This window comes from Abrus precatorius, unplaced genomic scaffold, assembly GCF_003935025.1.
Source record: "Abrus precatorius isolate BTA unplaced genomic scaffold, Abrus_2018 Scaffold10, whole genome shotgun sequence".
Taxonomy (NCBI): Eukaryota; Viridiplantae; Streptophyta; class Magnoliopsida; order Fabales; family Fabaceae; genus Abrus; species Abrus precatorius.
The window spans coordinates 14,081,107-14,153,195 of NW_020874292.1; the positions used below are offsets into that span (position 1 = coordinate 14,081,107).

General features: G+C 33.1%; 1 protein-coding gene, 1 non-coding gene and 1 pseudogene across 2 annotated transcripts; all 3 read right to left on the bottom strand.

The window, feature by feature from the left end:
* Positions 1-390: 390 nt before the first annotated feature.
* Positions 391-1,471, bottom strand: LOC113851944 (annotated as a pseudogene).
* Positions 1,472-30,913: 29,442 nt separating this feature from the next.
* Positions 30,914-50,510, bottom strand: LOC113874406 (DNA annealing helicase and endonuclease ZRANB3). Its single transcript, XM_027512630.1, has 23 exons — positions 49,852-50,510; positions 49,642-49,774; positions 47,831-48,006; positions 41,345-41,415; positions 41,081-41,116; positions 40,888-40,978; positions 40,290-40,349; positions 39,516-39,696; positions 39,020-39,165; positions 38,537-38,638; positions 38,239-38,349; positions 37,501-37,566; positions 37,307-37,405; positions 36,179-36,379; positions 35,963-36,082; positions 35,746-35,856; positions 34,921-35,232; positions 34,603-34,790; positions 34,431-34,533; positions 34,145-34,290; positions 33,907-33,986; positions 32,095-32,267; positions 30,914-31,547 (listed from the first exon to the last, which is right to left on the bottom strand). The coding sequence occupies exons 1-23, from the start codon at positions 50,500-50,502 to the stop codon at positions 31,410-31,412; spliced, it is 3,495 nt and encodes a 1,164-aa protein (XP_027368431.1). The 5' UTR covers positions 50,503-50,510; the 3' UTR covers positions 30,914-31,409.
* An 18,419-nt stretch (positions 50,511-68,929) lies between these two features.
* Positions 68,930-69,036, bottom strand: LOC113853438. The gene has a single exon (XR_003502610.1). It is a non-coding gene; the product is annotated as a small nucleolar RNA R71 (small nucleolar RNA).
* Positions 69,037-72,089: the final 3,053 nt, after the last annotated feature.

The following is a 72,089-nucleotide window of genomic DNA, read 5'->3' on the forward strand; positions in this document are numbered from 1 at the left end:
TTCCTACCATACTAAACATTTTTTCATTCAAGGTGAACTGTACTTACATTTTGACAAAGAAATATCACTTGTAACATGGTAAAGAATTGAGCCTTACATTTTCCTTCCATGTGCATTTTACATGTACTTTTGCATTCATCCCCTATAACTTACCTTGCTTCTTATTGAATATGCGTTGTGCAATTTTTCACCTATATGATTGAGGCCTTCCTTGCACACACTCATCCATGCTAGAACACCCTTTTGAGCCCATTACACTGTTCCAAATTTATCCTTTTTGCCAAACTCAGTCTACATAATCATTTTTCCTACTCTAAGAGATGATATTTTTTTGAGTTGCATCAAGATTGAATGCAAAAACTAAGTTTGGGGGTGCTATTGTCACTATAGTTACTTGAGGACAAACAAATTCTTAACTTTAGGGGTGATGGACATAAATGTAATGGCACCACTAATGTCACTCACAGCGATCATCTTAACCCCCCTCTCTCATGAATTGACTTTGCAGCCCATAAACTCACGTTTCCAAACCCCTAGACAAATAATGAGACAAATAATTATAATCAAGGAACCATGATGATGGTATTAGTGGTGAAGTAATATTTACCTAGATAACAAATGTCATATTAGAAATTGACTTCCCGTATTCAACAAACAAAACCTCTGTAGCAAAAATCACTCCAAGTCCTGTGGTAACATCTCTTCTCAATGAACCTCCAAGATGCTAAAGGACAAAACATTTGAAAATGAAAACCAATATTTGAATATTAAGTATACAAAATTATCATTATGTACACAAGAAAAATAGTATATTATGCTTATTATACTTATAATAGGCTTTCCAGTCACAACAGCTGGTGAATGCTCATGAAACTGTGAATACTCATCAAGAATCCAAGCCATTGTCTATTAAATATTGAACAAATGAAGATATCGTGATATATGAAACTACTAGTTGTTGTTGCTTTACATAAAAAATGTGCATAATTAAAGCAAGTAGTATATATATAAGGACATTGAGTAAGTACTTGTGCATTAGTTTCCATATCAAGAGCAGGAACATCTCTATGAATGCTGGTGAACTATTTTAAAAAGCAAGAACTATTTGATTCATTCTATGTTACCTGATAACACAAATTATCTAAAGAAAGGGAAAAAAAAAAGATGAACAAATTCCTACAACACATATATAAGCTTAATTAGTTAAAACTTAAAAATAAAAAAAATGAAGGTTAAACACCTGTTGCAACTTTCCAAACACAAATTACATGTTATTACAAATTAATATGAACTAGGCATTGTTCAATGTCACTTCCAAAGTTTTTAAAAAGATACATACAAAAGAAGCCATTCTTACCAAAAGACCCATTATTGGCATGGAAACATGAGTATTGACATCAGAAAAAATGTTTGTAAGTCCAAAATTAGCAACCAGCCAAGCCAACACAAGAAAACTTATATCATCAGTCATCTAATCTAATCTAAGTTAACATATTTTTTGTTGATGTTTGTGGTTGAAATAGAAGCTTCAGAGTCAAGAGTTGGGCTGTACTGATGCAAGAGGGAGGCTCATCTCTTACATGATTAAGGTTTTAGCAAGGAGAAATTGTAGCAAGTCAATTTACGAAAATTAACTCATGGTAGTGGTTTTAGCCATCCAGAAATGGCGACATTTGCCATTTTGAATACATACTAGGAGTCTCAAGTACCTAACTGAGTTGATGAGTGAAAGGCAGCAAAAATGGATCAGTAACTTACTCGGGTTTGACTTTGAAATTAACTTACTGGATTCATTCACATGTGCTTCTCCTTGTCGTCATCCTCCTTCTCCATTGACATTCCAAAACCCTAACAGCTGCACGAAGAAGGAAGAACGGTTAGGTCTTCAAGCAAGAGCTGACGCGATTGACTTGAAGAGTGTCATGCAAAGCAGAGACGACGCGATCTTACATAATGGAGCAGCCAATCCTAAGAAAAAAGGTGAACCTGAAGCAGTAAAAGTAAGCGTTCAGGTGTTATTGCTATGACCTTTTTTTCACCTTCTTCAAATCAAATGATTTAGTGCTCTCAGAAAGCATATTAAAGGCTTCCTATTCAACATATTCAGATTATTCTACTTTAGATGCTTCGGATGCTTCCTCGGCCGTGCAGTACGTACTTCTATTTGGAGAGTCTCTTCCTTACTTAGCTAGGACTTTGAGTGACTAGAGTAACCCCTTTGTATACAAAGGCATCTTTTTGTTTATACACCTGAAACGGCTTCCAAGTTGACTTACTTATAGTAAAGTAAAGTGGATCGACCCTGTTTAGTAGAATTACGAAGAAAGAAGGATAAGCTTCTTGAACCATAGCTAATTCAATCTTCCCTTTTTGACAATGTGTTTGAATAGCAAGCAAAAGTACCACGACTGAACAATTCAATTCAATTAACAAACAACTTCTAGAATAAACTACATCCATCAACCGACGTACCTTTATTATCTTACATAGCGGAACAGTGACAAGGCAATCTTATATAGTAGAGCAAGCAGCGATCAGGCAAGATTGCACATGTAGAGCAGCGATGGAGTGAGGGTTGTGCAAGGTGGGAATCTTAAATTTTGAATACACATAAATATCATGTAACAAATAATATAAATAATATAATTTTAAATAAATTATATAATAATATATTTTTTATAATTTGTCACATATTTTTTTTTTATTAGTATAATTTTTTTAGATATAGTATCTATAAAATTATTTTAGAGTGCTAGTCACACACTTTAATTAGATAATGAAAAAATTGTTTATTTCAAATGTGAGTCTTAGTCTCTAAAAGTCGAAATTGGATATTCTTCCATTGTTTTGTCTAGAAAAATATGAAGATTCATTATTTATTTATTTTTAATGATTGAAGCATTCTAATTTTCAATATGTGATCATAGGGGAAAATGTCATTTTTCTTTTCATTCCCAAAAGCACCCCTTTGAAGGCACAGTTGATCGGCAATAAGTTCTTCAACTGATATTATTTAGTGTCGGCTTTGATTGTGACCTTTGTTGATTAGTTTCATCATTTGGCTCTCATATCATTATTCAAGCAATGCAAGTTAACCACCTATTGCTTTAGGTTCCCCATAGTTGACCACTACTTCAACTAATTCCCCGTTTCGATAGGAATATTCCGTTTTGAATGTAATATAAGACACTTTTAACCCAGTTATATCAGAATCACGATTTGTTTATTTTTCTAATAATTTATCCAAACACGGTCGTAATATTATTCAAAATAAAACGGAAAAGAGTTTGTGTTAGAGGTGTCAAAATATTGGTGGAGAAAATTCTGGAACTATATATGTTGCTTTTGACATAATTTGAGGTTCTAAACTCATTCAAATTAATTAGGACACACAAAATCAATCGACGGTGGTCCGCGACTGAAGTTGTCGGGACGGGATATGTTATACGAAAACATGAGTGTTAAATAATCACACATGCCTTATCATCTACTGCTCCAAATTCAAATACTTTGGATATGTATATGTATACATATATATATATATATATATATATATATATATATATATATATATATATATATGCAAAATAAAAATGATGAAATAGAATATTATATTTAAATAAAGGTAGAACTGTAGATTTTTTGACTTATGTTGCAGAATAAGCAGCAAGGAATATCATAGAGTAGTAGACTTAAAGGAACATGTATTTATTATTGAGTGGAAAACTTAATTGATATTGTTGGAAGAGATACAGGGAAGGGTGCATGGGGGCACACTGTTCCCTCTACCACCCAAAAGCTGCACCACTATCGTTTATATATGGTCGTCCATGCACTGTGCGCACACCACACACATCATCATCATCCTACTCTCGATCTCTTTCCATCACCTCTATTCAAATTTTATGGCTACTAATATGCCTCTTCCTTTGTAATTACATAATTTTCCCTATTTTGTGTTTTTCAATATATAGGTTTGTTTCAACACCAACCTACATCATCATACACTAATCAGGGTGTTCCAGAAATGTTTGTTCCGTTATGATCACCCAGCAGCTCATATATGTTTGTTTATGATTCGGTTTCTTTCACGGAGATGTATAATGTTCAACAATTTTTGTTTTATATTAAAGGTGGTTTCAAATAGTTTTGGGATTTTGTGATACACTACTAATATGGGGGAAAAGAAGGCTTAAATATGTTTTAACTACTTCTAAATAGGATTTATTTTAAATTACTATCTATTAAATTTTTTCTAATATTTAACTAATTTTTTTTTTAATTTTATACTTAACATTAACTTCTGCTAATTCAACGGAGCTCATAGTTTGGCACATCACCCACAATCTCTCTCCTCCACTTCATCTCAAATTTTCACATCACAAATTTACATTAATATTTTACTTTTCAAACAAATTGAAATTTAAGCATAAAAAACCTTAATTTTGAAATACTACACATTTGAATTTTAATTTTTTTTGTATTTTTATTTTTTTTTAAAAAGTAAAATACTGATATGAATTCATAATATGAAAATTTAAGAGTTAGGTGAAAGAGAAAGATTAAGATGATATGGCAAATTGTGAGTCAAATCATCATTTAACTGACGAAAGTTAACATTAAGTATAAAATTAAAAAAAATAATTAGACATTAAAATGAAAAAAATAATAAAAAATAATTTGAAATAAATTCTATTTAAAGATAGTTAAAACATATTTAAGTCAGAAAGAATTATAAAAGTAAATAGAAAGTACATTAATTTTGATTCAATTTATTTAGTTAATATGTGTTGAGATTATAAAGGATTTAATAGGAGTGGTAGAAGGTGAGTATTAGTTTGGTATAAGATTATATATGACCTTAAATAACAAATATGAATAACCAAAGCAGACATAATTAATAAAATAGTTAAATCACTTAATTATATTAAAAGACGTTTAGTTTCTAAACTTGTATATAAAAATATTTTGATATAAAAAACAAAATCTAATTTGGCTATATGTGTACCTTTACCGTAATTAACAAGAAAGAAATTTAGCACGTCCATAGGATGGAGGACATAGAATAGAAAATTGTGGATCATCACTTTTGGTAAACTTGAAAACGCTTTAAATGATAAAATAATTTATATACTCAAGTATTTCTATATCAATTTATATTTATTATTTATATAGGATTTAGTTAGAATGCGGTGTAAACTTTTTTATTATACAGTTAAATTACAAATTTAGTTTTTTTTTCTTGATATATATTTATATTTAATTTGATCTTTATAAAAAAGGAAATTTTAATCTAGTCATTATATAAATAAATGTTTTTATGTTAGTATTTGTCATTTATAAACATGTAGACAAGGTTAGATAGAAAAGATCAAATGTAAAAAAATATTTGAATAAAAATTAAAATATAATTTTTTAATTATAGAAATTAATTTATAAGTATGTGTAAACAATAAAAACTTAATGTGTATTTTAAACAGAAAAAAAAAATGGCGGACTTGTTTAGAAAATTGAAAAAAAAGAAGAAGATATTCAATGAACAAAATACAAAATTTTAAAAAACGGAAATTTATATCTAAAAAATTTATATTTGATATAATTTCTTTCTTATAAATTTTTTTTAATGATTCTCAGAATATGTTTAGGAAAGAGTTTATAAAAAGAATAAGAGGACATATTTTTTTAATTTTAAATTAAGAAAATTATATATTATTTATAATGATAAATAAATTAATATATTAAATTTAAGTTAATATATCAATTTATATTTTTTTTAAAATACTAATTTTAAATATATTTATTTAAAATAAAAAATTCTCATTTTTTCCTTTTTTAAAATTCTCCTTCCAAAACAACTCCTTAAAAAATTGATATATAATAAAAATATTAAAATTAATACTTTATTTATTTATTTAGAAGTATAATAAAAAAAATAAAATAAAATATTAACTTCAATTGTTAAGGTTGAACAAATAGTTATAATAAATTTTTATTTAAAAAATTATTTATTACACTCTAATAATTTTAATGTAATGAATACAATTTTTTTAACAAAATTTTTTTATTATTAGTTATTTAAACTGAATCTTAAAGACTAAAGTTAACAAAATATAGATTATTTTTTTTACATAAGTGTGTTCTAAATCTTTATATAAGTGTTTAATTTTTAACATTTTTGTTTCTTTTATCCCATCAAAACATTTGTAAACGGTAAAAACTAATATAAAAATATTTATTTATATAGAAATTAAATTATAATTGTTTGTGTAAAGAGCAAAGTAAAAAGAAGTGTTAAGTATAAGGATTAAATTTATAATTTGATATTATTATATTTTAAAAAATAGAAATTTTTATAATATTTTAAAAAAATTCTACATAAAATGTTATTTAAATAGTTGATAATTAATGTAAGAATATGTATACTCACGATATATTAAAATTTAATTCATAAAATTATATTGAGATTTATCATCTAATTAAAAATTTTAATATTTATGATCATCAATGTGAGAGAATTAAAGAATTAATGATTCTATATTATTAAACAACAAAATTTGAATTGTTAGGTTTATTGATTTTAATTAATATAGGTTTCAACATATTATTATGAATTGATTCATATATGACCCAATAAACTATGTTTAATAATGTAGTTTAGGTAAATTATTGTAATAAATTAATCAAATAAAAAAATTAGATCATAAAAATATTAAATTGGGAACATGATTTGTTAATTAATAACATAAGTATGATTAGGTAAAATATTTTTTCTTTATTTTGTCTTAAATTTTTTTTGGCTAAACTATTATTTAAGATTTAAATATATTTGCAGTTCCTACATTTCGATGAATTTTTTATTTTAATTTTTTCAAATTTTTTATTTTGGTCTCTTTATTTTAATAAATTATTGATAAAAATAGATATTTAGCAATATTTTAGTAATCAAATTAGAAATAAAGACTAATAATAAAAATTCATAATAAAATAAAGAACTAAATTTTAAAAAAAAATTAAAAACAAACCATTAATAAAAATGCGGAGTATAGTATTTTTATAAGGGATTTGGATCTTGTTTAACCTTTTTGTCATCTTTTCTTTGTTGCCAAAATCTTGACCATATATTCATTCTATTTCCTTTTCAATAGGGATGGAAACAGGCTAGACAATTTGATAAGAATCTGCGACCTGACTTCTTTAATAAACAATTAAGGCTTAAATTTTTTTTAATGTCTGTTTAAGTAAATAGGTCAAGTTTAAGCTGTTTATAAAGTTTGTTAAGTCTAACAGGCCTACCTGTTTATATTAGTATTTAAAAGTTTGTTTATGGCCTGTTTATTGTGTATTTGATGGCCGGTGCTTGTTTAAGCCTATTTGCTAACCTAAGCCTAATAGTGTTTTAAGAAATTTTTTTATAGCATGCTTTGTTAACAAGTCAGGTCAGGCCACTCAAATAGGTCAGACTAGACCAAAAATAAAGCCTTTAACATATGACATGCCAGATTTAAGCTTAATAATTATGCTATAGGCCTATCCTATTTAGAGTGAAGCCCAACCTAACCTAATCTGTTTAGAGTGAAATCTGGTCTGATCTAACCTGTTTCTATCTTTACTTTTTGAGTTGTGTTATAATTATGCCAATGATTTAGCTTTTTTTGGCTGAATATTGTTGGATAGAAACACTACTGGAGATAATCCTAAGTTTTTTTTTTTTAAGTATATAATAAGCTAAGTTAGATACGTATTTGTTCATTAAAAAAAGTTCATATCATATCATAGATACAAAAACAAAAAGGGTGCTTGAAGAAATTTCTGATTACTACGTTATTTGAAAATTGATGCACATTTGTTTTCTAAAACATGAATATGAACAATTTGAGCAGCAAAGTATGAAGATATCATCCGTACCCAATCAACCTTAGTTATGGTTGTTATCATTAGATTTCTGAATTCATATTAGGGAATACATATTGTGAATAAACATGATCCTATAAAGACTTAAAGCAGAAACATTTGATGGGGATCCTTCCTGTTTTTCGGATTTTCATTGCTTTTTCTCTAGCCTTGGATTCTTCTTTTCTTCGGTGGTCTTCTAACTGTGCTATCGCTCCTTGTGCTATCATATCTATACTTGCTATTTTGTTCCGGTAATGTTGCATTTCCATTGCCCTTTTGTGCTCCAATTTACTCTGCAGTTCAAACAGCAATGAAATTTTGTTAACAAATATTAAAAAGAAAAACAACAGAAATACATGAATTGAGATGCAAACCTTCTTCCTTTCCATCTGGAGTTTAGTTTGAATCTTTTTCTCACTCTCCCAGGAAAGGATTTTGAACTTTATCTTCTCATACCTGAATTTTTCTTACAATGACAAGATAAATATCAGATATTTCAATGTATGCTTCAGTACACAAGTAAAAGAAACCAAACAAATAAATATGAAAAAAGCAATTACTTAAGAAATAAATATTACCTCTTTTGAATTTTTTCTATCTTGGCCTTTTCCCAGGCTTCTAATTTTGCCTTGTCATTTTTGTGTTGAATTTGAACCCCTTTATGCTTTGGATACCCTGCAGCTGGGGATACAGGCCTTGAAAAGGATATACCACTTGGACTTCTAAGAGGAAAAGCGCTTTCTTTTGTCCTAGCAAGGTCTTAATTGTTGGAAACAGTTATAGCATGTTTGATTCAGATTAAGACTAAAAGAAATTATTATTATTTTTAAAAATTCAGAAAATTAAAAGAAATAAGTGATTAATTTTCTAAAGTAAACTGAACCAAGCACATAGTTAAGTAAATTGAGCATAGATATGCTATCTAAAAATTTACTAGTTACCATAACTCGGTTGTCTTGATACTTTCTCCTCTCTTCCTCTCACAGTTTTGGTCCTTGAAATTTTGGGACTCTCTTTCATTTTCTGCAAATTTAGTAACCCCGCTTCTTCTAATGAATGAATGGAAAATGCAGCCGCTGCAACTGCAGTTATATGCTCATCATCTGGTGTGTGCCATTGTGATTGTGTATCAGAGAAGGGAACTCTACCATAAAATAACACAACTTTTTTTTATTAGTGATTAGGATAATCTTAAAAATATATATTTTTAATTTATTTTTAGTTTTTAAAACTTATCAAGATTGTGTGTTTTTAGTCTCGAGAGACTAAAATTTTTCATAGACTAAAAATGTATATAAGCCAAAGAACAAAGTGTAAAATCTCAAATATTTAAATTGAACAAGCTTGGAAGCCAGGTACCTTCTTCGGTGGAGCCTATTTTCCATTCCTTGAAAACTGAAGTTTGTGTTGAAACTTGACCCAATATCCACGTTTGATAGTGATGTGAACGAAGATGAACTGAGAATAGCCCTCAACATTTATAAAGCTGAACAGGAAAATGCAAACAAGCAAAGCAAAATGTGCTTTGCAAGCAGCCTCTAGAGGTTGCAAAGCATCTTTTTCCATTCTCTCAACATGATATCATCACACATGCACATATACCTCTTGTGTCAACTAGTTACCACTTTTGGATATGCAAGCTTGCTTTCTGGCTTTCTATCTCTATTTTCTATGTAAAGACAACTTTTGGTACATAATTTTTCAGTCTTTTAGTTATACATTTTGGATTATGAGCACAGAAACTTCGCCCACACTTTGCAGCAATTCCTTTTTCCCAAGGAATGGAAGGGTATAATCGCATGTTCACAGGTTGGCTATGATATTCGTTCTGTATAACTAAATCTAATCTATTATCTTATTCCAACGTCTACAACAAGGCTTTTATTTTCGACAAGTTCCTATGTTTTTTCCTTCAAGGCTTCCAATCAATATTTTTAGAGTACTAGTTAGAGAATTATTAAGTAATATGCTTAATTATGTTGACAATTTACTCATGCGAGTTTAGTTCTTTTAATTTTAATTATTTATATTTAGTTCTATTAAACTAATTTTTCACTCGTTCAAACTATGTTTTGTTCCTCAAAATTAATAAAGGGTACTTTTCAGAGTTATTGCATATATTTTTTAGAAAAAATTATCAACTTTTAATTTTAAAAATAAATGATTTCAAAAATTACCCATTATAGAAGTTAAAACTACTAAAAACTAAGTAATATTTTTATTCCAGAAAACTTGTTAAAAATTAGAAAAAAATTAATTTATCTAAGAAATAATATTTGAAGCATAAAAATAGTTTTTTAGATTGTTTGCTTTATTTTGAATTTTTCAAATTTATAGTAAATTTATTATTTTAATTTTAAATGTAAATTGAAATTTTTATGCAGTTTTTTTAGCACAAAAATAGAATATTTTAGACTAAAAAAATTAAGCTAAATTCTTAAGTATCCAATTTTATAATTTATTTGAATTATCAAACTCTACATATTATTTCATAAAATTATCTAAAAAAATTAATAATTAATTTTAAATAATATTATGTGAAGTGCTCTCTCTTTTCTTCAATTTCTGATCAATTTTTTAAGCAAGAAGGCTTCCAAAATCAAATATCTTTTATGCAATTAAATTTTTTTTTCTATTTAAGTCATTCTAATCAATTAAAATTTTATTTTTTTCTCTTATTTTAGAGTTCAATATGAGAAATATATGAACAATTTTTTTCATATTAATAGCTTAATCCTTTATTTAAACTTATGTTTAACATATTTTGATTTGGCATTTTGTATAGTTACTAATTTGAGCTTTGGGGACTTATCATTTTTCTATCAAATTTATAAAAGACCACCTAAAGGCGTGACCCATTTGATGAATTGGATATATACATATATATATATATATATATATATATATTATTTTATTTTATTTTATTTTATTTTTTTCATATTTAGTACATTAATTTTTTTTTTTGTATACTTAAATTTTGGATCACCTAATTGAGTTTTGGTTAGGCCTTAATTCAAGTATTTCAGCATAGCACATATTCTTACACTTGACTGTTTAGTATTTGGTAACTTGAACTTTACTCCTCATTTTCAAGTGTGATTGTTTCTTTGTAGGAAAGTTAAGAGATGGACCTACAATTCTCATGAAAAATTAAAGGCTGAATCTTAATGTTTAGAGCCAGAATTGGGCCTAAACTGGAAGTAAAAAAAAGTAAAACTAGATTATGACTAGCATGTAGTGTTTGGACCATATCTTGGTTAACAAATATTTGATTTGACTCATTATAAAGGTATTTGAAAGCTAGCATCCAAGGATTTAATTCACCATTAGACCATGAAGTCAGACAGACATAACTTTTGGACCAAATCAAAGAGCAAGTTACGCATTCATTCTAAAAGATTAGGTGGTTATCATTTAGGATATCTCTCTCCTCGAATTATGGTATTTTTCAAATTTTAGATGGTGTGCAATCTAATTATTTAGATTTTTTTATTAGTATTATTATTAGGATTAAAATATTTAGGAATTTGGTTATTCTTTTCTTTTAAATTTTAAACCTATTAAAGAAAGAGTAGGAAAAGAGGGAAGAATATATAGATTTCTGTGCTCTTTTACCTATATTAATAAACTAATATATATATATATATATATATATATATATATATATATATAGCTACAAAATCTAGGGCATTACACTTCTCGCCTAAGTTAGAAGATGTTTCGCTCAGGCGGTAAGGGCTCTCGGTCAAGTGACCTCACAAGAAAAATGGGGTGCTCTCTAGACCTATTTTTGCCTACACGATAATGCCTCTCACCCAAGTGAGATGTTGCTCGCTCAGGTGAGAATAGTAGAAAAATGAGTAGTTCCACTATCTGGTTTTCTCGCCCTGGCGAGGAAGGTCTTGCCCACGTAAGGGTAGGGCTTACTCAAGCGAGAATGCACAAACCTGAGGGGTATTTAAGGGACCTCAGTATTAGAATTTCATTATTCTCATCAAACAGCCTTTTCGCCTCATTTCTCTTTGTTCTCTTACCTTCTAATTTTAGAGAAATCTCTTCTGAACCCCGAATCTCTTCCAGATCTAAACTCTAACTTCGATTCCATTCAGATCCAAGTGAGTTTCTCAGAGCTCAAATCTCTAGTTTCATTCCTTTCTTTCGATTTTCTCCTTATAATAAGATGTCTACCTCAAAATACATGGAAAGTTCCATCTTTTGGATGATATCCCTGTCAAAATTGTGGTACTTCTATATTAAATTTCTAAGAGAACTTAGCCTGAGAAACCATTTCTAGGTAAGGAGACTTGATCTCAAACTCTAAGTCTTATTTACGAGATTTAACCTAGAATTATAATTATAATGTTAAAAAAAATATTTTTGGAGAGAAAACTCCATTTTGAAACCTAACTTTAGTATTCTTGTTTTGAGTAATAGAATCCTAATGATTTTTTTTTATTAACAAGAATAGAATCTTAAGCATGAGTAGTTAAGTTTTTTAATGAATTTTTAGGATTTTACCACTATTATATATATGTACAATCAATATTGGAATATTATTCGATGTATTAGAAGATACTAAACCTTAGGTTAGGTGATTTTATTAATACAGAAAAAGTATGTGTATTAAATCGTACATTTGGATTGAGTCTGCTTCGGCACATTGTACTAGTTATGTGGTGTGACATTGTTTGATAATTCTCTGTGTTAGATGGGTATGATACAATAAGTATAGATATTATTTGATAGCTGATATATGTCCAAAATGGGTGAATTCATATTATTGATGAAAGTGTTTATTGATTTCGAAAGAATGTCATATATGAAAGAGAAAATATGACATGATTGAGAAATTATGAGATGCATGATTATAATGTATGGATCAAAACAAATTGAAAGATGTGATTATGATACAAGTACTGTGGTACATCGAAGGGTGTATTATAATACATGTATTGTAATACATGAATTTGTATAAAAAGGATGTGGAAATGAAATGAGGAATATTGAGAAAGAGAAAAAGAATAAGTATAGATAGTCATAGAAATATATTAGGATGTAAAAGACGGGGACAATTGTAAAGATATGGGAGAAATGAAGGTGGTGGATGCTTTTCCATGATTGTGCAAAAAATAATGAAAATAGAGAGAAAAGACGCCACAGGCCTCACACTTATTTCTTGACTAAACTCTTACTTTGTGTAACACCCTCCTCATTTTGTTATTTATTATTATTCCAATTTATGTTAGTTGTTTGTGCATATTATTTGAAATTAGGAGTTTTTAATTGGTATGAACTGCAGGATATCTCGCTGTAGAAAGACAAGTCACCTAGAATCAAGCTCTCCAGAGCCCTCTCGCTGTAGCGAGAGAGTCTCGCTGTAACGAGAAGTGGATAAGGATAACTCAATAGTATTCTCGCAGTAGCTAGAATTTCTTGCTGTATCAAGTATCCCTCGCTGTTGCTAGAATGATAGACAACAAATGAAGAAAACTTTTTAGTTTTTCGCTGTAACAAGAGTTTGTCGTTGTAGCGAGAAAGTCGCGAGTTCGAGAGATATTTAAAGAATTTTCATCCTAAAAACTTCATTTTCAACAAAATCATCCTTCCCTATCCATTCTCTTCGTTCTTTCCCTCTCTCTTCTCAGAGAAAACCTCTAATAACTCTGGATCTTTCTCGGATTTGAGCTCAAACGTCCATTCCACTCGAATCAAAGTAAGTTTTCGGAGCTCATTCCTTAAATATCGTACCTATTTCTATTTTCTCTCTTTCATAATAGTAATCTACTTTGTGATGTTAGGAAGAACTCTAGTTCTTGGGTAATATTTTTGGTCGAGATGTGGAGTTTTTCTCTAGAGCACACGAAGAACTTAGTTCTTGAGATCCATTTCTGAGTAAGGGGAGTTACTCCTGAACCCTAAGTTCTACCTAAATATATTTTTTAATCTTGAGACAAGAGGGTTATCTTATTTTAAAAAGTAAATCCATAAAGTTTCCTTGAAACTGTATAAGTTTGAAATGGATTTTTGGTATAAAAGAGGTTTTTGATCCGTTTAAAATCACTTGAGACGTAGTTTATCATAAATAGTCACGAGTAAGAATGAGTTAAACAATTTTAGGGATAAGTTACTACTTTTTTTATAATATATGTGTTGATTGGTAAAAAAGTGAAATATGCTGAACTTTAGGCTAGAAGATTCTATTTAGACTGAGAAAATGTGATCTCCTACAGTATATTCTATATGGCACGATTTGGGCTGAGTCCGAGGGTGTCTACCCTCAGCATAATTTATGGAATTATGTGATAATATGTGTGAATATGTGCTAAAATGACAACATATGATGAATGTATTGGACTTGTGATGATATGTGTGTGCCTTGTGATTATATGCGTAATTGAGAATGTTTGAGAAAGTATAAATTGATTATGTGAGGAACAAAAAATTGTGAAATTGAAATTTATGAATGAGATTAAGTATGTGAATTGGAGATTTTATATGCTATCAAAAGAAATGGGAATTATGTGATATGAAAAGGTGATGAATATGTGTGGAGAAAAGAATAAGGGATATTAGTACTTATGTCATAATATACACTGATTGGTGCGATTATGATATATGCATTGTAATACACCGATGAGTAAAATTATAACACATATGTTATAATACATCGATTAGTGTGTTTGCAACATATGTATTATAATATTATAACTCGATGTGCCACTATTAAGATACTGTATGGATAGTTTGGATAGTTTAGGAACACACTGGGGGTATAAGGTCTGGAGTTGATTGTGGAAATATAGGGGAAATGAGAGTGGTAAATGTGGTTCACTGATGTGTACACGATGTAAAAGTGAGATGCATTTATAGGCCTCATACTCTCCTAACTATACCTTTATCTGGAAGGCTGTGAACGCGCACGTTGTATTCGTGTGTGGTTTAGCTTATCAGCGACTACCCATGCTATGTAAGTCTTTCGTAACTAAAGAGAGTGTGTTGGCAACGATTTAAGGGCCCAAGAGTATCTAGAGTACCATTAATTGCTGAGATGTTCAGACTTGAGATGAATAAAATGGCACGAAGATATGAATTGGATAATGATAATTGGTTAAATATGGAGTAGTATTCATGGATAACTTTCGTTTGATTAAATTGTTTGATTAAGTAAAGTGACGTGAGTTCAGACATTGAATTTGAATGGGTTAATTAAATAAGAAATGGAATACGTATGAGTAAATAAAATGATTAAAGATGTATATAAATAATTTTGTCTGGTTAAATTTGTTAAGTGTGGAACATTGTTACTCTATTACATATTGTATTAGAAAATATTTCTGTATTATTATTTATCATTCTATAAAATAAGAATTTTAGTGGGGCAAGGGATGCTCACTTTTTTAGGTAATGAAGCGATAAAAAGGGGATTGATTTGTTCTAAAATCATACTCGCAAACGATGGTAGAAAAAAGGCTGCTCTTTTAGGATTGACTATTTTGAGGAAGTAATTACATTGATTAAGTTTCTAATAAGAGCTTGAAGTATTTTAACAAATCTATTATAAATGACGATCCAAAGCACATGTCTAATATTTAGTAATTAATTATCCATATAGAAATTTTAGCTTTTTTGAAATTGTAATTTGATAATCTCAAAATTAGAATTTATATCATTTGATAAATTTTATTGTAATCATCGATTTGAAGTGTTGTAATATTAATATTTAATTATTTTGAGTTTATTTTGCATTCAAATTTTGGATGAAAATATTAATTATTGATCTACTGATGAATTGAAAACTTCAAAAACTATTTCATTTTCAAGCTTTTAATACTTTTGAACTTTTATAGATATAATGACAAGATTACAAGTTTTATAAAAATTTTGTTTCTAATTATGTTTTATTATTTGTATTAGAATTTCAAAATAAGGATATTACATGATTTATGAATTTTGAGCTTTGTAAAATGTATCTGAAATGCATTCACATGTTGCAGTACGCTATATAATTAACTTTTCATCCTCAATTGTTACATCATTTTTTATTATTTTTGTTTTATTTTGCATGTACCATTGTGAATAACTCTAAAGCAATTGATTTCATGGTACCCTGAGACTCAATAGCACCATATCCATATTATTTTATCATCTTGGTCCACATAAAAAATATATATTATAAACAAAACAATTTCCATCTTTAGTGTTTTATTCTCATTATTTATGTCTCCCTTGTACTTGGTCTCCATTTTTTTAAATTTTTTCTAACAAGCAAATATTACCATTAGAAGATTATAGTTACAGATCCTTACTTCATCTTGTTATATATATTTTCCATTCTTTATAATGTAGTCGTTGGCTATATTGTTCCATATTTCTAATAAGATGATATTATTAAAATTTTAATATTGAAGTTTTGATTTTGTATCTTCATTTGTTATTTTCCTTTAATTATTGTTGTATCATTAAATGTTAATTTTATTTTTATTAATAAATGTATTATAACTCTTTCAAGTTTGTGGTTTTGTTTTATTGTAATAGTGTAAGGGTTTACAAGTACTTACATTACTTTAAGCCTCATAAAATGATAATTGTTTATATGTAATTAATTAAAAATTAAAACATATACATATTTATACATCTAATTAGGAATTAAAGATCAAAGTTATCTTTAAATACTAAAATAGAATTCTATGACAATAATTTATAACTCAAAAAATTAGTAACTCTACCTTTTTGCGTTATAAATTATCAAAGCCTATGTATACTAATGTTACCTTAGGCATAATGCATTCAAGATCAAACCCTACTCCTAAAATAAATAAATTGTATAATATAATTCTTTGTTTCTAAAATCTGAATCAAGATTCATTTCCACTTAATTACATAATTTGCTAATCAATTAAATTATAATTAATTCTATTATTGGTAAATTATCTATTAATTAAATTGATTTACTAAACTAACGTAATGCTCTATAATGCTATCGTATAGCGTCTTTACTTTTATGTGTTATAAATCGTCGAGACCAATATATACCTACGTTACCGTCGACTTCATTTGTGCAGCTAGGGTTTTTTTCTCTAAGAACCTTTCTTTCGCGAGGAGTGTGAAAGTCTTTAGGGGTTCTCTTTAATCTTAGCTTCCTCTTGTTTCCTTTGCGCTGTCATGTTACTGGTGGCCTTCTAGTGACCTTGGTAGGGGTTCTCCATCGAGTTGCGTGGTTTTGTAGTGGATACCAGAATGGAGCGGGTAGCAGTGGAGAAGCAATCCACCAAGGAGATAGATTTGCTCAATAGAAGCACGAAGAAGGTAAAAGTAAAGACAAACTCTTCAATAGAGGTTATTCAGTCGCACATGCAAAAAGACCTTCTTATAGTTGACCACGCCATCCAAGTGCCTTCTGACCTTATCCATTTATCTCCCTATCTTATAAAGACACAGTTTTAAGGATTAAAAACTTTGATCTTGTTTTGCGAGATAATGAAATTGTGAAATTAGTATTGGAAGATTTAAATATAGTTTCTGAATCTGAGGAGAATGAAATAATAAATGATGAAAATGTAGCTCAGTGCCCCAATTAAAGATTGCCTTAGAAGATTATGAATTATGGTGCTCTCTATGATCTTTAACCCTGATTTTAAACTTTTAGGTAAAGCAATTTGCTTTAATTACCTTATTCAAAACTTAGGGAATATTTGGGGTAAAAATGATTATTTTATGGTGAAATTTGATAGTGTAGAATATTATAAGCATGCACTGTTTGAGGGTCCATGGTTGATTCTTGATCATTATCTGTTAGTTCAACGTTGGAGACCTTATTTAGACCTAAAGACCATAATCTGAGGAAAATTGTTGCATGTATTAGAATTCCTAATCTATCCTTAGAGCTCTATAATGATAAATTTTTATGGCAGGTAGGGACTTGTTTGGGAACCATGTTGAAGGTTGATCCTTACACTGCTTTGGTTTCTTAGGGTAGGTTTGCTAAGATTTGTGTTGAACTTGATTTGATAAAGAAATTAATACCTTCTTTTAAGGTCCTGGGGCAAGAGTTCAGAGTCCAGTATGAGGGCTTACATCTCATTTGTTTCAATTGTGGGAGGTATGGACACCGACACGAATCCTATCTTACAAACTTAAATCCAACTACTGAGAATAGTGATTCTGATTTAGATCCCTTAGTTGATCAGAGTAATCAATCTACCCCTCAAGAAAGGGTAAAAAAGGACCCCTGAAGGTAACCTAGCCAATGAGTAGGAAAAATACGGATCTTGGATGCTTGTTAAAAGACCTATAAGGAAAAGAGTGGCCAACCTAGGAACATGGGAAGTACTAATCCTAATGCTTGAGGGAAGGGTAATTCTTTAGGATCTAGATTTGATATCTTAGACAATACGGTACTCAAACCAGGATCAAGAACCAACTTCTGGCCTTCCAAAATCTATTAACACATTTAGGAAGTCTGATCATCAAGATCAAAGTCAACCAATTACAGCTGGTCCCAAATATTCAAGGAAACCCCTTTATGAGAATGATTTGAATAACTAGGGTAAAAAACTTCTAAAGGGTAAAGCTAAATCTAATCATAACATAGGAGATCATGGGACAGGGGTTCATATTCCTTCTGATATTGGTAATTATCCCTCCTCTAAAACGAATGTCTTAGATAGAACTCGCTTAAGCGAGGATTCGCAGGAAAACAAGGTGCTCTCTAGACCCGTCCTTGCTTAGGCGAGAATACCTCTCGCTCAAGCGAGGAAGAGCTCGCTTCAGCGAGGATGTGCTCACTCAAGCGAGATCGCGCTCGCTCAAGTAAGAACGGGTAGGTTTGAAGTGTATTTAAGGACTTCTGCATTGAGAAATTTCATTTCTCACCAAAACCACTTCTTATTCTCTACTTTTTGTTCTCTACTCTAAGTTGGATCTAAGCTCAAACATTTGTCCTTCTCGAATCTAAGTAAATTTTTGGAGTTCAACCTTCCAATCTAATTCCTATTTCTCTACTCTTTCCCCTTCTAATAGTAATATATTATGTGATGTTAGAAAGAACTCTAGTTCTTGGAAGGTGTTACCAGTTGAGACGTAGAGTTTCTCCCTAGAGTCCACGAAGAATCTAGTTTTTAGGCTCATTTCCAGGTAAGGGAAGTATTCTCGAACCTTAGTTTTATTTTTATATATAATGACCCAATGGGAATCCAAGTAACCTATTTTAGTAATAATCTATGAAATTTTTTTTGAAACCATATGGTAAAAGTGGATTTTTAGTATAAAGAAAGGTTTGGGTTTATTTGAAATCACTAGAATCAAATATTTAGCAAAAGTCATGGGCTAGAATAACATTGATAAGTTTTACAACTAAGTTACTCAAGATGTATATGACTTGAGTGATAAATGGTAAAGAATACTGAACTTTAGGTTAGAAGACTCTATTAAGACTGAGGAAATATGATCTCTGGTAGATTATATATAGATTATATATATATATATAGATGAAACTGTATGATTTGAGCTGAGTCCTAGGGTATCTGACCCCTGGTATATTGGGTACTTATGTGTTACTGCCTTAAAAATGTTTGTTGAAGTGATAGAACATGATGATTGTGATGAATTATATAATAATGTATTATTATTTGATGTTATGTATTGAAATAATAGAATGTGATGATTGTATGAATTTGATGAAGTTTAGTCGATACTGGGAAGAATAAAGGTATTAGTATGTGAATCAGAAGTAGTTGGGATATGCGAATTATTGAATATGTTTTGAATTATAGAATGGTGAGAAAAGGGATGAAAAATATAATTGTGAATAGGGATGCATGAGTATGACTTTTGGGAAAACTGTGATATGAAAAGTGATGAATATGTGTGGAGAAAAGAAATAGGAATACTAGTACGTGTGTTACAAATACACTGATTAATGCGATTATGATATATGTGTTGTAATATATCGACGGATGAGATTATAACACATAAGTTGTAGTACATCAATTAATGTGGTTGCAACATATGTATTAGAACAGTATAAAGTGATGTGCCATGGTTAAGATATGGTATAAATAGTTCAGGGATACACTAGGTATAGGGTCTGGAGTTGATTGTGGAAATTTGGGAGAAATAAGAGTGGTAAATACAGTTCATTGATGTGTACACGATGTAAAAGTGGGAAGCATTTACAGGTCTCACGCTCATTTCTTGACCAAACTCCTAACTATACTTTTGCTTAGAAGGCTGTGAATGCACACGTTGTATCTGTGTGTGGTTTAGCTTACCATCGACTATCTATATTGCGTAAGTCCTTCGTAACTAAGAAGAGTATGTTGGTAGTGATTTAGGGCCCAAAAGTACCTAGAGTACCGTTAAATTGATGGAATATTGGGATTTGAAATGGATATAGTGGCACGAAGTTGTGGATTGAATAATGGTATTTCGTTAAGTGTAGTGTGATGTGCTTTCTTGTTTTATTATTGTATGTTTAATTGAGAAGTTAAGTTTTGAATGAAATTGATGTGAATGGATTATCTTTAAATAACAAAATAAATTAGATTACATGTGTGAACTAGAAGTAGGAATTCATGTACTTTAGATATAAGTGATAAATCAATTGGTTAGAAATGGAATGTTCCTAATTTATTATATGAGGTTTTGAAAATACTTTTTGCATTGATTTTATTATTTTATAAATCAAGATTTAGTGGGTAAGGGATGCTCACCCTTACAACTACTTTTTAAGTAAAGAAGGTCGATCCGTTCTAGGGTTATACTCGCAAGGAATGGTAGAAAGAGAACTTCTCTACAAAAATTTAGTTTATTTGGGAGGACTGTAATAATATTATTGACTAAGTTTCTATTCAAAGTTATTTACCCTATGTAATTATATTGATGAAAGTATTTAATTTGGAGCTAAAGCACTTTGATAAATTTACTGTGAAGGATGATAAAAAAATATATATGTATAATATTTAGCAACTGATTGTTAATATAACATTTCAGCTTTTGACTTAAACGTGTATGCATTGAAGTTCTAAAATCTTACCCTATTTTAGTAATTCAAAACTTACATGTACAAATATTTCTTATATACTTATTGATCTTTTACTTATTTTACTCAAATAATTGATGATCTTTTTATAATTATATAGAAGAATTAATTTAAATAAATATGGGGTGTTACACCTTTAAAATACCAATAAGATCAAAGTTTCAATTTTAGCTCAATTAAACTTAACTTTTTTGTTCACCTAAAAATTAGCAATCTTGGTCAGTTTTATTGGGTTCTTTCTTTTATTTATGTTAGCCCCCAAAAGGGTCTAAGATCTGTTTGTTGGGAGGAATTGGTCAACTTTAGTCCCTTTATAAACTTCCTTGGTGTCTTGCAGGAGATTTTAATTCTTTCCTTTATGATTCTGAAAAGATTGGAGGTAGGCCTGCCAACATGAATCTTATTAGGAAATTTTCTAATTGTTTACAAATCCTGTGGGGTCCATGATTTAGGATTCAAGGGAAACCTTTTACCTAGAGTAAGGGTAGTTTGAAAGAAAGATTGGACAAAGTAGTTGCTAATGACGCCCGGTAGTGTTCTTTCCCTAATAGTTCTGTTATACACATACCTATTCCTACTTCTGACCATGCTGGTCTGTGGCATAGAATTAGAAATAAGGATAATGATTATAAACATAATAAAACTTTTAAATTCATGGCTCCTTGGCTTTATCATAAGGACTTTCCTAATCAAGTTAGAAACTCTTGGATCTCTTCTCATTCCTAGATTGATAATGTATCTAGATTTAAGCTTAACATTTCTTATTGGAATAGGGGCATTTTTGGCAATATTTTTAACAAGAAAAAGCATATTATTAATAGGATTCATGGTATTTATAGTAAGCTGGCCTCTAGTGATAACCCTTTCCTAACAAAGTTAATGAGTTCCCTCTGGAAGGATTATCAGGCTATCTTAGATCAGGAAGAGTTTTTTTTTTTGTTTCATCACTATAAGTCTAGCTGATTAAATTTGGGAGATAGGAATACAAAGTTCTTTCATAGAGCTACTGTCTCAAGAAGATATAAAAACTTAATTGAAGCTTTAAAGAATGACCATGATGAATAGGAATATGATCCTGCTAAAATTAGTGATGAGTCATTGACTCATAGAAAATTAAAAAACTGATGGCTCATTTCATTGAATTGAATCTATAAGTTGGTGCAATTAATTGGAATATTCAATGGAATGTGTGATTGTTGAAAATTTTATTAATTATTCAAATATTGATGGTTGGCATTTGAATTTTGAAGGGATTAGAAGAAAATTGGCAATTGGAATTGAAGAGAATAATTGAATTACTACATGACACATACATGAACTTTCGATTGTGGGGACATTATGCTAACAAAGCATATAAAAGCAAAATTTTATGAAAAAGACAACATCTTTGATTACACTTTAGAGATGTAGAATTTTAGATTTTCGTACAGTTTTACGTAAGAATATTAGTTAGGGTATTTTCTTTTTCTTTTCTGCAATATATTTCATTTTCTTCTTCTTTATTTCTATTATGTCTTGCTAATTTTCTTGGGGTTGAGTAAGGATGAACTTATTCTTTTACCCATTGCAATGAACTAAGCACCAAATGTAACTCAAAAGATAAGCTTTAATCTAACACTTTTGATTATGAACTTATTGCCTCCTGTATTCGGGGTTGATGAAAAGAAGTTTGTGATTGGGAAGTTGTGAACTTTCTTGGACTAGGATCAAAATGCTTGTTATAAATTATGTAGGAATAGAAGTTTATAATGATGTGATCATTTAGTTTTAATCTTAATGTTGAACATTTTTAGGTTTATCTAAAGGGATCTTAGGAAGCTAAATTTGTTTTAGAACCAATTAACCAAGGAATTGAGATTAGATATTTTAGAAAACCTAATCGTTAGATTGAGTTATATTTTGGGTTATATACATTTTTTATGCAAGGGAAAAGGATAAGGAATTCTGAACTCAACTCATTTCTTAATTAATTTACAACTCAGTTTCATTATCTTATTTAGTTATATTCTGCAGTTTAGTTTTATTTATAATCAGTCCCTTCCATTTGAACTTTTAATTCCATAGTTAATTAAATTTTCCAGCACTTATGCTTTTACATTCTGCAATTTTTTCGTTTACAATTCCACTCTATTTTCGACCCAACTAGTAATATTCTTGTGGTTTGGTACTTGACATTAATCCCTGTGGACGATAAATCTATTTTGTTACTACAACGATTTGGTACACTTGCCAAAAAGTTATCAATTAGAAGTATTGCTCTTAGTTATTGTAAGAATATTTATTTTGATCCTCTCCCTGATGTTTTTAACCTTCAGACTGGTATATCCTTCCCTTCCCCTCTTACTATAGAAAAAGTCAACATATCTTTGTTTAGCAAAGACAATTTTAAATCTCCTAGCCCTAATGGTCTTCGTGCCCTTTTCTTTAAATCTCAATGGAGTTTTCTAGGCCCCTTTATCCTTAACTTTATCTTAGATGTGTTCCATAATCCTACTAAAATTGCTGAAGTAAATGAAACTTGTATAACCCTTATTCCTAAATCTGAAAATTCTAAATATATTAAAAATTTTAGGCCTATATCTTTGTGCAATGTTAGCTATAAAATTATAACTAAGCTAATTGCCAACAGACTTAGATAATATCTACCTCTCTTAATTTCTCCTCATCAAACTAGCTTTATTCTTGATTGCAAGGCATAGATAATTCTTTAATTCTGCAAGAATTGGTTCATTCTTTTCATTCTCTAAAATATAATACTGGGTATATGGTTATTAAACTAGACTTGGAGAAAGCCTATGCTAACATTAGATGGAGATTTATAATTGATACTCTTAATCTTGCCGGTATAAGCTCTGATATTGTACAGTTGATCTATCATAGTATTTCTTCTTCCGCATTATGCTTAAATATAAATAATGTGTTATCTCAGCCATTTTATCCCTCTACATGTATTCGTCAAGGGGACCCTTAATCCCTTTATCTGTTTGTTTTATGTATTGAGAGATAAGCCCACTTAATTAGGGACAAAACAGTTGTTGAAGAGTGGGCCTTTTTTCCTTATTTTCTTTATCCCATTTATTTTTGGCAGATGACATTGTTTTAGTTGTTATAAGTTCTGACCCGCACGAAAGGCGTAACGATCTGGGCACTGTCTCGGAGAGAGGCTAGATAATATTCAACAAGTTGCTCTTATCAATTATGTCTTAGATCATTTTTGTTTTGCCTAGGGTTTAAAAGTCAATGTTAACAAATCATCCTTGTTTTTCTCAAAGAATACAAATTCTACTTTAATTCAAACTATCAGTAAGAATTTGGGTATCCATCCTTCTAACCAGTTTGGTAAGTAACTAGGCATTCCTATTAGTCATTGCAAACCTAGTAGGCAGCAATTTTCCTTATAGATAAAATTCAGAAAAAATTGTCTCTCTAGAGAATGAACTCTCTTTCTGTAACTAGGCAAGTGACTTTAGTTCAATCTTGCCTTAGGAGTATTCCCTCATATGTAATGCTATCTATTCTGATTCCTATTTCAGTCTGCAAAGAAATTGAAAAACTATGTAGGTAATTTATTTGGGGTTCACTAGGAGGGAGGAAATGTCATCTTATAGCTTGGAAGGAAATTTGTAAACCTAAACTTGAAGGAGGCCTTGGCTTTAAGAATCTTCATATTTTAAATAACTCTTATATTATGAAATTGTGCTGAAAGATGATTTTCTCACCTACTGATTTGCTCTAGGAAAATTCCCTTGTATTGGGAGTACTCATAAAAGTTCTCATGTTTGGAATAGCATTGTCTCTGTTTAGCCTAATTTTTCTCTTGGCTTAGGTTGGATAATTGGGGATGGTATGACTGTTAGTTCTGGAAAGATGATTGGTGTCTTCCAATTTTCTAGTTTATCTATTGTTGGCTTACTTCCTGTTTCTAACTTTGATCTTGATTTTCATGTTGCTATTTTTTTTAATAACAAGGGCTGGGACTAGGACAAACTAAATCTTGTGCTTCCCCCTAATTTTGTCAGTTATGTCCCAAATTATTCCCCCTGCTCAGTCTAGGGCCTCGATTCTGTGTTCTAGAAATTAATAGCTAGTGAGATTTCTTCTATAAAATCTGCTTACCATCAGTGTGTTAAGGCTAATCAAAGCCCTAGGCATAACCACGATATTTTTAAATATGTTTGGAAATGGCAAGGGCTCCCCAAAATTATGCTTTTCCTCTGGAAGTTAGTCCATGGTAAGTTTACTAATGAGAAAAGGTATTGTAGGCATATGACTGATTCTTCCTTATGTTGTAGGAGTAGAAAAGCTTCCGAAACTATTATTCATGAGCTCAAAGACTGCTTTTATGCTAAGCAAGTTTGGGAGCATTTCATTTTTACTCACCAATGGTCCAATTTTATAATTTGGAGACTACGGACTGGTTACTTCTAAATTTGACTAAAATTAGGATTAGCAAGTTTTCTGATTGGCCTAGTCTATTTGGTACAATTATTTGGCATTTATGGAAAGATAGAAATTCATTTATTTTACAATCTCTTTCTTCTCCTAATCAGATTGTAATGCCTCAAATTTTGTAATATAGTTTAATTATTACTACATGTATATGCTGGAATCAGACTGAAATTTGGCTAAGTGTTATGGTGCAAGGTGTTCTCGCTACAACGAAAGATGTCTCGCTGTAGTGAGAGGGCCCTGGGAGGAAGGCGTGAAACTGTCACCTTGTCGCTGTAGCGACCAAGCAATAGTTTGGGATGCATTTCTAGGTACAGTTTCGTTGTAACGAGATTCTGCAGAAACTAGGGTGCTATTTTCTCTTATATTTTCGCTATACCGAGAGAGGGTGTCGCGACCAGAAGATGATTTAAAGGGGTTAGGGTTTGGGGAAGGGTTATTTGTCACTTTCCCTTCGAGATTTCTTCAATTCTCTCACTCTCAAACCTCATTTCACCAATTAAATTTCCTCCAAGCCGCTTGGGAGCAAGATTAAAGGTTGAATTTGTGTAGGGAATGCTTGGAGGTGAGTTTTAATGGTTAGGGTTTCAGTTTCTTATCCCTATCCTCTGATTTCTCGATTTTCTTGGGTTTTCATGAGGTTCTTCCATGTATTTAAGTCAAGTTCGTGTGGGGGAGTGCTTACCTTGTTGAATTGGTCTGTGGGTCTCTATTTGAGGTAAGAAGAGACTCTACCCTATCTCATTTTGCTTTAAAACCCGTTTATTTACTATGTTTTGTAATGTGATTGAGATAGGATGTGTGAACTGATGTATTGAGATAAATAATGTGTGGTGGGTATGATTGTGATGATTTGAGAGTTGATTTTTGAGTGAATTTTTATGGAGAATTGATGATTGAATATGGATATTGTGTGAAATTGGAATGTGTGTGAATAGGGCGTGTAAATGTTGTTGTAATAATGCTATGAATGGTGCAGTGATACACTAGAGGTGTGGAAGATGAGGACAGTAGAAATACCTTGGGGAAGAGAGAGTGGTGGTGACACCAACAGTGAGCGTGGGTGCACCACAGACCACACACTCTCTTCCTGACTAGACCTTTGACCATTACTTTTGCTGAGCAACTTGTGACTGCCCATGTGATATCTGTGAGGCAGGGGTAACCGACGACTATTCATGGTGTGAAACTGTGATCACAGTGAACGTGGCTAGGTGCAGTAAGCACACGTGCGTGAAATGTTGGTGGAGTGAGTGCACCGGTTGTGCTTTGAATTGGAACATATGATGAATGATGATTGTGGTTGAAATTGAGATGCTTGTATTGTGAATGCGTGATTTAAAATATGTTAGTAAATGTGTAGTATTTGAGATGAGTCTCTATGTTTATGTGTGTTGGATAGTGTAGAGTACTCACCCTTACATTTATTTTTCAGGTAACCAAGACAATCAACACTGGACTCAATGAAGGAATGATGAACTGCTATAGGACTTAGATTGTATTTTTGAAATTATAATGTAATTGAATTAGTCCTGTAGCAGTCTTTGATATAAATATATAATCATTTATTGTTTTGAACAGTTTTATAAAACTCTATGATGAGATCTTTCTATTTAAATAAAAATTTTATTACTTCTATTTATCGAAATTATTATTTGGTAATTAAATTAAAGTGTTACACAGATCATTTATAATATTGTGTGATTTTGATTTTTGGTTGAATTGTCATAGGGGAGTTATCAAGCCTCTACCTAGAGTTGCTAAGGACCAAGTGCGTGTTAAATGGATTCCTCCCCTTGCTGGCCAGTTGAATCTCAATGTGGATGGGGCTGTTTTCTTACATTCTGATAGCGTTGCTTGTGGAGAGGTAATTCGTGACAGTAGTGGCACATTCATATCTGGTTTCTACAGCAAATTAAATAGATGTATCCCTCTTGTTGCTAAGCTTTGAGAATTATTTTTGGGTCTTCAATTAGGTTCTTTGAAAGATATTCAATCTATATTGGTGAAGAGTGATTCCAAAGAGGTCTTGTCTCTAATTTTGCATGTTCAACGTCCTGATCACCCTCTAATTGGCTTGATTAATAACATTAGGTGTAACATCCTTATTTTATTCAAAATAATAAGAAAATAATTTATGAATTAAGAAGGAAAATTTTAGTTAAATTCATTTACCAACTGAATATAACAAGTGAAATTATAAAATATTCCATTTATTTTGCTCAAACTTATAAAAACTTAAATAACAAAATAATAAGAATTAAACCAATTTTAAGAGGAAACATTAAAATGACATTAATATACATTGTTCTTATAATGTGCAAAATGTTGACATTTACAAAATATACATCAAAATACATTAGGACTCATTTACAATATTTACAAAATATAACAAGTCCTAATAAGTAGTCTATCAACCAAAAAGACTGATAAAGATACTAGTCGTCCTTATGCCATTCCTCTATTTCTGCAATGTCGTCAGAATCAAGATCCTCATCTGACTCGAGATATTGATTACCTGAATCCTCAATAACCTACGTACCAGTAATTCGCTTAAAAGTCCATCTGAATGGTCTTCTCAGATGGTTGTGGTCGTGATATGTAAACAAGTAAGTCACGACTGCTGGAGTTCTCACGGTACCAGAGAATATATATATACACAGAGGGTATGATGTATTCTACTTACAGAAAAATCAAAAGGGATACTATAATATAGTTCCATCTCTATCATAATGATATTTCTAGGCACATCATCAACATGTACAACAATTCTAAAGTTGTAACGCTTAATTATTGTTGATAATGTATGTGTTTATATGTACATGTAAATGTGAAAGACGTAATTTGCATTTAAATGCGTAATGATAATGTTTGTGGGTATAATATGTATGTGTGTGTGTGTGTGTGTGTGTCTATGTATATATATATATATATATATATATATATAATTGGATTGGTTGATTAGGCTGAAAACAAGCTAAGTATGGATGCTGCTGCAGGGCATTCTCGCAGCAGCTAAAGGATTTTCGTTGTAGCGAGAGGTCTCTCGCTGTAGCAACAAAGTCACAGTTTAGGTTGCATTTCTAGGTGCAGTCTCGCTGTAGCGAGATTATGCAAAAACCAGATTGCAGTTTTGTCTAAGTTTTCATTATAGCAAGGGAAGGAGTCGATGCAGTGAGAATATCTTTCAACAAAGAGGATTTAAAAGGGGTTAGGGTTCGAAAAAGATTATTTCTCACTTTCCCTTCGAAATTTCTTCGATTCTCTTGACCCAAAACCCTATTCTACCGATTAAGTTGCCTCCAAAGCCGTTCAGGAACTTGATTGAAGGTTGAATTCGTGTTGGAAACGCTTGGAGGTGAGTTTTAATGGTTAAGTTTTAATTTTTCATTCCTTTCTCTGTTTTCGTGATTTTCCTAGGTTCCCATGGAATTCTTCCGTGTATTTAGGACGGAATTCGTGTAGGGAGCATTTCCGTGGTTGAATTCAAGTGTGAGTCTTCAATCTATGGTAAGGAAGAACTCTACCCTTTCTCTTTGGGTTTGATTGTCGTTTATTTTGATGAATATTGCAATGTGGTTGAGATAGACGGTAAAAAATATGTATTTGATGGAATTGGATGTATTTGATGGAATTGGCTGTGTTGTGAGGTGTGATAGCATGTGGAAATCCGTTATGTGTGATTGTGTGGTGTAAGTATGCTAATACTTAATGAATGAGGAATGTAAATGTGAACTATGTTGAAAATATTGTGTATGGTTGAAATGAATTATGTTGTAAATGCGTGTAGGCACTTGTGCCGTGTATTGAGAACGATTATTACAAATAAGTGTAGGCCCAAGGGTTGTGTAATATGAATATGTGTAGGCTTTGTGCCATGTACTGTCAAACGAATGAGGGCCTAGTGCCATGTATTACGCATGACTGTGGGCATTATGCCATGTATTGAGAATTGATATTGCAATGTGTGTGAATGAGGTGTGATTAATGCCGGTGTAACATGTTGTGAATGGTTCAGCGATATACTGGGGGTGTGAAAGATGAGAACGGTAGAAATACCTTGGAAAAGAGAGAGTGTTGGTAATACCGACTGTGAGAGCGGATGCACCACGGCCCACACACTCTCTTCTTGACTAGACCTCTCACCACTACCTTTGTTGAGCGACCCGTGACTGCCCACATGGTATCCGTGAAGCAGGAGTAACCGGCGACAATCTATAGTGAGAATATGTGATCACAGTGCCACAGTGAGCGTGGCTGCGTGCAGTCAACGCGTGCATGTATAAATGTTTTGGTGTCATGAGTGCATCGGTTATGAATGGAAATGAAATGCGTGATAATGTTGCATGTGATTATATTGTGTGAGGTGTATTAGAAATAATGTGAATTATGTGTAAGGTGAGACTCTATACTTATTTGGGTGCTTGATAGTGTAGAGTACTTACCTTTACATTTATTTTTCAGATAATCAAGACGATCAGTACCGGACTCAGTGAAGGGTTGGATGGAACTGCTATAGGGCTTAACATGTTATTTTGAGATTGTTGTATTAGAAATGGTCCTATAGCAGTTATTTAATATAAACTTGTAACCCTTTTCCCTATTATGAAACTTTTATTATCCCAAATTTGTGAAATTATTATTTATTTGAAATTAAATTTAAAGTGTTACAAAAGTAGCATAACCTTTAATATTCGTTAAATACATAGTTAAGTCTATTATGTATAGAACTATCTACAAGCCTAATTCTCTCTCTGAGTGTTGTCATCTTAGTTTCCTAAAAAATTTATGTAAGGATGAGTCTCTATTCATATTACCAAGCATACATTCATAATTAGTCACAGTAAAACAAAGGTAATACAACAATCAATCATGTTACAAAATCATATTCATATGCATGTAACAATCTTTGAATATTCAACTTATTACTCTTCATCTCTCTCTTAATACTCAGAGTTTTTATTTCGCACTTTCACTGCCCGTAGGATTAGTCGAGGTTTACATTAGTATAGATAGTTGCTAGATAGCCGCAGTTACATGGATACAACGTGTGCCGACCCAGCTCCTTTTAACAAAAGTATAATCAGGAGTATTAGTCAAGAAATGAGTGTGAGGCCTGTAGTGCTCTTACTCTTATTTGTTTTGCACAATTCAAGAAGAGCATCTACTATCCTTATTTCTCCAAAATTTCTCAATCGTCTCCATCTTCCACATCCCCAGTATACCTCTGAACTATCCATACTCGACCTTATTGTATTCCTTTCTCATTTCATTTCTTTTTCCATATTTCCCATCTCATCTCTACATTTTTCATTATATGTTCACTAACATATTATTTACACTTTTATCTCTCTATTTTACTCTAGTTTATTATTTCATCATATATCAATTAATGAGTGGCAAAAGGTTTTTAGATTTCAATTAATGAGAGTCAGTGATGCATGTTAGACCAAGTGTGACACGTTAAAAAAACATAACAGTCACACCAAATTATCTCAAGAAAACTCTAATAAAGGGAAATCAAGAACTGATAAAAAGAATGAGTTGGTCATGTAGTGAAATCAAGCCATAGATCACCCTTTACATAATATACAAAACAATGGCTAAAATATAATTGGTTGGGGCAATCAATGATTGATGGTGTGTTACAAATGGATGATCCGAAATTGTGTCACTACACTGCTAAGATCATCTTAACCTTAGGCTTAAGGGATTTTTTCTAGTATACATGTTGACTTTTGCTTCCTTTTCAACTAGACATGACGCCACAAAAACCTGTTCAAAAGAATTTCCTCAGAACCAAATCGGTAGGCTGCGCAGTCAAATAATGAACAATACTTTTAGCAATAAAATAAGGATGGAAACAAAGCGCTCCTTCCTTGCCATGGACTAATCTTCCTCTTCCATTGTGACTGCGAAAGTATAGTTGGAAATCAACTGCACTAAGTGCAATTTCCCACCCTGCGGCTACAAAACTTTACATTGCTTTCTTCTTTTATAACAAAACAAACTTGGTTGACGGTGGAAATTATTTACAACCCCTTCCAGGCGGCATCTCCACTTTCTTAGCTGTCAGGCTGTCAGCCAGGGAATAGGCACTTCCAGGAACCTTGACTAAAAGCTCATCCTCAAGTACACTTCCTTGTTCCTCGGGAAGGCTATGGTCCTGAATTTTATTCATTAAGTGATGTCAATAAAAGCTCATAGCAGTCATCAACGTTGAATCTTTAACATCTTAAGGGATATCTTGTTAATGATTTTCTTGTGTACGTAAATAAACTTGCGAGTTTACGCAATTTTGGCCAGCAGGTGGAGATTAAACCATCCTTAATATCTACTTCAAATTACTTCAACATAAACTAGTATTCAAAATAACCTATAAAATATTTTTGTCTCCGCTAATAATTACAAAAATTGGCACTTTGTTTTCACTTTTCTGTTTCACCATTTTCTACACAAATATTAAAAAATAGGAAACAAAGTGAAAACAATTTGGCATATTTTTAATTATTACTAAATACAAAAACCAAAACAAAACATACCTACAAAGCAATGCACCATAAAGATTTGAATGGCTACTATCAAAACCATGGTTGTTAAACTCACATTTTAACTTATAAACTCAGAATACACACCTCAGACATACTGGCAAAATACCACCAGGAATGCATGCCTATGCATCAACAAAAAAGGGAATCATGCTTACAACATACCTTGATATTAGTGCCAGCTATACCCTTTATACCATTTTTCATGTTATTCATTAACACTTTTAGTTGTTTCCTGGCATTTGCTCTTGTTATACGCCGCTCAGCACATTGTGCGGCAGTAACATCATAATGGCATGCTACACAAAGTGTCCTCATATTCTCCAGCTTGCATTCACCTATTTAAATAATTAAATAAGGTATGGAATTAAACTAGGTTAAAATCTAATTTTTCTGCAAAGTATAGGAAGTTAGGAGAGAAACCAAAAAAAGTATCTACATCTAGACGTAAATAAGGTATAAAATTTAATAGTCAGAGCTAAAATCTAACACTTCTGCATATGAGGGGGACAAGCAAAGGAGGGAGAGACATGGATACACATGTCAACATGAAAAAAAGCATAGGAAAAAACAAGAAACACAATAATAATTAGCCAAAATTACTGTTGGAAGAAAATCATAAAATACTTGAATGACTATCAGAGTTTTCCAAAGGACATTAAATGACATCTCGATCAATTCAACCACCATTTCAGGACTTTTCTAATTTCTAGTATCAATAGAAATAAAATATGGTGATGACAAAATGACACCACAATCAAATCCATTCATACAGCAAACTGGTAGGAACTAGGTACCTTATTAAGAACAATTAGGATTGAACCCAATTACAAAACACTGACACATACTGCAGAACTTCGAGGGTCTATCTCCCAATGCCAAAAGGACCCCAATTTCCTCTTACAAATCACCTGATATACCTCTCTAATCTGCCCTCTTATTTATAGGCAACATGCCTTAATCAAACTAACTCACCTACCTAACTCACTAATGTAACAACTAAAGGGTAAGTAACTTATTTTAATTAACAACTAATGAGTCCCTAACACATCATAACTAATTACAAATGGGAGGGGAGTTACCCAACAGAAACATTATCAGGTCACCCAACATTCAACAATCAAACACCAAGTAACAAATGGCACCTAATGGGACCCACAAAAAGCCAGACATAATCAAAGGTACCAAATACTGAATTATGCTGATGAAGCCCCATTTGGTTGAGTGGGCAGATTGGGGTTGGCACTCAATAGACCCATTCGGTCCTCTGCTCACAATTTTTCTGATTAGAACCCAATGTATTAGCATGAGCCGGGCTGGCAGTGGACTGTATAAGAGCCAAGATAAAAACCAATGTGTTGTTGGTTATGGCTGTAGGAACAAAGGCTCCTGATCAACTTTCAGTCCCAATCTTATTAAGCATATGATGCATTTCTGTCAATTCTGGATGGACACCCATACAGCCTCCTTCAAGTTTCTCTTGTTCTTGCTCATGATTCATTCCAACCGAGTTTCCCTTCTCCACTTCCTCACACAATTTCTCATTATTCTCATCATACAGTTCCCTTTCTAGTATAAACTATCAACTGACATGGTCCTTCCTTACATGTGCTTGGGCCTAAAGTGCTATCCATAACAAAATTTCTACTAATTTAATCAAGAATTTTTAGTTACATACTGTCCTCTAACGATTTAGAGACTTATTTCACATCCTGATAGCAACATCAAACATCAACATTTCTATATTGACAATTCCATTGAGCTAATTAAAACCTTAGTTGAAAGTGTACCAGAGTATTTAAAAGTTCGATTGTTTCCAAAAATGTGTGACCAAATAGAATTTTAAGAATAAAATATTCTCTGAAACACAATTGAATAATCATTTCTAGGAAAAACAGGTTGCCAAGCCTAAAAGTAGAAATTGATATTTTAACTCTTCCTAAAGCGTGAAGGATTAGACTTTAAAATAAATTCTACCTCCGCCTTGATATACTGGAACAATATGATCAGCATGCCATGCATTGCCTTCAGTCGGATCATTGACAAGCTTCTCAAGCCTGCATATGGTCAACTAGTGTTTCAGAAGACTCTTGTTTTAGAATTAAGCAAGTTTATTAACAGTCTTCAGTACAGCAAGTCTTTTAACAAGCTTATGATGTAATTTCTTAACATCATAAGAGAATTGACCTTCGGTGTTTCACTTTCATATACTTACATGTTCTTTCGATTTGCAATTTGTGGTGCTACTTTATCTATGTACTCCCGCCGCCTTTCCAATGACAAAGGTCTTATATGCTCAACAAGCTTATGACAGTCCAAGTGGCAATTTGTGCACACACCATGTTCAATTTGGAAAAGTTCCTGAAGAGCTCAACTCAAGTACATTTAATCCTAGCTCAGAGACAGGACAGAGCTACACAATACTGTTCCTAAGGAAGAACATCCAAAGCAAAAATGGTTGAACACATTTTAATTTGAATGAATATGATCAATGTTCTAACCTGACGGACGAATCTGTTACTAGTTCTCATACGATACTCTTCATAGCAGACAAGATTACAAAAAAGATCTTCAAAAAATTCAGGTGTCTTGGCATTGGTACCCCTGAATGTAGAGTTATTAATTGGACACTGATATAAAATAAAAGTAATAAATGATTGGTATAATACTTACAGGCATTGCTTTTGACAAAGCTTACAGAGTGGCTCATCTGTAAGACTCCAGCCTTGAGTGTATTCTTTTTCCTTCTTACCGAGGCCACTTCGCAGATAAACCTTCTTCCAAACAGCATCTGATGGTAAAGGATGGCTAATCTCCATCAAGGGTGTCATGCGTCTTCGACTTCCACCATTTAATAATCCCTGTCAATCACAGACTTCTGTTACATTATATGTGCATCGAAACAAGCAAAAAATGTAGTTGCAAGGATGGATAAACATTAGGAAAAATAATCATATCCATTAAAACAGTTCAATTTCTCAATGTACTCACTTTGTTGTTGTGGTTATTGCTTTCACTCAAGTAGCATAATTCAACAGCCAAAGGAAGTTGTAAAGGTTTTCCAAGTAACTTCCTGCGTTCAATTGACCTCAAATTCTTCCACTCCTCTGCAAAAGCCAGAAGTGCATGCCTATAGGCAGGGTCATCCTTGAGAGATATAAACTCTACTTTCTGTTTCTCTCCATCAACAAAACTTAACAACTCAAGTTCCTCTGGTCGAAAATTTTCATAAAGTGGCTGTGGTCTTTTATCTGTCCCCAGAATGCAAGTATACAAGTGGATCCGTCCAGTGTATGGGCTCACCTGAAGGGTCAAGCAAATGTTTTCCTATATTCATAAGAATGATCAACTGCACAATCCAACCTTTGTGCAAAGCACCAAGGGATGCCATAAACACAACCCTATGTAATTTTACTACACTCAAAGATGTGTGCATTCTGCATTAACTAAAAATATACCAAAGAAAAGCATAAATCCCACACTACAACCACAAATTTTAAGCTCCCATATTCTTTCTAAAACAAGCTTCAACAACAAAAAAGTTTTATCCCACTAGGTGAGGACTACATTAATCACATGATGACACGGGGCTCAGAAAAAAAAAAGCTTCAAAAAAACAAAAACATCAGAAATGTCACAAAGGGTTGATAATTAACAGCAATTTTAGAAATCAAAATAAACATAAATTTGTTTCACAAACTTTGCTTCTATTATGTAAGTGATAACCAAAGAGCCAATGACTAACTGGACTCAACTTTCTTGTACAATGAATTGACTCATTCTAATGTAAACAATTTCCAAAAACAATAACTTTACCTCAAATCGCAGAGAATCAACTTGATTAGAACACTGTCTGTCAGTTTCAACCGGATGAACAGGCTGGTTGTGATCTGTTTGTGTTGTTGAAATTGATTTCATATCCTGCAACTGAAAAGTAAAACCCTTAGGCACTCACACACAGAAATGAATAAACTTCAGTCATTCACTCCATTAGAAAGCCACAGAAAAGAAAAAAAAAAAGCCCCACTATTACTTGATTTTTGTCTTCAAAACTCTTTTCGGAACATCTCTCATTGGCATCAAAAACATCTACATCATAAGTTCCACCCAGAACTGAAGCCTTGCCTAAATCTTCACAGGCAGCATTATCAGCCTATTATACCAACAAATTAGAATAATTAAAAAGAAGCAAGTGATACAGTCAATAAACAGAGACAATGATATTTAAAGTTTAAACTGCAAGCCTTACCATAATATTAGCACTCTGAATTGATTTATTTACAAAATTACCCTCATCAGAATTATCATCTTGATTTTCTTCGGATGCATTTGAATTTACAGCAGAAGGTTGCTTATCTAATTGTGCTTCACTCAATGCATCTTTGCATGCAGGTTGTGCTTCACAACTATCAGCTTTCAAAGATGAGTTTAAATAAGAAATACCTTTAACCTGCCACCCAATATCCCCAAAAGAAAGTTGATGTTATACAAGGGAGGAAAAGTCTTCTAACATGTCACAAAATATCAAACATTTTTGTTTCATAATAATGGCAACTGAAGTGTATCTTAGTAGTAAATAGTTTAGCAGAAGCTAAAACTCTTAAGATAACATTTCACAGGAAAAGTTATGCAGTACTGAAATAAATAAATAAAAGATCCCAACAGGTCTGAGAACTACATTCACAACAGATGAGAAATAAATCATTTCAATGTAACTAAATACTAAACTTAAGAGAATGTTATTTCTTGGGAAGACCACCAATCTATTTTGTTCATCTCATAATTTGGAAAGGGAATTCATATGCAACTCATAGGTCACAAATTCATTTCTTTATTGCACAAGCTGTAAAGGGTATTCATTGACATTTCATCGGGCATAGAATGTAAACAAATTGTAACCGGGTATGAGGACATTACAACTCAGGACAAACTAAATGCTTAAAAAATTGTATAATAAATATGTACTCAAATATTTTAAAGGGGGAGTTTGGAAGAGCTTATATAGAGCTTATGACCCCCATAAGCTCTTTCTAGCTTATTTCAATAAACTTCTTCGTATAACTAATCAAAATAAGCTCTTTTAAGCTTATTCCAATAAGTTTCATGATCAAATTTATGCCATAACCCGTCATGTGATAAGAGCTTAGTGAATAAGTGCTTAATTAAGCTATTAACTTAAACATACCCTAAATGTTCAGTTATTTGAAATAAATGGTAGATTCATAAATCAAATCATGTGCTAATTTAAGATTTAAAATAACCTACTAGTATAAAGAAAATTTGCAAATATTTGTGCTTTTCAATATGAAAATAAACTTTGCCAAAACAACTGACAGTGACTAGCAAATAAAAGCATTAAGAAACTGAAGTATGATACCTCTATCTCTTTCATTGCATTATATTTGCCATCAGTTGTAGATGAAACTCGTTGCAGACTTTTGTTCAAATTTTTCCAATGTGATTCATCCAAGGTATCCTGCACATGGGAATATACCAATAGATGCTACTTGTGAGAGGCATATCACAAAAAGCACTAACCCAAACTTTCACAATGAATGAGAACCTAATCACCTTTGCACAGAATATGTATACATTAACTGCATTTGTTTGCCCCCGTCGATGAGCTCTATCCTCAGCCTACAAAACACATTAACATTACTTACATAAGATATAACATCAGGAAACCCCCACATCATACACTTCATCATATGATGGAGCCATCATACACAACTAGAATAAATCAAACAAAATATGTGATTGCCATAATTTAAAAAATTTCACATGTGCAATCTGAGCGGTGATAGTTATAACCTCTCCAACAGTTTTGTGGAAAAAAGACTGCATCAAGTGTAACACTAGGCATGACTATTGTCAGAAGAAAGATGAAAATTAGTTCCATCTATTGGCTTAATGAGCCCCATGCATTATTTTCAACAAATCCACCCCTGTTCCAATTTTGCAGTAAAATATTATCAATTATCTTATACAGATGCACCTAAGTGCCCATTCTTTTTGTTTCTTTAAAGAAAGTCATCTTTATATATGTCCATACTCCTCACAGTACTGTTGTCATTCAATAATACTACTTTATTGCTTTTGCAACACTTATCAGTTATCTGCTATCAGGAATATGCAAACTTCCTGCAGAATCTTTTGCAGTTATTGTGATATACTCTGATATTAGATTTGCACATTTCATAATCAATTGCCACAAGAGAAAATAAAAGTCATGGGCAAATGATATTTATTTTACAAACTAAGCAGTTACAAAATCCAAATTTATAAAAGTGATATTCCATCAAACAGAACCTGAAGCATAACAGTTGGGCACTTTGGTAGCTCCAAGAACACAACATCTTGTGCCATTGAGAAATCAAGTCCAAAACCTGCTGCTAGAATACCTATTATCGCAACTTTAACCTGACAGAAAAATGTAACAAGTCAGTGTAAACCTAAATAAAAAGTAAAAATAGTCCAAATTTGATTGAATGACACAGATAAAAACAAACTAATAGAAATAGAAAAAGATTGTAAATAGGGGGAAACAAAAGAAAGAGACCAGAAAATCATCATAATAAATTGAGGAGAAAAATGCAAAGGTTTATACCTCTGGTGATGATTGAAATGAGACTACTGCTGATTGCCTATCTCTGGCAAGAGTGTTTCCATCAATTCGCACAAAACCTATCCCTTTCTCACATATAAACTCCTGAATGGTTCAGAAAGATAAACCTTGTATCAGAAATTAGATATAAATGTTTGTGGGACAACACAGTCATCAAATCACCAGAGGCCAAAGTAAACATAGAGCATGCTGATGGCCAATTCAAATAGAAGGAAAAGACATCAAGAGGACACGCTCCAATCACTAAACAGGGTCAAAAGCTACGAAAGCAAATTTAAAAGAAAACAGTACTTCTGAGTTACTTCATGAAGATAAGCCAGGAGCATGATTTACTAAATTTTACATATGGTGGTAACCAGACCAAAGCAAAGGAGAAAATTCAAACGGAGAACAGTGAGTTACTGCAGTCACTCCACTATTTTACATCACACCAAAGGGATTTTCAGTAAACAATAGCTTCCAAACCTGTATTCCATCAAGAACTTTGAGGTGATGTGCAAAAATTATCATTTTTGAAGCATTCTCTGATCCTGCAATGAGTGGATGGAGAGAAAGCCATTCACGAAACCCAGAAAGCTTTGCAATTCCAAGTTCTTGATAAGAAAGCTTTCCTGACAAAAGTTATGATATGAGAGGTGAGCAGAGAAACTTCTGTAATAATCTTCCAGTTTGGATAAAATATAATTCATGCAATGCAATAGTTGTTTGGCGGCAAAAAGACTATCACAGCCATAGTGTATCCACTTTTCTTTATATAACTGTATACACAGAAAAAGAAATATTATTATTCATATGAAAAGCAATCAAATCCAAGCTTCATTGTGATGCAGTAATAATTTCAAAAGCTTTTGAGCCTTCTTTCTCTGGAATTTTTTTATAAAGAAAGCTATCATGTGATACATTAGTTGGCACACAAATCCAACATCTCACAGCAGTAGTGTCAAAGATTCCTTAACAATACCATCAGGTTCATCCAAGTTTTCCAAAGGCATGTCTTCACTTGCCCTTTCACAGGCATCAATATTCAATACCCCAACCACGGTTTTTGCAGCAACTATATCTGATCTCTTCAACAACAGTCGTATAATTTGCCGGCGTTTCTGAGGTAACTGTAGCAACACATGCTCCTTCAGACGCCTTATCTAAATTACATGAAAGACATAATAAGACAATATTATTTACAATCAGGGAGAAATATCATAAAGCACCGTAATATTCAATCAAAGAGACATACTAAAATAAACACTGATATTAAGTATTAAAACGTGAAAGGTCACAGTCAGTCAACCAAATGGATATTTAAAATCAAAATCACTGGAAGTCTGGAACTAAATCATCCTTGAAATAATACCTATGCATTGTTTTCAAATTAACTAGAAGTTGGTATAAAATACCTATGCATTGTTTTAAAAATAATAATATTTCTGTCAAAAAAGGATATAAACCTATGAGCAATAACCATTTCATCAGAACTAAAACAATAATCAAGTCATATCTCACTAGGTGGGGTATGGTAAATTTAAATAAATAAATCAGTAAATCACATTCATCAAAAAATCTAATTTGGCTGCACAATTTTCAGGGAGCTTCAACATGCCAGGCTAGCCATTTACAGAGCTTATGTCATAACAGAAGAATGCTCCTAGAAAAGTAACCGAAGACAATAATCCAAGAAAAAAAAAACTGAAAAGTTGAAGTACTAATCAGATGATTAACATGGGTACTGAGATCCCACCATAACAGTTTGCTTTAGTAACACGTTCAACTCTTCCAAGCGAATGCCCCTTGAATAATCCTGCAGCACAATCCCATCATGTGTGTCAACTTCCCTTTTTAACAACTAATTACAACCCAAAAAGAAATGTCAATCCAAAGATATAAATTTCATAACTTTTCCGTCATCACAAGTAAATACAGACTAAAAAGATGATAGTTTTTATGTCAAAGATGGTTATTAAAAATACCTGCCAGGCCAAAAGAGAAAAGAACTAATTGAATGATTCAATCACAGAATCTAAAAAATCTAAGACTTTTGAATTAGTCCCTTTTTATTTCTAAAATACAAAACATTTGTCATCATCCTGAACAACTTTCATTAGCCAACCATAACCATATCTCATCCATTATATTCTCATACCAAGGTATGGGAATAACATTTGTCATTATCCTGAAGAAATCATACAAAGAGTAATGCTCTTTATTTGAGAAATAATAACTTAGCAGCTAGAAGATACTCATAGTGATAAACTAAATATACACACAAATACAACTATGAAATGCATTACATATGCAGAGAGGATATGAGCTATGAAATGCTTTTCTAACAGGATTACCGCAAAATATTTTCCTTGTACGCCTTTGATATATTTGAAATCACAATATGTTTTTGCAAACTCATATTTAGTCTTTCCCAGCAAACCAGGCCTGTAAAATAAAAGTATTTTGCAGAAAACCACATTAACCAGCTTAGTAGAAATGTAGAATAGAAGTTTAAATATGGAAAATGCTCAATGTTAATATACTTGCCATAGCATATTTATCTGATTATATATGTCGTACGGTCTATGAGCACCTAGGAAGAAATGCAGCATAAGATATAAGAAAATTTTAAGTGATAAAATAACAAAAAATGAATAGAAAACAAAAATTACAACAAAGAATAGAAAGTTAAGAAATATGGAGCCACAACCAAAAAATATTAAAATAAGATTTTTCATTTGCATTCCACAGGTAACTATTAAGATTAAAGTATGCAGCTGGCTTGCTGTGAACTGTGATCAATGCTACAACCTTGACAAAGGTGTGCCTGATAGCAGGATTATACGCTTGACTCTTGAAGCCACATCAAGAACAGCCTTTATCTGTTAAAGCAAAAGATATGATAAAAAAATATAAAAACACCTGTCAGGCTTTAGCCAAATAAAAGATATGGAGATAAAGGATAATTCATTAAACGCATGTTTGGATTTACCGTTTATGTTTATATTAATTGGATGCACATCAAATCCAACACAATAAAGAGTAACTTCTCTATTGTAGATGCACTTTAGACACTTCCCACCACATACCAAAACACATTAAATTACAAGGCATGAATTAAGAACATGAATCTGCCTTCTTAAAGCAGTTGCTGCAGTTCTTCAAAAAGAAAATATACTTGAATATGAATCTGCCTTCTGATTTCTGAGCATAGAATAGAGTTATTTCATTCCCGGACCACCACAAGATCTTCTGATCCCACTAATCTAAATTTCTTTCCTCCATTTGAAACTCTTAATAAGTTTAACAACTAATGTCAGTATCTAAAGAGATCTTTAATCCTGAGTGGCTCTCATTCCTAGCAAACAATTATGAACTAGCCCTGCTTCTGTATATACTCATGTTAAAAAATTGTAGATGCCCATTCACAATGGGCACAAAAAACAGATAACCATGCTAGTAATTGTAGCTACAACAATTATGATATCATCATTTGCAGGAAGCTTCTATCTTGGAGTACCACAGCAGTAGTTTCCACCCAATCACTTATGCACACAAAGGTAACTTTACAAAAATGAATACACAGGGACAGGTCCAGAAAACATGAAAGGAGCAAAAATAGACAAAATTTTTAACATGCATAATGTTGGGAGAAAAGAGTAAGAAGACAAACATGATGAATCGGTGTATCTTATTCAATTTTCTATTTAAAATATTATCAAGAACCTCTCAAGAACTTGGTAAAAAGTCTACAAGTAGACCATTAGAGTTTACAAAGCAAGTGAGAATGATGGTATCTTCTCCCTAATAAAATGACAATTTATCTCGATGTGTTTATAGGTAGAAAAAGCCATGACTCGATATTTTGCTTCCACATTTGACCTTGCAACAACATTTTGCTTCTTACATTTCCAAAATATCAAGTTATCACCAATGAAGATGCGGTGTCCAGAAGTATATCTCCTGTCAAAAGGAGAACCTGCCCAATTTGCATCAAAATATCCAATAACTATTGCATGACTTTTGTCTTCATACACGAGACCTATTCTTGGAGCACTATTAACATCCTTCAAAATTCAAATCACTACATCCAATGTCATTCACAAAGTGAATTGAGAAATTAACCAAACACACTTATTGTAAAAGGGAAATCTAGACAAGTGACACTAAGATAATCTAATTTTCTAATTAATCTCATATACTTCTTGTTGAAAGAGAAGGAATTGAGAGACATTGAGAGAAATTTGTGAGTTTAATACACACTAGAGGACTTTATTTATAATGACTAAGTAATAATTACAAATTTACCACAAATAACATTATCTAAACAATAAATAAATATTTTCTGTTCATTTATAATTATTCTTAACACTTCCCTCAAGCTAGAGCATATAGATCATGTGAACCAAATTTGTTATATATAACTAATTTGTGATTCCCTTAAAAGACTTAATAAAAATGTCCACCAGTCGGTCATCAAAGTTGACAAATCTTGTGACAATATCTCTAGATAAAAAATTTTCTTTAATGAAATAACAATCTACTTCAATATGTTTGGTTCTCTTGTAAAATTGTGGTTTTGAAGCAATGTGTAAGGCAACCTGATTGTCATAAATAAACTTGTTACCCATATAATTAGTTTTTGGTTCCCTTAAAGACTTAGTAAAACGTTTGCAAGTTGGTCGATAGAGTCAACAAATCTTGTGACAATATATCTAGATAAAATCTTTTATGTGCTAAAATGACAATCTTCTTCAATATGTTTGGTTCTTTCGTGAAACACTAGATTTGAAGTAATGTATAAGACAATCTGATTATAATAGATAAATGTCATCTTCAAAGTCTTTCCAAACTTTAACTCTTGAAGCAATTGTTTAAGTCATATACGTTCACAAGTAGCTAAGGCCATGACTGCTATTTAGTTTCTGCACTTGATCTTGCAACCACAATTTTTTTCTTGCTTTTCTAGGAAACCAAATAATCTCTGATAAAAACAATATATCCCGAAATGGACCTTTTGTCAATGGGAGAACCTACTAAATATGCATCACAATATCCTACAATTTGAATATGGCCTTTGTCTTAAAATAGAAGACTCTTGTTTGGAGATTCCTTAAAGTATTCCACATTGTGAATTGTTAAGATATCTCACATTAGCTAAGAATAGAGTTAAAATATTTCTTATAAAGGCTTGACTAGTCTTTCTCCTACAAGCTAGCTTTTGGAAGCAAAGTAGTCAAAATTAATATCATACTTAGGATCAAAAAGGTTAGGGAAACACGTAAATCGTGTAATTGTAACACAGATCATAAGATCATACTTAAAATACAAAATGATTTTGAATTCATATATATGCATAAAAATTAATAAAAATAAGACAAAATAACCGTAAATTACTAATAGCCACAAACTTAAAAGTCACAACAATTCCAAATTCAGAACCCCACCAGCAGCATCATCCTAGCTGCTTCCAACTCTAGCAGCACCTGAACTCTCATTACCCTCCCCAGCAACTCCTTTCCATATTAAAAGACTTTTGTATATAACTAAACAAATTAAAAGAGTGTAACCTAACAAAGATCAAAAACTTGAATCCAGGTAGCAACAGAACCAAAGCAAGGAGTAGTTTGAAGCCACAAGAAAATGAACCAAGAGTTCAACCCAAAAGCGAAAGAACTGTGGTGTATAGGGCCAAACCCAGAAGTAGAAAAACCAAGAAGGGGTTTAGAACTTTTGTGTGCATAATAGCAAAAAAAAGGTTAAGAAAAATGTCAAAATGAATGAGTTGAAGTCTTTAATCTAATATGCCAATTAAAAAAGGGTCAGATTTGTTAGTTTTTTTCAAAATAAATGAGTTCGAGCAGGATCGGAAAAATCATTCAATCCAACAATCTTACAAGTAAGATCTTACAATCCTACCGATCCTAACAAAACAAGTCAAAGAGTGTGATCGGAATCGCTAAGGCATGAGAATATTGTAAAATCGTATGATCTAATGTGTAAAATCGCAATCTTAACAACCATGTTTGAAAGCGAATTAGACCCAAATTTTTTAATATGGTATCAGAGCCTATTCATTTTGAATGTTGAGCAGTCCATAGATGTCTAGTCTTGTTGGACCACCCACAGATGTCTAATCTTGCAAACTACACACACCAAATGTCTAGCCCTAGGCATAAAGGATGTATGTTAAGATGTCTCATGTTGATTAGAAATAAAGTCAAAAATACTTCTCCTATGAGTTATCTTTTGGGAATGAGTTAGATGTAAGTTTCTTAAGATGAACAATTATGTCTCAATTTTTCTTACATAAAAAGTAAAGAAGCTAACTTACTACACTCACTGCAAATGAGATACCAAACTAAGTGACAATGAAGTGATTTATTTTTCAAATCAATCATTTGTATCTTTCTGGATCTTCAAAAGGCTCCTCTTGATTCAGTATAAGCTTAGTATTTGAATCTATAGGAGTATCAACAGACTTTGCATTCATCAATTTTGTCTCTTTCAAGATAATTCATTGCATATTTCTTCTAAAAGATAATAACATCATGTTTAGATTGTGTCACTTCAATTCTCACGAAATATTTGAGTCTGCCAAGGTCTCATGTCTAGAAATAGTAATACAGACAAAACTGTTGTTTAACCTATGTAATACAATGATAATTACTATTAGTAATAATGATATCATTGACGTAGACAACCGAATAAATACTTCCAACAGAAGAATGATGATAGAAAACAAAATAATACGCTTCACTTCGGAATATGCCAAACTGCTGATTGGTCATGCTAAATCTACCAAATTAGACATGGAAAATTGTCAAACCATACAAAATTTTCTATAAACAACAAACACATCCAGAACACCTTCCAAGCAACAAAACTATGAGGTTACTTCATGTCTAGAAAACCAACAGCGGCCAAAAATAGGCTCTCACATGCCGCCACACAGCTGAGGGCGTGGTGAGGAAAGAGAAAAGAGCATGCAAAAGAGACTTGTGTGAGTGCATGCCTGAACCAATTTATTGGGTCCCCAAATTTTAGGGTTAGACCAATCTTGGGGAGACAAATCTAATCCCAAGATTGGTGACATGATAAAAATAGCAGCTGGTGGTGAACAGTAATGAGACTCAAAGAAAGGAAGAACACAGCCAGAAGTTGAAAACACGGTCAGAAAAAGAGCGAAGAACACCAGAAACCGTAGCTGAAACAAGGTGTTTAAAAAAAAAAAAAATGCACCAATGTGCAGTGAGCCCACTGAGTAATCACAAAAAGTGTCTCTCGTAAGGCTCCAATACCATGTTGAAAAAGAAGAAATCGAGAGACATTGAGAGAAATCCGTGTGTATTTGATACACAAGACTTTATTTATAATGACTTGGTAATAAATACAAAAATATGTTGTTACATATTTATCACAAATAACACTAAGTAATAGATAAATATTTCTTATTTATTTACAATTATTCTCAACACTTCTCTAGGTTTGAAAGTGGCCCCCATAATCTAGGTGTTTAACATTTGGATCTATAGGAGCATCACTAAGCTTAGCATTCATTAGTCATATTTCAGCTAAAACGTCCATAGTATACTTACTCTAAGAAACCACAATGCCACTTTTAGATTGAAGTACCACAATTCCTAAGAAGTATCAAAGTCTACCAAATTTTTTTGTTTGAAAATGACGAAAGAGATGTTGCTTTACCTAAGTGATGCCATGATGATCAATGCTAGTGATAATAATATCGTCCACATTCACAATTAAGTAAATGCGCAATATAGTAGAATAAGGATAAAAAAGAGTAATTTGTTTCATTCTATGTCATGCCAAATTACTAAGCCACAATGTTGAATTTGCCAAATCAAATCCTAGGGATTATTTAAGGCCAGATAAGGATTCACAAAGATAAGAAACTAGTCCTAAAGACTTCCTTTAAACAACAAATATTGAAGGTTGCTTCATATAAACTTCTTTGATATCACCATGGACAAAAACATTCTTAATATCAAACTAAAATAGAGGTCATTGTCAAATGGCATCTATGAATAAAAGTAATCGAATAGAAGACATTTTAACCATGAAGCCACCTTCACTATATAAATCTACTTGCAACCAACAGCAGGTTTTTCCAATAGGAGAGAACTAAGTCCTAAGTATCACTATTTTGAAGTGCACACATCCTATCAATCATGGCCTTGCTCCAACTAGAGTGAGCTATGACATCACCTGTAAGCTAAGGAATAGACACAGATGACAAAGAAGAAAGACAAGTGTAATATAAAGGAGATGAACAGGATTATGAGTCAAACACATACCTTTAAAAAGCAAAGAGGAGAGAGAAACAATGGCAAATAGTATCAAACAGTCTTGATAAGACCAAAAATAATGTGACACAACCCAAAAAAAGAAAACGAGGACAAATATAGGTGGGGGAGGTTGAGTCAATCACCAACCCTATTCAACGATGATGCACAAAGGAGAAACAAAACACAAATCAAAAAGCAGCATATGCTGCACATGGGTACTTTGTTCTCTGCAAAACCTGAGGGTTGGTCAATCTTGTGATGTTGCTTTTGATCCCAAAATCTAAAAAAGTGGTCGTTTGGTTGTGAATAATGGTGGAGACAAAAAAAAAAAAAAAAGGCAGAGCACAGCTTGAAAAAGTGTATGGGACCAAAAACCAAATAAGGAGCACGAATTTTGAGCTAAAATTGCAGCATTGACAATGGGTCCTGGGCAGTCACATATTAACATTCCACTTGTTAGGCTCTAGATATCATATCGAGAGAAAAGAGTAATAAAAGACAGAAGATGAATCGGTGTATCTTATTCACACACCAAAGTGTCTTATTTATAATGAGTGTCACAATTGCAAAGAATAATCATTACCCTAATTACTGTAATTACAAAAGATCACATAATATATACTATTTACAAAATTTCCCTATTTTCAATTTTCTAGCACATAATTATTTGAATAAATTATAAGATTACATATTTTTATATAATAATTTTAAAAGCAAATGTATGTGTGTCTAAGAAGTTTTAAGGAAGGGGGACCAATGCCCCTAGATCCTTCCAATGCATAATTATATACAATGCCCATTCACACATACAAAAAATAATGGTTCTCACTTCTGACTTTATGATCCTTTTCTCTATCAACAAGTGTCACATATATGATGTGTCAATTTTGATGAACATAAAGGAAATCTGCATCTATTCATAATGCAAACTTCTTTGCTGTACTTTTCTTTGTACATTGCACAGAAATGAGATGGAAACAGAGCATACCTCTCCTGGTTCTGAGGTTTTCTTCGTACATCGCACATGATGAGATTCGTCTACAATCAGGAGAGCCCATTCACGTTCAAGCATGTTCTTCCTTAGACGATGAAGCATGGTATAAGAAATAACCACAACTCTGGGGCTTCTTGTTAAATATATAGGGTTGTCTTGATGGCCAAAAACTGGATTTAAATTAACAAGTGCATGTCAACCAGCTAGCAAAAGAAAGTAAAGCTTTGGCAACAACGACATGAATAAATACCACAGAACCAAAAGGGAAAGTAATATCTAAAATTTCAAATTATTGCAATTGAATTCAGTCAACAAAATTACTTTAGATGAAAAATCAAAATAGAAAAGTACTATATTCAATTTTTCATTTGGGTACATGCTTATTTGATTTGTTGCATTGTTTATACTGTAGAACAGTAATCCAACATAGCATAGATTTTAGACTCAATGTGAAGTTCTACGTTAGAAGAAAGATAAACTTGATTAGAAATGGATCAGGTCAAACTAAGTCTTATAAGGAGCATTTTAACCATGTTTTAAGTTAATATGGGACATATCTTAACACACTCTCTTCACACCCAGAACTAGACAACAGTGAAGTTTGCAAGAGTTAACATTTGTGAATAACTCAACAGTAAGATTGAATAGAGTCTGATATCATATTAGAAACAGATCAAGCCTAACTAAGAGTTAGTTCAAGGGCTGAGGATGATTGCCCGAGTCATGTAAGGAGTATCCAAATAGTACTCCTAGTCAATGAGACATATCTTAACAATCTTAAATTAAATAGATTATGAAAAATAAAATGATAATATATCTGAAAAAAAATTCGTACAGGGTCTCACTACAGCATTTTCATCATTAATTGCTCACATGATAGCTAGGCCACACTGATTAAGTTATCAGCATGGGGAAGCTGTTCAATGAGTTCAGTTTAGTCTGCTGTATATTCAGTTTAGCCCACGGATTTCCCAATGCAATCAACCTGGTTTTGACCTCATGGATTTTCCACTGCACACCTAACAAGACTCATAGCATAAGGTCTCTAGGTTGATGATGAGAATCAGCCTCCTCAATGAGTCAACTCACAATCCGTGCATGGAATTGAAATGTCACCAATGGATGAACTTAGGATTTAGTTTATAAAGCTGAATACCCTATGCATTAGGGAAAGAGATTCTTCGTATAGGGGCTAGAATTTTCCATCGATGAATCCACTCAGATCTTGACTCTCAATCAAGTTCCACATTTGTTCTCTCCATGACAGGTAATTGGATTAAGGTCCAGAGCCAAAAAGTTGATGATATTGAGAGTTGAGGGATAAGAGTAGGGAGAGGTTAGTGGTAGTGCAGTACTGGTGGTGGAGGAGGAAGTGGTGGTTATACTCTTTGGGGTGTGAGCCACTGAGTCTACTGATACCATGTAGAAGCTTACAGATGGATGGCCAAGCTATTTATTAAATAAAAGGGTTTGGTACATCTAGATAAAGGAACCCTGTCTAATAAACAGAAACAAGAAAAGATAATAGCAATCTAGTAAACGCCCAACAAACTCCTACTACTAGTTCAGAAGAAATTTATGATATATCTCTGAATTCTAAGAAAAGATTCAATAACCACACTTTCAATAACATAATCTTCGAATGCATGCCTGTACCATTATCACAAACATTGATCATTCTTCTCAAGAGCAACACATTTACTTTTCAGTTCTCACTACTCCCACCATTAAGCATTAACAAGTAGCACAAAACACTGCATCATACATATAAACCACGACCAAAGCAGAAAACGCAAAAACATTACCGAGATGAATATCAGCAGGCAAGCAGAAAGGAAGCCAACGCTCCAATTCCTCGGCCCATGAGAAGCGCAACACAGCAGGGCAAACAACAAGTACAGACCCTTCATCCAAGAAACATCCTGCAATAGCAATAGCCTGACAAAAAAGACAAACAAACAACACGCAGTTCAAGGAATGAGTCATCCCATAACAAAGCAAAGCAGGGGCAGCACCTGAAGGGTTTTCCCGAGTCCCATGTCATCGGCAATGAGGCAGCGCGCGCCTCTTCGCAAGGCAAACCTCAAGCCATCGAGCTGAAAAGGGAGCAACACGTGCAAGAGAGACCTCGGCAGCTTGGCGATCAACCGATCCACCTCTTCATCGGTCAAATGTTCGGGGCGCAGCGGCGTCCACATCCCCGCCGCAAAGGAATGGGAGAGACGCTCGACGACGTTGAACGTGGCCCACGGAATCTCCTCGACTTGCAGTGTCTCCACCGCACCTTTCAAGTGCTTGAGCACCGCACAGTAGTGGTGGAGCTTGTACACAGAGGCCTTGAGACCCTCGCTTGTTTGCGTGAAATGAGAGGGCATGAGGTGAGAGAGAATGGAGTTAAGTGCGGTGAGGCAATGGCGGTGACCGGGGAAGGGGAAGGCTGGGAGGGGGAGAGGAGTGATGGAGAAGGAATCAGGGGAGCATATTTCGAGTCTTGCGAGGAACTTGTGTGGTTCAGAGAGGGGTTGGTGTTGGGATAATTTCTGGCACCTGAAAAGCTGCCATGGGTTGTTGTTGCTTTTTTGCGATTCGAGGAATAACTTTCGTTTTGCGATGGCCGCTGCACGGTTTGCTTCCGCTCGTTTTCGCTGTTCCTCCGTCATTTCCATAGTCCGTTATGGGGAGTAGACAGTGCTGTAGAGAGTGGGATTTTCGATTCAAAGTGCCCGTGCCCGGCGCATTTTTTCGGTTTTGAACTGCGCACGTGCCAGCTCTACGGCCTAAAATTAAAAAAAATAACAATTAATTTCTATGAAATTCTCTGAACAACTTTCATTATTTATTTTATATTAATGAATAACAAAGTTATTAGTTAATTTAGAAAATTTTAAATCTCTTTTAATTTTTAAAATATTAAAAAAATAAAATCATAATTTAAATAAAGTATAAGTTTAGAATGTCGTAACAAATACTAAAAGTAAAATTTAATAAATTACATGTAAGATTCATATCAAGATAAAACTTACATTAATTTCAATCTAATGATAAAATAAATTATAATTTTTTTCATAGTTTCAATTACACAGATTGAAATTAAATTTATCTCTCTTTGTTGTTATATTAAAAAAATCTAAATTTTTTATAGCTAAAGAGACTATCTTTCAATTTAATTATTTTTTTTACTAATTTTTTATCATACAACTTAATCAAATTAATTATATTTTTATTATAATAAATTTAAAAATTTTAATAAATTAACTTAAAGGTTCACACTCTAATTTTTAAAAAATTTAATTTTAATTATAAAATTGGTACTTAAGAATAAAATACTTTTATACAAAAATATAATTGATGAAAAACTTTAAATTCTCACCTTTATTAACATTATGACAAATTTGGTAACGTTCTACTTTTTCTCCTCTGAATAATTTTGAAACATTTTTTTCTCAAACAACCTCATTATAGTTAATTTTTCTGTAATAAACACCAACTAATAACTAATCATGACATATATTACATAAAAATAAGTTAGTGCTACAAGGTACTTAGAACCATATAATACAATGCCAACTATTTTTCTCCCTATTATTCAAATATAATACATAAAAGGTAAATATACTAAAGGCCTAGATATTACTATTACTAGCAAATTATTATATATATATATATATATATATATATATATATATATATATATATATATAAAAGAGGGTCTATCTAGATACCAGATAGTGTAGTGCACAACTCATAGAAAATAGAATTTCAACCCTAAATACATTAAAGACAATTACGAAGGTTACTAAAGGATTAATAATGTAACTAATAATATAAATATTGTCTCTGATAAAGATGATTGTTTGATTCACAATATTGAAATCTCATTGTCCAGCTCTAAATATAAACACTCAGTGATGCATATGACCACCAAAATGCATCATCTTTTCATAAAAATATAAAGAACACAAGAAAATGAGAAGGGTGAGAATATACAACTTATAAATTATTTCATAAGAAAATATACAACGCTAATAAATAAAGAAAACACACTTTCTAATCATAATACCATGACCTAATAGTCTTAAGTGTTTTTATTTTACAAATTTTCTCTATGGAGTAACTAATTATTCATTATTAATTATGTTTTCATGATTGAACGATTAGAGTTATGTGCCAACAATCCAAATAATGTCACATGATACATCGATCTCCTTAAGACCACAATTTGCAGTGCATATTATTCATTAAGTTGAAGGGTCACTTCCAGTGGTACTCACTCCAACCAATCATGGTATGCTCTATTGTTGGTCAAGATAATTTACCAGCATATTTTCTTGATTAGGACACAGGTTAACTAAATCTTATCTCTTGCTAGAACTTAAGTATTATATTATCCCATTGGTCACTAACTCAACCAATCACTATTTAGCTCATGTTTGTACCTAACATTATTCAACTATTTTATTTATGTTTATTTTTCATCTTTGTACATTATGCGTATTTTCCTTTGTAAATCCATAACTTTCATTTCAAAGATCCAAAATTGTGCACTTAATCAAGTTCATAATCTCCTTTTAAAGATTCATCATCATGAACCTAACCATTTTATCTAAGTTTCACTCAATATCCTTGTTTCAAAAATTCAAAATTCACTTAATTTATATACCCAAAGATTATGGACCAGTTTCGTTACCTCCCATCAAGTGTATTCTTGTTAGAATTTTCTTAATCCATCATGTAATTTCTACTATGCAATGAATATTATGAATTATCATTTTCCATTAGATCTTGAATTACATTGTTCTCACCACATAATACATGGTTCTCATACAATTAAGGGTTTAAAGAGTACTAACCTGAATCCATTGTTCCTTTATGTTACCTCTCTCTTTGATGTTGTTGATCCCTTTGTATCTTCCCCAACTCTTCCTTCCTCTTTTAGCTCCTTTTGGATGGTTGAGAGAAAGTTACTCTCTTGCGTTTACCGTGAGCACACTTAGAGACTGTGAAAATGATAGAAATAAAGAATGTCGTAACCCCTATTTGGTAACCACTCTTTTATTTAGATGAAAAGAAAGGGGAATGTTTCCTTATAATTGTATTTACAATTATACCCCTCTATGACTCTATATTTTATATTTAACCACCATCACATTAAATCATTAATTAGAGTCATGTTATAAGTTACATAGGCCACAATAATAAGATTATTAAAATAATCTAACAATGTCCCACTTGGCCTATGTGACGACTTGAAGATTCAATGAACTGTAAGTGTACATATCATTGATAATATCAAGTTATCATCTTTTAATGATTTAAGTTGATCAGATCATGACGGTCACAAGTCATTTAACGACATGATTCCTTTCAAGTATCACAAAATCAACTCAAATCAAAATAGCTTTAATCAGTCATACTACAGACTATAACTTTGATGTGTTTTTAACACTCAACCTATTATCAAACTCAAACCATACATGTACATTAACACAATTCAGATAACAAGTAAACAAGCAAAAACAATACTTTTATTGAATTTTCAAAAATGTCTGCAATAATATGAGTAAAACAATCTATACACATATATGTGAATCACACAATAATGCTAACAAGGACTTGTCTATAATGTCCATTCTACCAACATGGCCAAAAAACATTTTAGGGGGCAATCCCTTAGTTAACGGATCCGCTATCATTAAATCATACCAATATGCTCAATATACACTTTCTGTTTCCGCACTTCTTCTTTCACTGATAAGTATTTTAAGTCTATGTGTTTTGCTCCCTTTGAATACTTATTATTCTTAGAGAAGAAGACGGCTGCATAATTATCACAGTACATTCTTAACAGCTTTTCTATATTATCAACAACACCAAGCCCTAAGACAAAGTTCTATAACCACAAAGCATGAATAGTGGCCTCAATGCACGCCACAAATTCTGCTTCCATGGTAGACGTAGCAATAATGGACTCCTTTCCGCTCTTCTATAAAATCACACCTCCAGCCAACAAGAAGATGTAGCCAAAGGTCAATTTCCTTGAGTCTACACATCCAGCATAGTCTGAATTTGAGTAGCCAACCACTTCTAAGTGACTAGATCTCCTATAAGTAAGCATGTAGTCCTTGGTGCCTTGTAAATACCTAAGGACTTACTTTGCAGCCTTCCAGTGGTCCATTCCAAGATTACTTTGATATCGGCCTAACATTCCAATAGCAAAACTGATATCAAGCCGAGTGCATGTCTGAGCATACATTATGTAACGCCTTATATTTCTTTTCTCAATATATAATAAATTTTCATAAAAGTTAAATAGTAGAGTAAATTTTTCTTTCAAAAACTCTCTAAATAGAAACAGACATGGAAATGACATAAGGTTCATAGAGTAAAATTTCATTAATTCATAAGTACTTTAGAAAAATAAAGATTCTAGAATTTTCATCAGCAATAAAAAGAAATAGTAGTTTTACAACTGTTTCAAAAGAACGCTATAGAACTGAAAATATTCATTACATAACTCAAAATAACTAAGTCCTATAGCAGTTCTCATCCATCCATGCACTGTGAGCCTGGTACTATTTAACCTGGTTTCCTGAAAAATGTTATGTAAGGGTGAGTCTCTACCCTACCACTCATACATAACATATACATTCTTCACAAAACACATCTTATCACGATTAAAGAAAACATCATGGCATTACATATCACAAGGTTATATAAAGCATATTCTCATCTCAACGCGCATTACTTTACACAGATTCACAATTTCTTTTACTTTCCCTGTGGCCACAGTTATCCGATGCCTCTATCTCGAGGTCTTACACATTCATGTAAATAGTCGCCGGATGGCCCAATGCAATACGGATACAACGCATGCAATAGACGGCCCCTTAGCAAAGGTAATGGTCAGGAGTCAAGTCGAGAAATGAGTGTGTGGCCATGTGGTGCATTCGAACACAATATTGCGTGCACAATCCCGAATGTCACTCACCACCCTGCATTTCCCCAAGATATCCCATATCGTCTCCATCTTCCACTTCCCCAGTGTATCTCTGTAACTATTTACATCATATCTTTTTCCATCTCATACTTTTTTGAGCATATTCACATGTTCACATATGCCATTTATCATGTTTACACATATTTTTCATTATATTTCCACATACTTTTCATCATATACATCAAACCATGGCACATTCACAATACACATCATTTTTACATAAAACACAATATATTCAAACATGAAACATCCATCTCTTCGTATATTTTTTATCACAAAATCATAAAATCATATCAACCATCCTCAATATACCTTATCATGCCCTATTTGAACATAATATCACAATTTCACCATGTACTCATCATAAAATCACATAAACAGCTAATTATTCTCACTTTTCACCGATTATTTCTCATAAAACAGGGATTATTCTACATATAATCACATACATGACAAGATCTATGAGAATACAAGTAATAAACATAACAAAATGATAAAGTAGAGCCCCCCTTACCTCAAAACAGAGCTTTTACAAGGATTTAACCGAAGGTTTAACTCTAGAACGGAGGTTTTCCTAAGAACATCATGAACATCTATAAGAAGAAGAAGAAGAGAAACGAACGGTAAATCTAACTTCAAACTTAGAAAAACTTACTTGTAATCCTTTAGATCGAACGTAGAATCACAGATCTGAAGAAAAATCTAAGTTTAGGAGGTTTTAGTATGGGAGAAAATGGCGAGATATGACTTTAGAACCTTTGAGAACCTTGGATAGGAGTGAAGAAATGAAAATTTCGTCTGCAACCCCCTTTTTATAGAAATTTTTTGAAGTTACTGTTCACCGCCGGAAACACTGTTCACCGCCTTACTGTTCATGACGGAAATACTGTTCGCGGTAACTGTTCACGCCGGAAATACTGTGCACACGTACTGTACGCGGATGTGACGTCAACCATGACGTCATGCTGATGTCATTGATGACGTCATCGCCACTGTACAAAGGCGGTTTCACTGTTCATAGGCGGTTTACTGTTCATCGACACTGTTCATAGGCGGTTTTACTGTTCATTATTTTTTTTTAAATAAATTCTATCCAAATATATTCCAATTATACTTTAACAAACCTCATTTTATTTAAATCAAAATATAGGATGTTACACATTAAACTGTCGACTACTGATGCATAGAGAATAAATTCCATTGCTTTCTGCTCCAACTCATTCTTGGGACACTGCATTTCATTAAACTTGTCTCCAAAGGTGATCATGGTCATGATATGTAAACAGGTAAGTTACCGCTATCGGGTTCTAAGTATATCATGATAAAGGTACATACACAGGGTATGGTGGATTATATTGTTCATAGAAAAATTGAAAGTAACACTATAGGATAATTCCACATCTACCATAATAATGTTATAGGGGTACATTATAGCACTTTTCCATTTTGAATCTCTCTAATACTTTGTTGATGTAGCCTTTCTGAGACAATCCCACTGATCCTTGTAATCTATTACAGAATATTTCTATTCCAATCACATAGGAGGTCTCATCCATATCTTTCATCTCAAAGTTCTTAGAGAAAAACTCTTTTACATCACGCAACAACCCAACATCATTTGTAGCAAGAAAAATGTCATCAACATACAAGACTAAAACGATGAACTTGCTCCCACTGACTTTCATATAGATACATTCGTCAACGGTGTTCTCTACAAAACCATATGACATGATGGTATCATTGAACTTAAGATATCATTGTTTGAAAGCCTGTTTCAACCCATATATTGATTTCTTTAACTTACACACTAGACTTTCTTTACCTGCGATCAAGAAGCCATCTGGCAGATCCATATAAACTTCCTCTTCCAAGTCACCATTCAAAAAGGCGGTCTTTACATCCATTTGGTGAAGCTCTAAGTCATAATGAGCCACTAAAGCCATAACAATTCTTAAAGAGTCCTTCTTCGAAACTGGAGAGAAGGTCTTTTTATAGTCTATGTTATAAATGCTTTCTATATTTGGTCCTACATTGAAATTCATGAATGATAAGTGAGACTTTTGAACTATTCATTGAGAGAATTTACTATTATTAAGTTCATTTTATTCATATTTCAGGAAAATGGTTAAGAAGTGAAAGCTTAGAAGATGTTGGGAATTGAAGGAAGAAAGGAAGCAGAGATATACACGGGTAAGTACACACCCGTGTATATGAACGTGTATATCAATGGTCACATCAATTAAAAGGTATCACCTAAACCAGAGATGTACACGGTCAAAGTACATGACCGTGTACATGGGCGTGTACTTTTCAGAAAAGCTTTGAAGGACAATTGTTAGGAATCAGAGATGTGCACGGCCAAGGTATACGGCCGTGTACTTGAGCGTGTACTTTCAACGTGCGTCAACATTTAAATTGTGCTCAAAGATAAACCCTTGGACGACTGATATAAAAGGGAGCTTGACACTGAAACCTGGAGAGGCAGTTTTGGAGAAAGACGAAGTCAGTGACGGTTGGAGAACGGAATCAGGTCTTTAATACATCTCTTTTGTAATTTTAATTTCAAGATGTTTAGGTTCTAATTTTCCTTTGAGTATCTAGACGTAATGAATCCTATGTGATGAAACCTTCTAGAATTCTTCTAATGCTATTTCATGTTCTTTTCTCTTGGGTTTAATTGAGTAGTATCAATTGTCTTCCATCTTGTTTGAATTTGAGTAAAATTCCTGCATGAAATTAACATTTCTCAATTAAAAGGACTTGAATGTATTTCTAGAGATAGAAAGACGTAAGTTTTATGTATTAGGAATAACCCTAATTATGGAATTCATAATGAACTTAATGCAACCTAGGGGTATTAATTAAGGAAGAGATTTCGATTGATCAACCGAGGGTTAGAAATCATTATCCTTGAGAAAGTATTGGCTTAATTCAGAATTTCCTGCAGCAATAAGAGTTTGGAACTAAGTAGTTGAAGAAGAATTTTAGTTATTTGGACACTTAGGAGGATTTACAGTCTAGATACTCGCATATTTCCCTAGAATACCATTAGTCATACTTTTTTATAATTTATTTTCATAAGAAATTTGTTCCTTTTAATTTATTATTTTTCTATTTTTAGCAATTTTATCAATAAAATCTATTTCTCATATTCAGTAACAATTGCACAATTAAGGAAGTAATTCTTAATAACAGTCCATATGGATATGACACTTGGTATTCTATTTTTTATAATATTACTCTGATAACGGGTACAGTTGCCCAGTAATCAATTTTTACACATCAAGTTTTTGGCACCGTTGCCGATGACTGATTAAGTAGGATTCCCTTAATTACGTATTTACTAATTTTCTTTATTTCTTTAGTCTTGAATTAACTTTTTCTATTTTGCTTTCATTCTTTTTAGGAGCTGATTTTTCTGGTGTATGATCAGAACCCGTTCTGTTGCACTATTTGAAGAACTATTTAAATTTGACCAGAGATAGAAAGAACTTTGCAAAAAATTCAGAAAGAGAGGCGATTGCTAGTACAGAGGTAAAATGCACAAACTCACATGGAAGGAATGGCAAACAATGAAGAGCAACCAAGGACCATGTCCGATTATGCTCGTCCATCATTAACTGGGACATAATCTAGCATTGTTCGTCCGGATATGCAAGGGAATTTTGAAATAAAGCCCAATGTTATTTAGATGGTTCAGCAGTTTGTTCAGTTTGATAGGTTGCAAGATGAAGACCCCAACACTCACATCGCTAATTTTCTAGAGATCTGTGATACATTCAAGATAAATGGAGTTACTGATGATGCAATCCGCTTGAGGCTATTTCCATTCTCTCTCAGTAGCAGAGCAAAACAGTGGTTGAACTCTCTCCCGCGAGGATCTATCACTTCATGGGAGGCCATGGCAGAAAAGTTCTTAGCAAAATATTTTCCTCCCGCAAAAACTGCCAAGATGCAGAATGATATCTCTTCCTTCTACCGGCTGGAGTCAGAGACTTTATATGATATGTGGGAGAGGTTTAAGGAATTATTAAGGAAGTTCCCACATTATGGGATTCCTGACTGACTTCAAGTGCAAACCTTCTACAATGGATTGAACCCTGCCACAAGACGAAGGATAGATATTACGGCTGGGAGAACTTTGAATAGCAAGACACCAAGGGCTGCACAAGAACTGTTTGAAGAAATGGCAATGAATAGCTATCAATAAAGCTCCACTCGATCCAAACCTGCAAAATCTGATGGGATCTATAGTCTTGATGCAGTAACATCCTTGGCAATGCAAGTTGAAGCCCTAGGGAAGAAGATTGATGATTTATCTGTTAACCATCCAGTTGCTCCAGTGATGAGATTTGATATTTGTGGAGAAAGCTACCCTAATCATGAGTGTCAAGCTACTCAAGAAGAGCATGCCAATGTGATAGGAAATAGACCACCTTACCAAAATTATAATGGCATGAATAATATGGGTTGAAGGAATTATGCCAATCCACCATGGAACAACAACCAACAGCCAATGCGGAACAACACACTTCCATGATTTCAACAAACTTCACATCCACCACCACCTCCAGCTGAAAAGAAGTCAAACTTTGAGGAGTTGATGACCAAATTCATTCAAACTTCAGAATCTCGGTTCCAATCCACCGAGACAGCACTAAGAAATCAACAAGCCTCTATTCATAATATAGAGAATCAGTTGGGTCAAATTTCTAGACTCTTCTCAGAAAGACCCCACAGGAGCTTGCCTAGCAATACTAAGACTAATCCTAAGGAGTAGGTGAAGGCAGTAACGTTAAGGAGTGGCAAAACATTACAAGAGAAGGGGAAGCAAGAAGTAGAAAAAGATACAGTTGAAGAGGAGGATAAAGGTCAAGAAGAGAATGTGGAAAAACCCCCTACAGTGACTACGTGTAATGAGCGCATGTGTGTGTAGATTAATTGGAGGTGCAGTGAGTACAACCGTGTGTAAATTGATATGATTTGCTTCCGTGTATAGTGAGCGTACGTGTGTGAATAATTGATATGTGCTTTGATGTGCGTGTGATTGCAATAAATGATTTAAATTAAATAATGTAATGTTTGGAACATGCAAGGTGAGTTTCTGTGCTTGTATGTGATAGTGTAGAGTACTCACCCTGCATTTATTTTTCAGGTGACTAAGATGATCAAAATTGGGCTTAGTGAAAGGATAGATGATACTGCTATAGGACTTAGAATATTTATTTTTTTTTGGAACTGAAATGTATTAATCTAGTCCTGTAGCAATGATTGATTCAAAATTGTAATCCATCTGATTTTGAAATACTTTAATGAACTATGTATTGGGAACTGTTTGAATGAAAATTTTTATTATTCCCATTTTTGTGAAATTTATTTAATTGGACATTAAATTTAAGGTGTTACAATTTTGGTATCAGAGCAATTCATCCAAACCGGACTTGGGTATCGGGCTGAAGCGTCCAAGCTGAGTGCTGATATGTTTTGATTATGTGAATTATAAATGTTGATTTTTGATCTGATGAGTTAAAGTGTGGTTGTTGAATTGTTTGTTAGCTTAGATTAGAATAGTCGGTAGAGGTAGAGAAGCTGGAGTCACCAATGACCTCCGAGAGCGAATGATCCAAGTTCTAAAGGCCTTGGTGCATAACCAAGATGCAAAGTCGGCTGAGTACCAAGGGTTGTTTGCTTTCACCAGGCACAATCCTCCCAAGTTTGAGGGCAAGTTCGACCCTGAGGGAGCCTAAAGATGGTTGGCTTATGTGGAGAAAATCTTTCATACGATGGGGTGCAGGGAAAAACACAAGATGACCTACACCACATACATGCTATGGGAGAGGCAGAAGACTGGTGGAGGTTTGCCAGTCCGACTTTGCCATAGGAGGGTGGCTATATCTAGAGGGAGGCATTCAAGGCAAGCTTCCTGGGAAACTATTTTCCCCGAGATTTGAAGAAGTAGAAGGCTCAGGAGTTCCTTGAGCTGAAGCAAAGGAGTATGATAGTGGGGGAGTATGCAACATAGTTTCAAGAGCCAATAAAGTATTGGCCTCACTATCAGTATGAGGATGGAGAGGAAGACCTGTGTGCTCAGTTTGAGCATGGGCTGAGGCCAGATATTTAAGCTGCATCAGCGTGTTCCAGTTGATCGACTTGGCCACTCTGGTGAACAAGTGCAGAATTTTTGAAACCAATTCGAAGGGTAAGACCATGGACACTTGGGGAGTGGTCCAATGAGGCAGGATAGAAGACCCTCTAGGTTCTCTAAGGGACTGTATTCGAGCTCTAGCCCCTCACATTGCGGATGGAGTTCATCTTAAGAGAGAAGCAGTGGGAGTGGCTCAGGATTAGGCTCTTTCAGAAGGCCAATCAAATGCTTCATATGTGGAGGACCACATACGTTGAGAGACTGCCCACAATCACAGACCAACTGTGGCAACTGCAGGAAGTTGGGGCATACTGCTAACGTGTGCTGGGCTACAAAGAGGAGCGACAATGCAAGCATAACCCAGAGGTCTAAATTAAGAAGGAGCACAAGGCTGAAGCCGAGCATTCGTGGAAGAGTTTTTGCCATAAGTGGGGCAAAGGCTTCACAATCTGAGGAGCTGATCCGAGGTAAATGTGTAATTAATGGCAGATTGCTTGATGTGTTGTATGACTTAGGTGCTATGCACTTCTTTGTTTCTGTGGAATGTGTGAAGAATCTGGGTTTGTATGTAACAAAATTGTCGTGTAATGTTGTGGTGACTACCCCTACGGGTAAGCTGGTTGTGACTTCATGGGTGTGTTTGGGATTTTAATAATGGTGCATGGTAGAGAGTTCAAGATGGACCTGATTTGTTTGCCTCTCTCCCAATTGGATAGAATTTTGGGAATGGATTGGCTAGCTACCAACCATGTTTTGTTGGACTGCAAAGATAAGACTTTGACTTTTGATGGATCAATGACAGAAATTCCTAGGCTTTTGAGTCAAGATGTGTGGAAGAACATGGTAAATGCTAAGCCTTTATGGTGATGTTCTCATTGGAGGTTGAAAGTGGTGTGGAGCTGGAGTATATCCCGGTGGTGAGGGACTTCTTAGAAGTCTTTCCCAAAGACTTTTTTGAGTTACCGCTTGAGAGGGAGATAGAGTTCACAATTGACCTCATTTCGAGGTAAACTCAATTTTTGTGGCACCATATAAGATGTCACAGGGAGAGTTGGCAGAGGTCAAAAAGGAAGTGTAAGGCTTATTACAGAAGCGATTTGTGAAACTGAGTGTGTCATTATGGAGAGCACCAGTGCTTTTGGTGAAGAAGAAAGATAGGAGCATGAGGACATGTGTCAACTACAGGTAGTTGAACAAGGAGACAATAAAGAACAAGTACCATCTCCCAAGAATTGATGATTTGATGGACCAATTGAGAGAAGTTATAGTATTTTCAAAGATTAATTTGAGATCGAGGTACCATCAAATTAGGGTGAAGGATGAGGATGTATCCAAGACAGCTTTAAGGACGCGGTATGGTCACTATGAGTACTTGCTGATGCCGTTTGGAGTGACCAATGCGTCTGCGGTATTCATGGACTATATGAATAGAATCTTCCACGAGTTTTTGGACAAGATTGTGGTGGTATTCATTGATGACATCCTAATTTACTCGAGGACTTAAGAAGAGCATGTCGAGCACTTGAGAATCGTTTTGCACATTTTGAGAGAGAGGCAGTTGTATGCCAAATTCTCCAAATGCGAGTTCTGGTTGTCTCAAATTTAGTTTTTGGGGTATATGGTGTCTAAAGAGGGAATTATGGTAGATCTTGCTGAGGTGGAAGTAGTGGCTCGATGGCCGAGGCCGAAGAATGTGATTGAGATTCGCAGTTTTCTAGGATTAGTGGGCTATTATAGGAAATTCATTGAGAGATTTTCTAAGATAGCTTTGCCCTTAATAAAGCTGACCTGCAAGGGTAAGGAGTTTAAATGGACCAAAAGGTGTTAAGCTAGTTTCCTAGAACTGAAGGTGAAGTTGACTTTAGCACCTGTTTTAGTTCTGCCTGACCCGAAGCGTAAGTTTGACATATATTGTGATGCGTCTAGGCATGGACTTAGATGTGTTCTAATGCAAGACGGAAGAGTGGTTGCCTATGTCTCAAGGCAATTGCGTTTGCATAAAGTCAACTATCCGACATATGATATGAAGTTAGGCGCAGTGGTATTTGCTCTTAAGGTATGGAGGCACTACCTTTATGGAACGAGATTTGAAGTGTTCAATGACCACAAGAGTTTGAAGTATATGTTTGATCAGAGAAAGTTGAATATGCAGCAAAGAATGTGGATGGAATTTCTCAAGGACTATGACTTCACATTGTTTTACCATCGTGGCAAGGCAAATGTGGTGGCCGATGCTTTGAGCTAGAAATCATTACACGTGGCAGCGATGATGGTGAAGGAAATGGAGCTGATTGAGGAGTTTCAAGACATGAATCTAGCTATGGAGGTAAGGCCAGGAAGTTTGTATCTCAGGGCGATGATGATCCATAATGACTTTTTGGTATACGTCCGAGATGCTCAACAGGGAGATATTTTCCTGCAAGACATGATGAGGCAGAAGAGTGAGGGAAAGGACTTAGAGTTCCACTATGATGAGAATAAGGTGATTAAGTTTCAGAACTGAGTGTGTATTCCCCAAGTTGATAAATTGAGACAAATGATACTTGAGGAGGTGCATAAAAGCAAAATGAGTTTTCACCCTAGTACAACCAAAATGTATTAGAATCTTCGAAAAAGCTTTTGGTGGAATGGAATGAAAAGGGATGTTGTAGAATATGTGGCCAGATGCCTAACTTTTCAGAAGGTAAAGGTAGAACACTAGTGTCTGCCTAGACTATTGCAACCTTTGGAGATCCCTGAGTGAAAGTAGAACAACATTTTTATGGACTTTCTTTCCGGTTTGCCAAGGACCAGGAACAACCATGATGCTATTTGGGTGATAGTAGATCGGTTGACTAAGGCTGCACACTTTCTCCCAATCAACATGAAGCTTAAGTTAGAGACTCAAAGACTTGTATGTGAGGGAGATAGTCAAATTGCATAGAGTGCCGACTAGTGTGGTATTTGACAGAGACCCAAGGTTCACTTCGAGATTTTAGGAGAGCCTGTAGAGGGCATTAGGCACTAAATTGAAAGGTAGTTTAGCATATCATCCTCAGACTGATGGTCAGACAAAAAGAACCATTCAATCCCTAGAGGATCCGTTGAGAGCTTGTGTGATTGAATAGCAGAGAACTTGGGAAGAATGTCTGTCGTTGGTGCAATTCACGTACAACAACAATTATCATGTCAGCATTGGAATGGCACCGTTTAAGGCTCTATATGGACAAAAGTGCAAAAATCTTCTATGTTGGTATGAGACTAGAGAGGCTACTCTGTGTGCACCAGACATGGTTCAGAAGCAAAACAAGTAGATTAAGATGATCAGAGAAAAGATGAAGACTTTACAAGATTGACAAAAGAGCTACTACGATAAGAGGAGGAAGCCTTTGGAGTTCCATGTGGGTGACCATATGTTTTTGAAGGTCTCATCTCTAACTGGAGTTGGGGGTTTTGTTATTTTTAAGAAATTAAATAGAAACTTAAAATAGGCAACAAGAATTGAATTGCAAGAAAATGCAGTAAAACAAATTGAATTAAAATTGAATAAGAGCAGCAAATTGAAAGAAAATGAAATCCAATTGAAACTCAAAAAACTAAAACAAATTAAACCCAGAAAAACTAAATCGAATGCAAGGAAGAACGAATGCAAATTAAAAGAATGAAGACAAATTAAAGGAACAAAGACAAATTAAAGAGAACAAAATTAAAGCGAACATAATTAAATTGAACAGAATTAAAGCGAACAAAATTAAAATGAACAAAATTAAAGCGAACAGAATTAAAAGAGAAACAAACGTAAACTAAACACAAACTAGGATTGAAATTGAAAACCACCAACATGAACTAGGATTGCTATACTGAATTTGCCTAAACCTTGAATGCAAAAGAAATCAATCAATCAATTAATCTTACACTTAAGAATAAAAATCAAATTCAATCGAATTATGCATGCACAAATCTTAATCAAGAATTGCGAGAAAGCACAAAAACAAGCTGGAAGCGATCAATCGGTCTTACAATCCGCGCTCGAGATAAGATGATTTGGGAATTCAACCACGTAGTCGCGAATCGGAATACGAGTAAAAATCAAATTAAAAATCGCAGTTGGGTCAAAAATTGAATTGTATGCAGAAGCCGGAAAGAGATGAGTAAACGACAATGAAAAAGGTTTCTTTTCTCCAAAAGCAGGAAAGTCTTACAAAAACGGAAATTATGAAAAGAGGAGAAGAAGCCTAAAGTCAACCTCTTTACCCCTATATATGCTGGTCTTAAATGAGACAAAAATAATATGAGCCAAGGCTGCCGCAAGTAATTACAATAAAAATCCTAAATAAAAACCTAAATATAAAAGCTATGTTTTAAGTCTGAATTTCAAAAATTAATAAAAATAGCTCTGACTCCAAATAGCATGATCTATATGTCCAAATTGAAGCCCATGAAGTTAGGAATCTATTGCAAAAAGAATCAGCCAAAAAGAAAATATATAAAAAAAAGTTATAGCTGAAATAGTGGACAAAGGTCAGAATAGAAAATAATATGAAATATAAAGTAAAGATAATAAGTATTTATAAAAACTCCAATTTAATGCAAGAAATGTAAAAACATGCTAAATGAAAAAATAAAGAAGGAAAAGGTGTTTTGGAAGATGCAATAAGACTATAAATGTGAGTACCAAATATAAGTCATCATCCACCACCTTCATTTCCCTAAGATTTCCCAAATCGCCTCCATCTTCCAGACTCCTAGTGTACCTCTGAACTTTCTACACCCGTCCTTATCATTTACCTTTCTCATTCTATTTCTCTTTTCATATTTCTCATTTCATTTCCATGTTTTTCATTATGACTCTACTCTTCTCATTTGTCATCATAGCCTGAACCCATTATTTTCTATTAACATATAATTCATCCTTTCATCTCTTTATTTTTCTCAAGTACATCATTATATCATACATCAATCAATCATTGCTGGAGGTTGGTCACCTTCGAACTCCATCCACAACATATATACATATATACTCAAAATAAAGGCCATACACATCTTCAAACACAACAAAAACATATTTTCATCCAACATATATTTATAAGCATGCATGACATCGCAAACTTTTCATAAGCACAAAAATACTATGTTCTTAGTAACAAAATAGAGCTCTCATTACCTAAAAAGGCAAGTTCAGTGAAGTTCGAGCTTAGATTTGGAATAACTTTGGAGTATATGATGCTTTTCTCTAGAGAAAGGAAGAGAGAGTAAAGGGAAAAAGAGTTAGGAAATATTTCATGGAGTGTAATGCAAGTCTCAAGTCAGCAATCCCTTAAATACCCCCTGAACCTCACGCCCTTTCGCTTGAGCGAGACTATCCTCGCCAATGCGAGCTGGCGAGAAATGCAGACAATAGTCTCTGATAAATCCATATTTTACTACATTTTTAGCATAATTTTTGTTAATAAATAAGTAGTAAATTACCAAATAAACTTGAAAATACCATAAAAAATTCATTAATATTCATAATTGTGTAAATAGTTTAGCATTTTAGATTTTATTTTGACTTTAAAAGATTTAATTTTTGTGCAAAAGCTTGAGCTGAGAATTTGAAGTTGATATTGAATTGGAAAAAGTAAAAGGATTGAGCCTAAAAGAGCAAGAATCAGATGATAAGTGTTGGGCGTAACCACTTTAAATGCATAGAGTTAACACTTTAAAGAAGAAAATCCATGAAGATCAAGTGAGTAGCAACTTTAAGTGTTGAAAGTGAACACTCCAGCAGCAGAAATCCTGAAGAACCTACGCGTGTACACTCTAATCACTGAGAGTAGTTACACCCAATGCTAAATCACTCACACACCTGGCACATCTACAGTCTGGGCACTGAGAGTAGCTACGCAAAGTGCGCGTATCCACTCTATGCACTGAGAATAGCTACGCGTTAGGCTTTTCCATAACACTTGCGCATGGACACTTTTACCACTCAAAATGTCCACGCAAAATAACAGAATTTTAAAATTCACTTCTAAGTGTCAACTTTGGACAATTTGAGTTCCTATTTCAGTTGTAGAAGCTTCTAGAAGACCTTTCATGATATAATCCTCAAAAATTAAACTATGGAAGTGAAAAAGGCAACAAAAACATTATAAATAGAAGTTAAGAGTTTAGATTTGGGGACTTTTGATCATTGTGTCATTTTTTCATTTTGTAACTATTTCAAGCTTCATTGCTAGAGGAATCAGGATGAAGATTAGGTCTTGGAAAATATTTTTCTGCTCCTTGTCTTCTTCTTCTTCTCTTACTTTTCCTTCTTCCATTGTAATGTTTATCTAAACTTTTTTGGTTAGGGATCTATGGATTCAGATTTGATAATGTGATGAAATTTTGGATTTGGATCTTGAGATTTTAATTGAATTAAGTATGATTTTGTTCTTAATGCAGTTGTGAACTAATCCTTCATTCAATTAAACTTAGAGGAATCTTCATTAATGAAAATCGAGTTTATTTCTCAAATCTGAATCATATGCCTAGGTTATTGAGATCTTAGGAATAAGCATCATAATATAGTAATCCTATAATTTCTAGAACTTAATACAATATTTGATTGAATTTCACCTAAGGAATTAAGGAGTTTTAATTAGGTATTAGGATCATTGAGGCAAGGAATTGTCCTTTGGTTAAAGAAGTGAAATTGATTATCATCAATTAAAATTCTCAAGAGTCCAGAACATGATTATTTTGCAATTGAAAATATGGTGAAGTGATTCCTAACTATTTTTCACATAGCATTTTTTATATAAAATTTGTATTATGTTTTACAGCATTTTATTACCTTTTAATGTTCTTATTTCTCATCTTTTTACATGTTACAAATCTTTCAAATGAATTGTTTGGCTCAACTAATTGTCAATTTGTAAAGTGGTAATTGAAACTAAGATCCTTGTAGACGATACTTGGAACTCATATTGATTTCCAACATTTTATTACTTTTTACAACTACCTAGTACACTTGCTAGTTAGTGATTTTACCCAAAGAATATTCTTGTATTCTAATTTTGTGTAATAAGTTTTTGGCGCCGTTGCAAGGAATCTTTATTTTTCAATATCATTAGTAGCAAGGAGACAAATAGATTGAGCTATTTGTTTTCTATTTTGTTTTAAATTCTGATTTTATTGATTGAATTTTGTATAACCTTTTTGCTAGTTTTTCTGCATATTATTGCTATCCAGCTCTGTATAAATGCTATACCATTGTATTTTGTGTTTAGTTGAATGTTTAGATGTTAGTTTCCTTTCTTAATTTCTTGTTAGATATTCTGCTAGTAATTTTTTTATACTATATTGTTCTGTATTCTGATCATTTTTCAAGTGTTTTTGCTGTGTTTAGTTTTCCTTTTTGTTATATGTGTGGGAAAAATAAAAACAAGACTGCTCTTGTGTTTGATTTGGACATAGACAAAACATTGAGAATGCTGAGAAATGAATTAAGAGTAGGAAATTCAGCAAGTAAGGAGCAGGAATTGAAATCTACACCTTCTACTCCTAAATCGGAAGAACTTTGAATTCCTTTTCCTACACCACCAACACCTCAAAAGAAGATAATGACTGAACAGAATATGATGAGAACTTTAGGGGATTATGCAATACCTAACAGTAGGAATACAACTCCTCTATAGTCAGACCTACCACACATGCCAACCATTTTGAAATAAAATCAACTTTACTTCATTTAGTTCAGCAAGATCAATTTTTCAGTTCAATTTTGGATGACCCTAACTTACATATCTCTAACTTTTTGCAGCTTTGTGACACAATAAGGATGAATGGACTCAACTAGACTGCAATTAGATTGAGATTATTTCCATTTTCCTTAAGAGATAAAACAAAGTGCTAGCTGTAAGCGTAGCCATAAGGAAGCATAACCACTTGGGCAGACCCTGTCAACAAATTTCTTACCAAGTATTTTCTACCATCTAAAATTGCCAAATTAAGAGGAGAGATTACATCATTTATGCAGCAAGAAGGGAAATCTTTATATGAGGCTTGGAAGAGATATAAAGAGTTATTGAGGAAGTGTCCACACCATTACATACCAGAATGGATGTAGCTGGAAACTTTCTATAATGGAATAAGTCTAGCCACTATAACTATGATTGATGCAGCTGTGGGAGGATCATTGAATACTAAATCATTTGAAGAAACTCAGCGAATTATAGAAATGATGGCTTCATCTATGTATCAAAATTCTAATTCAAGACACTCTACAAGGAGTGAAGGATATGAGGCTAAAATTCTTGAGACTTTCCTTGCGCAAAACTAGCTGCAAAACCAAATGTTTCAGAGTAAATTGCTGCAATAACTCAACAAATAAGCAATTTACGGGCTGCTCCAATTCAGAACATGCAACTTGTTTGTGATTTTTGTGGAGGAAGTCATGCTAATGGTGCATGTAATGCACATACAACTGAACCTCAAGAGCAAATTAATTATTTGAAAAATTTTCAGAGACAACCACCTTCATTCCCAACCGGCTTTTAATACTCTAATAGCATAAACCAGCAGTATTATAATTAGAATTCTCAAAATTTTGCTGCAAAGAATTCTAATTTTGCTTTACCTTTTTCTGGTGTAAGTCCAGTAGCACAACAATCTTATTTTCAACGGAATCCAACCACTCAACCTCAAAGAAATAAAAAATTTTCTAAGTCTATGACTGAAAGGTTGAATAAGATGGAGGAAACTATGTTGCAGTTTATGAAAGTGTCCCAAACAAGCTTTAAGAACCAAGAATCTTCCATAAAAAAGCTTGAAACTCAAATTGGACAGTTGGCTGAACAACTGTCCAACAGAGAAGAAGGGAGATTTCCTAGCCATATAGTTGTCAATTTGAAAGAACAATGTCAAGCTGTAATGACTAGGAGTGGGGCTATTGTAAGAAGTCCTAAACCTATTGAAAAGAGAGACAAAAATTCTATTGAGGAAGAGAAGTTGAAGTTTGATTTAGATGAAGGAAAATTCACTTTGATGAAAAGAGAGAATTCAGAAAAAGAAAGTTTTTCAAGGGCTGTGAGAAAGACAGAAAGACAAATATTTGATGAAGCAAATCAGTCTATTAATGAGGAGATATACAAGAGACTTCCTTATCCTTAAAGAATGCCTAATCCAAAATGAGAAAAGCAGTTTGAGAGGTTTCTAAATGTCTTCAAAAAACTTCAAATAAATATTTCTTTTGCTGAAGCACTTGAGCAAATGCCCTCCTATGCTAAATTCATTAAGGAGTTGTTATCTAAGAAGAGAAAGCTTGAGAATGACAAAATAGTCCCTTTGACTGAAGAATATAGTGCTATTTTGCAAAAGAAGCTCCCTTAAAAATTAAAGGATCTAGGTTCTTTTAGCATCCCATGTTCCATTGGAAATTGTACCATGGGAAAAACTCTGTGATCTTGGGGCCAACATTAACCTTATGCCTCTTGCTATCATGAAGAGACTTGGAATAGAGGAAGTCAAGCCTACTAGCATAACTTTACAGCTTATAGACAAATCTTACACATATCCTTATGGTATTGTAGAGGATTTGCTAGTTAAGATTGACAAATTTATTTTCCTTGTAGATTTTGTAATCTTAGACATGGAAGTGGATGCCAACATCCCTTTAATTTTGGGCAGACCATTCTTAGCCACCAGGAAAGCTTTAATTGATGTTCAAAAGGGAGAGCTTATGTTGAGAGTGCAGGATGAATAGGTTATTTTTAATGTATTTGAGGCTTTAAACATCCCAATAATGATGTTACTTGTATGAGGGTTGATATTCTAGACTCTATTACTTTTCCTCACTTTATTGATAATGTTGATGAGATTTCATTGTTAAGGGAAATAATAGTTGCTGGGAATTGTTCTACTGCTGTAAAAAAAGAAGAACACTTGAGAGAATATGTGCAGCAGCGGGACACCTTGCTAATTGTTCCTTTTTCAGAAATTTCAGCAAAAAAAGATTTGAAAAATGAAATAAAAGAAAAGAAGGCTGAGAAACTTAAGCTGAAACAGTTGCCTTCCCACTTGAGATATTCTTTCTTAAACAAAGAACATGAAAATCCGGTGATCATTAGCAATGATCTCAAGGGAGAGAAGGAAGAGAAATTGCTGAGAATTTTAAGAGCTCATAAGTAGCAATTGGCTAACATATTTTATATTTAAAGGGGATACATCCAACTTTTTACAAGCATCGAATTCCGTTTGAAGAGAATTATAAACCAGTAATGAAGCCACAAAGAAGATTAAATCCAGCCATGAAAGAAGTAGTAAGAAAAGAAGTGATGAAGCTGCTAGATGCAGGAATTATTTACCTAATTTTGGACAGCTAATAGATTAGTCCAATCCAAGTTGTCCCTAAGAAAGGAGGGATGACCGTTATGCCTAATGAAAAGAATGAATTAATTTCCACTAGGACTGTCAGAGGCTAGCGCATGTGTATTGATTATAGAAAATTAAATGATGCAACTAGAAAGGATCATTTCCCAATGCCATTTGCTGATCAAATGTTGGAAAGACTAGCTAGACATGTCTTTTATTATTTTCTTGATAGATATTCCGGCTACAATAAATAGCGACGGATCCTATAGATCAAGAGAAGACTACATTTACATGTCCATTTAGAGTTTTTGCATATAGAAAAATGTCATTCGAATTGTGCAATGCTCCCACTACTTTTCAAAGGTGTATGCTGTCTATATTTTTGTTGATTTAGTAGAGAAAATTATTAAAGTGTTTATGCATGATTTCTCTGCTTTTGGTAATTCTTTTAATGAATGTTTAGCTAATTTGTCCATTATTTTACAGAGGTGTCAAGATACCAGCCTTGTTTTGAATTGGGAAAAGTGTCATTTCATGGTCCAAGAGGGAATTGTCCTTAGCCATAGAATTTCTGAAAAAGGAATGGAGGTGGGTCAAGCAAAAATAGAAGTTATTAGTAAACTGTCTCCACCAATTAATGTTAAGGGAGTTAGGAGTTTCTTAGATCATGCAGGCTTTTATAGGAGGTTTATCAAGGATTTTTCAAAAATTGCAAAACCTCTTAGTGATTTACTTGTTAAGGATGCTAACTTTATTTTTGATGATTCTTGTTTGAATGCATTTTCTGTTTTAAA

Excerpts from the sequence above, each read along its gene's own strand:
- LOC113874406 (XM_027512630.1), bottom strand. The coding sequence starts at position 50,502 with ATGGAAATGACGGAGGAACAGCGAAAACGAGCGGAAGCAAACCGTGCA. Across the intron at positions 40,350-40,887 it reads TACAAGGAAAATATTTTGCG|GATTATTCAAGGGGCATTCG; the intron begins GTAATCCTGTTA and ends ATTGTGCTGCAG. Across the intron at positions 38,350-38,536 it reads CATTTCAATCATCACCAGAG|GTTAAAGTTGCGATAATAGG; the intron begins GTATAAACCTTT and ends TTTTTCTGTCAG.